General features: G+C 43.4%; 1 protein-coding gene across 2 annotated transcripts; it reads left to right on the top strand.

The window, feature by feature from the left end:
- The first annotated feature begins 54,330 nt into the window (after window positions 1-54,330).
- CLXN (calaxin) lies at window positions 54,331-64,165 on the top strand. Of its 2 annotated transcripts, XM_056111275.1 has the most exons (7): window positions 54,331-54,549; window positions 56,786-56,944; window positions 57,729-57,833; window positions 58,915-59,066; window positions 59,325-59,429; window positions 63,438-63,539; window positions 64,136-64,165. In XM_056111275.1, the coding sequence occupies exons 1-6, from the start codon at window positions 54,492-54,494 to the stop codon at window positions 63,495-63,497; spliced, it is 639 nt and encodes a 212-aa protein (XP_055967250.1). In that variant the 5' UTR covers window positions 54,331-54,491; the 3' UTR covers window positions 63,498-63,539; window positions 64,136-64,165. The 2 variants fall into 2 exon arrangements, with proteins under 2 accessions (XP_055967250.1, XP_055967244.1); XM_056111269.1 differs by lacking the exon at window positions 64,136-64,165 and having other exon boundaries at window positions 63,438-63,657.
- The last annotated feature ends 7,924 nt before the right edge of the window (window positions 64,166-72,089 follow it).

Genomic DNA, 72,089 nt, shown 5'->3' with positions numbered 1-72,089 from the left:
GTGACTCAGAAGGAAGTCGTCTGGTGTGCTGCACTTGACACACTCACGTGGCCTGCTGGGAGCAGAGTGTCTGTCCTGCAGAGGTCCACCTGGGTCCTGGACATCGGTCACGGGAACACACTGGGCACACACCAGGCCCCATCCCGCCCCAGGGGGACTGAGACACCCCTCCACCAGTCACTCGGCCTCAGGGTCCTGATGGTCAGGGAGGCTCCGGGGAAACGGCCACAGGCTGAGGAAAGGAGACCGGATCCGGGAGACACGTGTCCACGGCCCTGCCCGGGCCTCAGCCTCCGTCCCCTGTGTCCCGTGTCCACTTCCTGCTCACTATCCCCAGCCACAAGCAGAGAAAGAGCTCACCTTGATTCCCACAATCAGGGACTCTTCCTCCCTCCCTCCCTCGTTTATTCCTTCCTTTCGCCCTCCTCCATCCCTTCCTCCCTCCCTCTCCTCCCTCTTCTCTCCCCTCCCTTCCCTGCTCTCATCATCCCTAAGGCAAATAGACAAAGAGACTTACATACTTTTTTTTAATCTTTGTTTATTTTTTTTAACTTTTTTATTCAACCACTGTGGGATAGGCCCTTACAAAGCTATTCATGATCAGGTTTCAGTTCTACAGTGTCCCAACACCCGTCCCTCCTCCAGGGCACATTTCCCAGCACCAGGGTCCCCAGGTTCCCTCCCATCACCCCCCACCCCTGCCTGCCTCTAGGGCAGGTGCTTTTCTTCTCTCTCTGTGTCTCTCTGTGTCTCTCTGTCTCTGTCTCTGTCTCTCTCTCTCTCTCTCTCTCTCTCTCTCTCTCTCTCTCTCTCTCTCTCTCTCGGCACTGTGGTTTGCAATCACCATCATGATCATGATCATCCTGTTGTTCGCCGATTGTCTCGAGCAGGCACCAGTAATGTCTCCTTCGTCCCAGCCCTGAGATTTTTTAAAAACTGCCATATTCAAGGCTCTTTCAGGGTTAGGAGAATGAGACCCATCATTGTTACTGGTTTTTGGCATATTGGGTACGCCACGGGGAGTTTGCCAGACTCTGCCCTGTGGGCAGGTTACATTCGGTAGCCTGCCAGGTTGTCCAAAGCAAGAATGAGATAATAAGATGTTGATACTGAAATAACCCTTTGGTTAATTTTAGCCCTCAGATCTTGTCCAGCATGATCATTCCAGCTATCGTTGTCATAGAGGTCTCCTCTATCTCACCTACCCTCAGTTCCCCACATACTAGGGCTTAGATTGAACCATTGACCAGTCCTACCCCCTGTTTCCCCTGGCCATGGATATTAGTGTTTAATGCATATATATAGAGAGATATAGATAGAGAGAGATAGATAGACGTATTTTATAAACCACAAATGAATGCAGGACAAACATTGAGAGTATCATGCTGAGTGAACTGAGTCAGAAGGAGAGGGACAGAGAGAGACTTACATACTTTAAATCTTAAGATTCATACTTTATTGGGGCTGGAGCAAAAATAGAGTGGGTAGGGCGTTTGCCTTGCACTCAGCCTACCCGGGTTCGATTCCCAGCATCCCATATGGTCCCCTGAGCACCCCCAGGAGTAATTCCTGAGTGCAGAGCCAGGAGCAACCTCTAAGCATCACTGGGTGTGACCCAAAAAACCAAAAAGAAAAAAAAAGAAACAAACAAAAAAAATTTATGCTTTACTCCCTGAACTGTTGTACCACTGAAAATAAAAAACAAACTAAGACTTTAAGTGGAGATAAAGACGTGCTGTAGACAGGTGCCGAAATATCATGCTTTACAACTACTACCCACAGGGAAAGTTTATTTTAAAAATTAAGATCAGGACAATGTGTATTAAATTGCTATTTTAGAAAGTGAAAGTGGATAAATATCCTGATTTACTAGGATTTGATCTATTAAAATCATGAAAGAGCATCAAAACTTCTTAAGAATTTTACCTTTTTTTAAAGTCTTCATTGACACCGAGATCTACAAGCCTGCTCAGATCGGAGCTGAGCTTCCTCCACCCAGATCCTCCATCTTCCAGTAGGCAGGGGTCACACCCACCAACTGCCTCTGGCGCCAGGTAATCCCATCAACGGCCAAGACCCAGAGACTATAAAACTCAGCTCCCAGACATCTCATTATCTCATTCTTACTTTGGACAACCTGGCAGGCTACCGAATGTAACCTGCCCACACGACAGAGTCTGGCAAACTCCCCGTGGCGTACCCAATATGCCAAATACCAGTAACAAGGATGGGTCTCATTCTCCTAAAGAGCCTTGAATATAGCACTTTCTTAAAAATCTCAGGGCTGGGATGAAGGAGACGTTACTGGAGCCCGCTCGAGGCAATCGACGAACAACAGGATGATCGTGATCATGATTGACACTGAGAACCACTCGCTCACTTACTAATACTCCATGTTAACCTTCTTTTGTTTGGGGATACATACCAAAAGGTGTTCAGGGCCTGGCTTTGCACTTGGGGTTCACTCCTCACCTCCGGGTACCCAGCCCAGACCCGATGTGCAAGTGCAGGCCAGTCCCCCCACGGCATAAGCTCCGCAACCCTCTCAGCCCTCCCTGCCCCAACCCAGGCTGAGCTCACGCTGTCCCCGCCGTGAGACTATCCGGATTCCAAAGCTGCACGCCCAGCTCACATCTAAGAGTGCACTGAGTGAGTGATGGTTGGAGGGCTTGCTCGGGGTGGGAGATGCGTGCTGAAAGGAGACTATGCACTCAACATGAGGGCCGCTTACTACCTGTATTGCAAACCACAACACCCAAATGGAGAGAGAGAGAGAGAGAGAGAGAGAGAGAGAGAGAGAGAGAGAGAATGTGTCTGCCACAGAATCGGGGGAGGGATACTGGGGACATTGGGGGTGGAGAATGGCCACTGGCGGAGGGGTGGGTGCTTGATCACTATGACAGAAACGTAAGCACAAAAGTTTGTAAGTCTGCAACTGCACCTCATGGTGATTCATTAAAATAAATAAATAAACAAGAGCTCAAGGGCTTCCAGATCACCCCCTTGGCTCCAGAAACTGGCCCTACCCCTCCTAGAAGTGACCAAAGTCCTAGAGAGCCTTCTGGGGTTCTTAGGAAAGATCATCGCCTTGATGCGAGGTGGAGGTTAAGTCAGCCCCAAGTTGCCGGCACAGAGCTAGGCCGCCCGACTGCTTCCCTGGGCCGGGCTGTGAGTACTGTTGTTGGATTATGAGGCTGTTGTTTGTGCGACACTTGCTAATACAGATCTGATATGTCCTTTCTCTTTGTGGCCAGGAGCGCTCGTCGTCTTTGCTCCCACTGGACTCAGGGAAGGAGTAAAGACGATTCTCCAAAAATTAGAAATTGAGCTCCCATTTGACCCAGCAATACCACTCCTGGGAATTTATCCCAGAGAGGCAAAAAAGTATAGTCGAAGTGACATCTGCACTTGTTTGTTCACTGCGGTACTCTTGACAATAGCCAGAATCTGGAAAAAACCTGAGTGCCCAAGAGCAGATGACTGGTTAAAGAAACTTTGGTACATCTACACAATGGAGTACTATGTAGCTCCTAGAAAAGATGAAGTCATGAAATTTACATACAAGTGGTACAATATGGAAAGTATCATGCTAAGCGAAATGAGTCAGAAAGAGAGGGATAGACATAGAAAGATTGCATTCATCTGGGGAACATAAAGTAACAAAATAGGTGACTAACACCCAAGAATAGCCGAGATCAGTACCAGGAGGATTACACCATGGTTTGGAGGCCAGCCACACACGCTAGAGGAAAGGGCAGCTCAGACAGAGAAGGGAGCCCCAAATAAAGGGTGTTGGGAGGATCCTCCCAGGATGGGAGAAGCATGCTGAAAGTAGACTATAGACCGAACATGATTGCCACTCAATGCCTCTTTTGCAAACCACAGCACCCAAAAGGAGAGCGAGAACAGAGGGGAATGTCCTGCCATAGAGGCAGGGTGGGTTGGGGGGGGGGGGGGATAGGGGTGGGAGGGATACTGGGATCCATGGTGGTGGAAAATGGGCACTGGTGGAGGGATGGGTACTTAATCATTGTATAATTGAAATCCAAGCACAAAAATTTGTAAGTCTACAACTGTACCTCTTGGTTTTTCACTAATAAAAATTAAAAAGAAAAAGAAAAAGAAAAGAAAAAAAAAAGGCATGAGGGAGGCCTAAGTCCCCAAACCCCTCCTCCGCAGGGGAAGGCATCGGCTGTTTTGAGCCCTTGGCATTCTCGCTGCCTTCTGTGGCTCGTTCCTCAGGACCCAGCTGGCTCCTAGGGCACCAGCACAGCCCGTCACTGTGGGGCCACCCTGGGCTCGGGGGAATGGCTGTGAGACTGAGGCAGGCACCAGGGTGCCCAGGGAGCAAGAGGTGTCTGGGCTTTGCATACGCAAATAAAGGCTGCTCCTCCTGGACTTGGAGGCATGAAAGCAGCTTTTGGGGGTGCAGCTCAGTTGCAGCGTTCTTCCGTTGCCCGGGAAGGACCAGCTGCTGGGAAGTGACCCCACAAACAGGGTGAGTCGTGCGGTTTGCTGCCACATGGATGCATCTGGGGAGTATCATGCTGAGTGAAGTTAGTCAGAAAGGGAAGGACACGGGGCGGAGACATAAGACAGCTTGCCTTATGTGGTTTTGACGCAGGTTCGAGCCACAGCACCCCTGAACACTGTCAGTAATGATCCCTGAGCACAGAGCCAGGAGTAAACCCCCTGTGCATGGCCAGCTGTACCCAGAGAGAGAGAGAGAGAGAGAGAGAGAGAGAGAGAGAGAGAGAGAGAGAGAGAGAGAGAGAGAATCCTCTTTCTCATAGGTGGGATGTCTGGGCAATAGAAACTGGTACCTGGCCTTGCGTGGGGAGCCACCACAGTGGGGAGGGACAGAGGGGAGTGGAGGGAAGCAGACCCTGGAGGAGGAGGGGGCTCTCCAGCTCGAGGCGCATGAAGCCGGGACTGACCTACTGCAAACCCTGGGCCTCAGGCAGGGAAGGAGGAACCAAGACACAAAGATCTCTCAGCTGCCCCAACTGCCCACAGCGCTCTCCTCGGGATCACCCCAGCCTCCTACTCTAATTTTTTGATTTTTTAACTTTTTTATTGAATTGCTCTGAGATAGACCCTTACGAAGCTGTTCCTGATTGGCAGTGTCCCAACCAACAAGGCACATTGTCCAGCACCAGTGTCCCCGGGGGCTGGAGCCATAGCACAGCGGGTAGGGAGTTTTGCCTTGCACGCTGCCAACATGGCTGACCCAAGTTCGATTCCTCCGCCCCTCTTGGAGAGCCCGGCAAGCTACCAAGAGTATCTCGCCTACACGGCAGAGCCTGGCAAGCTCCCCATGTCGTATTCAATATGCCAAACACAGTAACAACAAGTCTCACAATGGAGACATTACTGGGCCCGCTCGAGCAAATCGATGAACAACGGGAGGACAATGATAGTGACAGTGACTGTCCCCAGGTTCCCTCCTGTCATCCCCACCAGCCACCTTAGCAAGAGCATTTCAAGGCTCAGTGGTTGTAGTTTGGATCTGTTTTTAGCATTGTCATCTGTGCTTTGGATCTGTTGCAATATACTCTACTAGATGCATTTTTGTCCTCTATTTGATAGTCCCAGCTGGGTTCGATTCTTCCACCCCTTTCGGAGAGCCCGACAAGCTACCAAGAGTATCTTGCCTGCATGGCAAAGCCTGGCAAGCTACCCGTGATGTATTCCATATGCCGAACACAGTAACAACAAGTCTCACGATGGAGACGTTACTGGGCCTGCTCGAGCAAATCGATGAACAACGGGAGGACAGTGACAGTGACAGTGATTTGACAATCAGCCTTTTCTGCTGGAAGCACTTTTGTTTCATATCAACACAAAGTTTGAAGGACATGTTGGGCATATTTCCTGAGGAACATTGTCTGCATATGTCTTATTTTAAAAAGGTTTATTACCTGTATTTTTTCTTTTGAGACCAGAGGATATCTCAAGTGCTGATTGAAGTCCAGGGGGCTTATTCTCAGCTGCCAATTACTACATGAGTTCATTCTTTCTCATAGTTTTTTAACGAACATTTTAGGGCGTTCTCAAACTTTCATGTTGCAAATAGTCATTGTTCAATTTCTTCTCTTCCAAATTAAGTCCCATAAATTTCCTTTTCTTGCCCAATTGCAAAAGCTAGAAATTCTAACACTAACATAAATAATGATAGTGGGAATAAAAATCCTTTTCCTCTGCATAATCCTATGAAATAAAAATTTTTTCATTTTTACCTATTGACTATTCTGTTAGCTTTGAATTTTCTATTTAGTTTGGGGTCACCCTGGAGGTGCTCAGGATTCACTCCTGAGGCACCATGCAAGGTGCCAGGGGCTCAGTCTGGGTCAGCCCCGTGATCTGTGCTGCATCTCCTCAGTCCTAGAAGTGAATTTTTAATAAACAGCCTTTAATGTGTTGATGTACATTGAAATTTTAAAATCATAAATTAATATAAAATCTCAAAATATTTTTCAGAATATATTAATATGATCATTATTTTAATCTTAAAAATTGATGGTTTAGCATATTATTTGTTTGGGAATTGTACAATCTTTCTTATATTCCCGGATTAAATCCTCTTGTTTTTATTGCTGAATTCAGTTCTCTAAATCTCCACGATTTTGTTGATGATAAGTATACCAATGTTCATCAGAGATATTCTTTTTATCTTTGTAGTATTCTTTTTATCTTTGGACCTCCGGAGTAGTGTGCAGGAAGCCTAAGAGATCCACCAAAGATTATTGGTCAATCCAGCTGGCAATTCACTGCAGAACCAAGTGATGTGCACCCTGCAGTACCCAGGGACCACCAGTGCTGCATCAAGTAATGCTCTGGGGTCCATGCAGCACCCAAACCTTGGTCTAGTGCTATCAGGCATGTACCCTAACTGCTATCTCCTGGCCCCTAAGGCGTTATTATGTGTGAATGTGTGTGTGTGTGTGTGTGTGTGTGTGTGTGTGTGTGTTGTGTCTCTGTAACCTTTTGGAATCTAGATAATATTGACCTTGTTAAAACTTCTTTGGAAATACTGAATTTTCAAGAAGAATTTGAGAAGAATTGGAAATAGGACCTGTTTAAAAATTTGGTTGAGGGGGTAGAGTGTTAGTATAGCAAGTAGAGTCAATCTGTGTTCTATCCCTGACACTCCACGTGGTCCCCTGCTAGGAGTAATCACTGAGTGAAGAGGCAGGAGAAAGCCCTGATCTCATTGATCCAACAATTAATAATTAGTGTGGAATTTAGTCTTTCAATATTTGAGCTTTCTTCAGCTTTATTTTTATGACTAATTGTACCTTAATAGCAAATATATGAAAAGATCCTTGATATTTCAATTTTTGTGACTTTATTGACACTTGATTTGTGTCTCATCATGTGATCTATCTTGGAGACAGATCATGTTCTACTTGTGCACTGAAAAGAGGAGCGAGTTCCTGAGATTAGTGTTCTCTGACTAGTTTCTCCAACTTCTCATTTAAAGCTGCTGCTTCAGTGTTTAATCTCTCATTAATATCTCAAACAGTAAGACTTGGGTGTTAAAGTATTCTTCTACTATTGTAATTCTGTTTGTGTCTCTTTAATAATCTCCAGGTAATAGTTGCTTTATATGATTTTATAATCTTCATTTGGCACAAAAAAGTAAATGAATTTAATTCCCTTGATATTATGATAAATATTTCATATAATAGCTTTTAAACGGTATCATTACATTTTTTTAACTCAAAATACCTTTTGTCTCATGTGAGTATGGTCATCTGTGTCTTTTATTTGGATCTGGAGCGGGGAAGGTGGAATTGCTGGAACACCCACAGTGCTCTTGGCTATTCCTGGTCTGTGATCAGATGCTACTTCCTACAGTGCTCAGGAGACCATCTGATGCTTGGGATTAAACTCAAGCCTTCCACATGCAAAGCACAAATTTTTGCCTTTTGAGCTGTCTCCCTGGGCTGTTGCTTATTTAAACTACTCGCCTGTGTGATTGCTTTGAAGCCTTCCTGTGACCTTCTGTTTATCATTGACGACCAAGTGGGTCTTCTGTAGAGAGCAGAAGATTGGACTTCGTTTCCTGAGCCGTCGGCCATGCCTTTTGATAGTTGGATTCAGGCCATTGGCATTAAGTTGATATATAAGAATTGCTTCCCCAGTATAGGCTATAGCAGAGCAGCTAGGGGGCACAAGACTTGGCTGAGTCCTGGTGGGCTGGAGCAATAGCACAGCAGGTTGGGTGTTTGCCTTGCAAGCGGCCAACATGGTCGACCCAGGTTCGATTCCTCCGCCCCTCTCGGAGAGCCCGGCAAGCTACCGAGAGTATCCCGCCCGCACGGCAGAGCCTGGCAAGCTACCTGTGATGTATTCGATGTGCCAAACACAGTAACAGTTGTCACAATGGAGACGTTACTGGGCCCACTCGAGCAAAACAATGAACAATGGGAGGACAGTGACAGTGACAGTGAGTCCTGGTACTACTTCGTCCCCTGAGCACCCCTGGGTGGCCTTGGTGCTCCTGAGAAGCCCAAGGCTTGAGAAGCCCTGAACGCTTTGGTCCTAGTGTTGAACTGCTAGCATGGTTGGCCATTCCTGCAGTTTGAACATGCTTTGGATATACCCACCCCCAAAATTAATTGCCATTTTTCTGTATATGGTTTGCCTTTGTTTCTTTGACTTTGGCTTTTCAGACCTTCTCGTAATGGGAAATCTGTCTTTTGTCTGGTGATCAGATTTGATTTCCTCTTTCCTTACGCCATGTTTGACTTGAGATTTCATGAAATTCAAATCTAGCATTCTCAAGTTGTATCCCCTTTAAATTTAAAGCCAGTATGTCTCCAACTTTGTAAGCAACTTCATCCTACTGCTTCTTTCCCACAGTACGTATTTTTTGGGGGGTGAGGGATTTCCGAGCAACACTCAGGGCTGTGGGAGCCACGCTGGACATCCAGTTCTTAGGCCCGCGTTAAGTGCTTTTACTCAGTTTCACGGGTGTGGTAGCCCCAGTCCTCAGGGACCACTCAGGGCCGTGGGTTGAACTTGGGGCTCCAAGCATGTCAGGCATGTCCTCGGTCCTTTGATCTATCTCTCTGGCCCCCAGTTTATGTATTTTACGTATTTAGTTCTGAGTGGAATTTCTCTGTCTTTTATAGAAAACCATTTGGAAGTTCTTGCAGAACCAGTTTAGTGGCCATAATTCTTTTAATAGTTGTTTTTTTTTTCCAAAAAAAGGGTTTTATTACTTCTTTGCATCTGAGATAATCTAGCTAGATATAGTGTTCTTGGTTAGAGGTCTTCTTCACTCAGCACTCTGGATATACCGTGTCATTCCCCTCTGGGAGATAGGGTTTCCCTTGATAAATCTGTGGTGATCCTTAGGTGGCATCCTCCCGGGTGACTCTTTGCTTTTCTCTTGATGATTTTAAGAGTCTGTATCTTTTTCTCTTGACATTTTAATTACAACGTGTCTGTGTGCATCTGTTTGGGTTTATTTGTGGGGGGAACGTTTTGAGATTCTGAGATCTGCTTATCTTGCTTCCTTTGTCAGTTTGGGGAAATTCTTGGCTATTATTTTACAGTCATCTCTTCCCTCTTTTCTGAAAACCCTAAATTACAAGTGCAGCTCCTTTTTATGCTCTCTTGTAAATAGCTGATTCTTATTCATTGAACATTTTTTTTCTTTTAATGCTCTATATTGATGGATTTTTTACTTTATCCTTCAATCTTCAACTCTGGTCGTCCTCTTCTTATTTTCAGTTCAGTAAGCTCTTTTGCCTCTCTCGTAAATCTCTTATTTTTCTTCATTAAACATTTTCTTTCTTTATATTCAATTTTGATGGCTTTATTTGCTTTATCCTGAGCTCACTGATTCAGTCTTCAACTTTAGTCATCTTCTTCTTCAGATCCTCTATCTTAGTTTTCTGTTAGGTAAATTTCAATAATTTCTCTCTCACCTTTTTTCTGCCCTGGTTAAAATGATCTTCCACTGATTTCTTCATTCCAGTGAGCAGTTGGAGGCTTCCCTCAGGAGCTCTGATGGTCTCATGGTTCTTTCTAGGTTTTTGTCCTCCATTCCACTCCTCCATTCATTCGCTGTCACTGCTATGCCACAGTCTCAGGGGTACAAGTCTGTGTTTACGCGGGCCTAGGTGGTGATTAATGCCCCATAACCTTAACTACGGACTGGAGTGATAGCACAGAGATAGGGCGTTTGCCTTGCACGCAGCCAACATGGCTGACCCTTGTTCGATTCCTCTGCCCCTCTCGGAGATCCCGGCAAGCTACCAACAGTATCTCGCCCGCACGGCAGAGCATGACAAGTTACCCGTGATGTATTCAATATGCCAAACACAGTAACAACAAAGTCTCCAATGGAGATGTTACTGGGCCCGCTCGAGCAAATCGATGAACAATGGGAGGACAGTGACAGTGACACAACCTTAACTGTGCCTCTGTGTTTCTGGTGACCTGAAGGTACAAATTCTCTGCAGCCGCTACAGCCCTGAGGACAGGGTGGCCACCCAAGGGCCTGGTTGTGGCTTGCTGTGGAAGTTCAGTCAGCCCGGCAGTGACCACAAGTTCACGATCATGAATGCCCGTGGCTGTGACACCTGGAAGACTGGTGTACCTAGCAGAGACTTTGCATTTGCTAGTACCTGGCAAGAGCCATAGTGCCAAGGTAAAGCCAATCTAGGCAGCACGATTGTGCAAAATCGCAAGTATTAGGCAAGGCCTGTGGCGCCCAGTTGAAAGGAGCCGAGGCAATCCAAAGCTTTCCAGGTCACATGGGCAGACGGAGCAACAACCTGTGTTTGAGTTCACCAACATCCAGGAGTCCTGTGCATGGCACATGGGCGGCCCCACGTTGAGCTTGGGGCACAGGTACAACTGCCTGGGGGCAGCTCCCAGCCAACCTGGAACAAGACTTCACGCTGATGGAACGCTCAGAATTGAGAGTGCCCAGAAGCACCTGTATCCCACTCTCGGGGGCCCTCAGCAGTGGAGGCAAGTCCCTGGAGCTTCTAAACATGGTGCAGCTGTGCATCAAGTTGATCTCAACTTGGGGACCGACTTGCCCCAAGGCCTTAAGTATGCAGAGGAAACTGACCATCAATATTGAGGTCTAAGTGGCAACAAGCATTTCAAGTTGCCCGTCCCTGGCACTCGCAGTCTGCCCTACTGTGCTCACACAAGCTTGGGCATGCCTGTGATTGGAGCGGGGCAGGACGGGGGGAGGCTGGGACCCCCATCACAGAGCCAACAGGGGACCCAGTGAATGACAGGGTCATCTGCTACAGCTCTGCTTCCAGGAAGGTGGCAGGGCCAGCTATGGGCTGGGAATGTGGATATGTTTGCCTCGGCCTTAGCCAATGCCGCTCAGCCTGGGTGGCTCAGGGGTTAGCTGGGCGTGGGTGAACTGGCTCAGGAATCTCCCTTCTGGATCTGTTGCTAAGAAGCGTGGTCTGAGCTGGTGTCCCCGGCAAGGGCAAGAAGCACCAGGACAGGTCTGCTGAGATTCTGACCCCAGAGACCTTGAGCACTGTCACCGTCAACCCCAGGGTCTTGCTTGTGCCGTGAGACTAGGGACCCGGGTCTCTGGCATGGCTCCCGCTGGACCGGGGTCAGTTTCTCCGCAGCTGCTACTGGCTTCTTCCCTGCTCGGGGGGTGGGGGGGAGGGGGCGTCCCTCAGTCTCCAGTCCAGCTGGGAGCTCTGTCTTTTCTCTTGAGGTGGTAGGTAGGGTTTTGTGTTTTTTCCCCTATTGTTTGGTATAGAGTTTTGCGATGGCTGTCGGAGAATGTTCAAGCAAGTGTCACTAGTTCTGTTTCTTCATCTTGAACCAGCCTGTCTCAGTCTGTTTTTATTATTGTCACTGTCACTGTCGTCCTGTTGTTCATCGATTTGCTTGAGCAGGCCCAGTAACGTCTCCATTGTGGGATTTCTTGTTACTGTGTTTGGCATATCGAATACGTCACGGTAGCTTGCCAGGTTTTGCCACGCAGGCTCTGTGAAATATTGTGCAATTATTGACCCTTGGATATAACTTTGAGAAATGGAAATTGTTTCCATATGTTTATTCTAGGGGACCAAAGAGAAAATATAGCTGGTAGGACATTGCCTGGCTACTCATATAATGCCCCCACCCCCCGCACCAGTCTACCAGGATTGATCCCTGGGCAAAGAGCCAGTAGTGAGCTTTGAGTATTACGGGTGAGCCCAAAAACAAGAAAAGGAATAAATAGTTTACTCTAGTGTATTTACTCTATCTTATCGAGTTAACGTCACGTAATAATTTTAATAAAGAGGATAAATGCTAGGCCAGAGAATAGCTCCAATGGCCAACACATATGCTTTGTATACAGGAAGCCCATGTTTAAGCCCTGGTCCCCCAACACCATCGGTCATGACCATCCAAGAACAGAGTCAGGAGTAGCCCTAGGGCACCTGGTGTGTGGCTCCAAAACTAAAACCAGAACACGTGCATCTGTAAATAGATGACTGTGTGCAATAAGGAAGATGGAAAACTCCTTAATCACATCTGCAATTGAAATCAGTAAAATAGAATCATGTAGCTTAGTTATCAAAGAACGTCTTGGTCAGAACAAAGGAACAAATTATGTGTTTATTAAATGAACAAATCTTATCATAAGCACAAATATTTCTGTCCTTGCTTTAGTTTGGGGGCCACAGGAGAACAAATAAGAATAGAAGGATGGACAAAAGCAACAATCACTTGGAAAAGAAAGGAAAGGGAGGCTACGATCATTGGCTTCTCCAAGATTTTCTTGAACAGAGGACACTGCACGGGTCAGGGTTTATGTAGGTAGAATTTGCAAATAGAACTATCACATAATTAAGTCCTTGAAGAGTGCTAAGCTTTATCATGCTATCTGTCCCTTGAATATGAGTAAAGATTTCATCACATTCTCTTGTGACTTTCTAAGTACCTTTTAGTAAGGCAGAAAACAGGGTATTTCAGAAAGCATCTGCAATATGGTAAAATAATAGATTTTTTATAAATAAAAGTCTCTCACATAAGAAATCTAGAGCTCAGTGTGTAAGTCAGCATGAAAGCCCATGCAGTCTAACCCCTGGCACTTCTGTGCTAGGAAATATCACTATGATTATGTCATACCATTGTGGACAAAACTATGGGCAGTAAAATGAGAAACCATGAAAACTAAATAAATTTCTTCCCCACTCTAACAGAATCACATTATAAAACACCCACTGCACGTTTCCTGTCTGGGGAGAGTGTTTCCCACTTCACGCTGACACATCCGTTAGATGAGCAGTGCTCTATACTCCTGAAACAGGGACTCTGCCGTTTGGCCTTTGAGGAACAAAGACCAAGGTTTAGGAAAGACTTACATTCAATTTAGTCCACAAGTGCAAATATTTGAGCTCCACAACTATATTTCAGGAACTTTACCTATCAGAAGAAATGCCGGGGAAGGGGGCGAACGGAACTGGAGAAAAAGCACAAAAGTCTGAAAACTGACTACGGAGGCAGAGAAATATCTCTGAAATTCCTCCCGCCCCCCTTCTTGGAAGGGGTTGGCTCCTGTCATCTCTGGCGGTCACCATCCATACGATGTAGCCCTCAGCCTTGAGTCTGTCCCTTCTGAACTGCCTTAGAGCCCCCTTTTCCCTCATCAACCCACCTTCAGAAATCAAACTCCGTAGAGAGAATCATCATTATCCTTCTGATCTAATCCCAGAAGGCTGATCTCAAAGGGATATTCTGATCTTAATAGAAGTGAAGGCCAGATGGAAGAATAAAAACCTGCTCCACCAGAAACTTTCTGCTCTCTTCATGTCTTTGGTTTTTACTTACGAGGCCATGCTGTTTAACAAAAGCTTTGGAGGAGTGGAGCGTGTCTGCTGGACAGTGAGGTTGCCCCGGCACAGAGAGGTTGCTCGAGCACAGTCTTTGGGCCAGGACTGTGAAGACCCAGGGACTGGAAGGACAAGACACCTCACGCCAGTGTCAGTGCCTGCCGTACTGTGTGACCCTAAAAAATACTTATTTAGAAACAACAAGCAACGGTGATATCACGGCATCCCAATAGGCCCCTCCGGAAAGAACAGTGTTGAAGAAATGCACAAAACACACTCCCTTCTGGTGCAGTAGAAACTGTTCTAAGGATTGTGTTGGAAATTGCAAAGAACATGACATTTCCATATTGACCTAACAATGTCCCACGTCCCTCCCTGACCTCTGGTCAGATACATGCTTCTTAGGTTCATGAATAAATTAACAAATTAATAAAGGCACATGTAACTTAGAAGATAATTACCAATATTTCTTGTGACAACTCAGACACACTGAAGACTTTCACTTTATAAGCTAGCTGGTTACCCAGGATTTAAGACTTTGAGTACAAGTAAATAATAACCACGCTCTACAAAATGGTTCAAAACTCTTGCTTAACTGACTCTACTAAGTAGAAATAAACACGTCATCGTATGGCTATGCCTGATGGCTTTTATTTTATGTTCGCCTTACCAGAGACTGGATTCTTGACCAACAAATCAACAGTTAGGAAACAGTGATCCATAGCCTTGTGGTTTAAAAAGAAAGGAAGGATTATACACAATTTCCATTTCGTAGTCCCTCCAGATTGAATGTGAATTTTCCAACATTTCTCCTGGTGCAGAGTAGAAGAGGTATTGTAACTGCATGGGCATTGCAGTCGCCAACTGATTCTGCCAGAGTGATGACCTAGATGGTACCCAGAGAACATTTCATACAAATGAACTATATCACTAATCCTATGAAGAAGGTGAAGTGACTTATCTGCTGTTTCCCACACTGTTGTTACTGCATGTAAGCAACAAAGGTCACTGGAGAAATAAATGAATAATGATGAAACTTGCTGCTTTCAGCAAGAAAAAAAAAACATCAGAATCAAAGTGCTTAAAATAGAACTTGGAAGTGAAAAAACGAACATCTCACTGCCAATGATCCAGTGATAGTCTGGAAGATTGTTTGGTTTGGTTTGGGAGGCATACACATCAACTGTGTGCAGGATTCACTTCTGGCTCTACACTCAGGGCTCACTCCTGGTGGGGTTGGAGGACTGTCTGGGGCATAGATAAGCAAACCCCTTACCTGCTGTACCATCACTCTGCCCCCCTAGAAAGGTATTCAATTCCCTAGTGTAGGATAACGCTGTTTTTTTTTAATACCCTAGTATTTGAAATATGTTGGAAAAGACAAACCCTGAAAAAAAATTTTTAAATACAATGAAAAAGGCAGCTTTTCAATATTCGTACTTGGGTATTGTGATATGCAGTCCTGTTAGCAATCAAGCCTCAGGCATCCAGCTCCAAACCCAAGCCCACCACCAACTTCCCTTCCCCAATGCCCCAGGTTCCCTCCACCCTCCACCTCATTCCTGAGCAATCTCATTGTTTTTATCTAATAATTATACTTTGGCTCACATCGGCTTGTCTCGTATGGTTTTGATGTACAGCGTAACCTCACGTCTATACCCCAAAGCTTCTGTACCCCTGACCTCTGCCCTCCTCCTCTCCCCCCAGGCCCACTGCCTCTGTTTATTGTCAATCTCTTTTTACTCCCTCCAGGTCCACATTTCTGTCCACATTTTATAATTTCCATTCTCTTCTTACTCTACATTACGCGGGTGAGAACATCCTGAATTTTCCTTCTCCTGACTACTTTGCTTACCATGCTGCCCTCCACGTCCATCAAAGCTGCAAGGAACTAAGCGATTGGATGCTTCTCCACAGTTGCATATTCCATTATGTATGAATACGATGCTCTATTTTTTAAAATTTTTATTTAAAAAAACACCATGAGGTACAGTTGTGGATTTAAAAATGTTTGTGCTTGGGTTTCAGTTATACAATGGTCGAGTACCCATCCCTCCACCAGTGCCCGTTCTCCACCACCACTAATCCCAGCATCCCTCCTGCCCCCCATTCCCCCATCCCACCCTGCCTCTGTGCTTTATTTTTTGTTTTGTTTTGGGGCCACACCAGCTCTGCACATGGGATCAATCCTCGTGGGACTAGGAGGCCATATGGGATGCTGAGGACCAAATCCTGGTCCTAACCCACTGCATTGTCCTTCTGGCCCTATGTGCCACAATTTCTTTCCACTCATCTGTCATTAGACATTTGTGTCGTTTCCATGTCCCGTCTATAACAGAACTACAATTTTTATAGGTGTGCACATATATTTTCAAACTAGGTCACAGGGGAGATGTCATGTTACTTCCTGAGAAATCTCCACAGTGCTGCCCGTGGGCACAGATCTCGATGGAGTGGCGGTAAGAGGCTCCTTTCCACCATATCCCACCAACACTCACCATTTCTAGCAATTTTGATGCCTGCCATTCTAACACACACAAGATGATCCCTCATTGCTATTTTAATTTGTATTTCTGGATAATTACAATGCTTTTTCATATACGTATTAGCCAACTGTATATTGTCTTTGTGGAAGTGACGATTCATCTCCTCTCCCCATTTTTGATAGGATTACTGATTTCCTTTGCTGAGGTGTGTGAGTTATGAATACCCTACATATTAGTTCTTTTTCTTGAGTACTGTGTGCAGATACATTCAGTAAGTCATCCTGTCATTTCAACTCAAATTTCGTTTGCCCTGCAAAAGCTTTTTAATTTGGCGTGCCCCCATTTGCTTTTGCTTTTGTTTCCTTTGCCAGTGGAGTCATATCGTTGAGAACAACTTCCTTTTATGGATTCTGGAGCCCTGACCTTGCCACTCTTGGGAGACCCGCTCAGGGCTGGTCTCACCCAGTAGCGTCTGTGTAAAAATGACTGCACACCATCCCACTTACTTTAGGCATATTATGATTTAATGAAAGGTGTTTTAATGTTTAATATACATTTTTCATTCTGTATGCATTGCATTTATATAGTCTATTAAAAAATTTAGTGGCTGGAGCGATAGCACAGTGGGTAGGGCGTTCGCCTTACAAGCGGCCAACATGGCCGACCTGAGTTCGATTCCTCCGCCCCTCTCGGAGAGCCCGGCAAGCTACCGAGAGTATTCGATATGCCAGACACAGTAACAACAAAGTCTCCAATGGAGACGTTACTGGGCCCGCTCGAGCAAATCGACGATCAACGGGAGGGCCTTTTTTTTTTTAATCGGGGGCCATTTCTTTTAAATTAATAATAAATTGATAATTTAAGAAGGAATTTTAATCTTTGATGGACTCCATATAAATTAAATTGTAGCATAAATTTACTCAACTATTGTATACTATAGTAACAATACGGGAAGTAACACAATAAATAATGTGACCTTTCAACCAAATCAACCCCAAGAAAGGAAGTAAAACATATCCAGAACTGGGATATCAAAATAATTTGTACAATAGCTGTCACTGTCACTGTCACTGTCTCTGCCCTCCCTCCCATTATTCATTGAATTGCTTGAGCAGGCCCAGTAACATTGTGAGACTTGTTACTGTGTTTGGCATATGGAATACGTCACGGGGAGCTTGCCAGGCTTTGCCGTGCAGGCGAGATACTTTGGGTAGTTTGCCAGGCTCTCTGAGAGGGGTATTTTGCAAAATAATTCTAAGGTTTTAGCCTTGGCATTTCTTTGAAGTAAAGCAATTAAGATTTTTTTCTTTACATTTTGAAATTGGAAAAAGAAACAATGAATTAATATAAGATTTTTCTTTTACTTTTTAAAGTGGAAAAACTCAATGGATTAATAGTATCACAAATACATGCATAACTAGGACCATGTTAATATAAAATTGTAGGATTGTTTAAAATAATTTGCTGCAGAAAGTTATATAAAATAAGTGTATTTGATTAAAATTCAATTATATTGCAATAAAGATGACAATGGGTCACAGGGCTCTATAAATAGAGAATACTGATCATCCAAAAAGGTACAGCAACAGTTACACTAATTTGATATTTCAGATATTTTTATTTCAGAATTCAGATATTATCAGATATTCAGATATTATCTCTTTTCAGATATTTTATATGCATTGAAAGAAAATAGATATTATTTTCCTAATAATCTGATGGCATACAACAGGATAATGGTGTAGAAGAGAACAATTCATCGTCAAACTTTAAGCTGACCTTCATCAATAAATTGACAAAAACATCATAGGTTGGCCACCTCAAGTGACAGCAGGAACACTGGAGTTACGTGTTACTTACACCTCTAGGAATATTAACTTTCTGTGTGTAGAAAAATAGAACTGCTAAATTGATCGTGTTTCTCAAATAATTATTAGATGAAGACACGCAACTTGTCGCCCTTACAACTTAAGAATCTTGAGCTGTATGTTTTCCCTTCTGCGTGATTTTGGTTGGCCAAGGACTGCTCTAGTTACGAAGACACTCAGGCCCGGATGGCTGACCATCTCTGGAACGCAGCCTCACTTCCTAGAGGCAGTTCCTGGGCAGGTAAGTAATGGCGTGGGGAATCGTGGAGCTGGCTGCTCCGGGGCCTCTTACACGCCACACCCTGGATCACCACAGGGCTCTCACCTGGAGTGACCAGCCTCTGCCGCAACGGAGGAGAGTCTGCCCTGGACACCTCAGCCATCTCACAAACGCTCACCTCAGAACAAGCCAGGGTGCGAGCAACGACCCCAGCTTCCCCCCAGCCTCCTCATGGGCAGAGATCTGCACACACACACACACACACACACACACGCACGCACACACTCATACACACATATGCACACATGCACGCACACACACACATACACACACACACATGCACACATACACACACACACACACACGCATGCACGCAGATGGCTAACTCTCAGGATGAGCTCTCAGAACCTCAGACTCCACCGTTTCTGTCCACACGTACTCACTTTGGGGCCTGTGACTGCCTATATCTCCACAGCACGGTCAAGCAGGGGGGTCACTCGTGTCACTTCTTCAGCAAAGGCTGCCACATGTTCTTTAGCTGGCAGTCAAGGATGAAGGTCTGTGAGTTGGAAAACACCCAATGAAACTGCTCCTATCTGTCCCAGGGCGTCCTAGAGCAGGACGCACTCCAAAGTGGGCATAGTCAAATGGGGAAGCAGTTTTTTTCACGTGTTTTGTTGTTGCTGTTATTGTTGTTGTTCTTTTCACAAAACAAATCCAAACACAGTTCCAGCTGGATGTATAATGTTGTGTGTGTGGAGGATGGGGCGGATTCAGACTGAGAGCACAGTCTTGTATCAACACAGGCGAACTCAACACGAGATTGTGAAGTCAGAGACCACTTCCTTGCCAAGGACAAAGCCTCGGTCAGGAGATGGGTGGCCGTCATCAGGCTGCCCTGCCCGGTCCCACACTTAGGGTCAGTGGGAGAGAGCGGGAAGGAAGGTTCTAGCTCTGCATGTGGTCAGACCTGCCTCGTCACCAGTTCCACTCTGGTTCCCACACGTGCCAGGATCACGCCTAGCACAGACCCAGGAAAAGCCCCTGAGGACGGTTGTTCAGGCCCCTCTGTGCCTTCATCCCTCCAAAACAGCTGGACATGTGGGTCTGTCAGGTTCTGAAGCACAGGTCACTCCGGCCCTTAGGTTTGCGTCATGGGTCCAATATAGTCCTTGTCATTAAACGTTTCTAAAGCAGAAATGACAATTCCTAGGATGGGATTAGCAAACTATTGTTTGGCTCAATTGGTTGCAAAAATAAAGAACTCCTGTTACAAGTAAATAATAAAATAGAGCTGAAAGAGAAGTGATGGGAGATAGAGTTCAAGATAGTAAACCCTTTCAGGTGGAAAAACTAGAAGCTGGGGCAACAGTACAGTTCCCCCGGACTCAATCCCCACAAATCCATAAGGTCCCCAGAGCCCTGCCAGGAGTGTTACCTAGAGCAGAGCCAGAGAAAAACGTGAGCACAGCTGGGTGTGGCCCAAAACAAAAAAAGAAAAAAAAATCTGCTTTCATTGACTATATACACGTTGCATGGCATCACGTGAGCATACGCTCTGCCTGTAAAGTAAACTGCTATGAACTGGAGCAATAGCACAGTGGGTAGGGTGTTTGCCTTGCATGTGGCTGACCTGGCCAACCCAGGTTCAATTCCTCCGCCCCTCTCAGAGAGCCCAGCAAGCTACCGAGAGTATCTCGCCCTCATGGCAAAGTCTGGCAAGCTACCCGTGACGTATTCGATATGCCAAACACAGTAAGGTCTCACAATGGAGACGTTACTGAGCCCGCTTGAACAAATCGATGGACAACGAGAGGACAGTGACAGTGACATTTGATTTTACGCATTTTCATTCAACTGTCTTAAAAACTTTTAAAAAAACTTATTGTTTTACTAGTATTTGAATGGTAAGTTAGAGACTTACACATGTTTGCATCAGATAATTTGTTTATATTTTCCTGGTTTTTGAATTAAAATGAGTCTTTGTATAAAATTGTCTTTAGAGCACCACACTGAAGTTTTCTCTTTTCTGTGTTGTACTTAAGACTCACCACCCATGGATCAGAGAGACAATACAGGGACTTTGGTTTATACCCTGCCTGTGACCAATCTTAGTTGAACCCCCAAAACTACATTGGCCCCAAGCCTCACGGGAGCCCCTGAGTTCCGCCATGTGACCCCAGAGGGCCCCAAACACCATTACTGTGGCCTGAGCAATCCCTGTCTTTGCAGGGTCAGGCACTGAATTGCCCACCAGATTGGTTGGAATCCCTGAAAAGGCTTCCTAGGAACCATTCGGGAGGACCCCAATGCCCCAACCCTGGAAAACTAAATCATTCGCTAACAAGCCCCTTTCTATGAACACTATTAAATATCACTTGAGCAATCCAAGTGTTGAGAAAAACAGTCATTTATCACCTCAGTACAAGTAGAAGAGTAAAATATATTGTAGTATCCAATGTATTGCCTGACATAAGTTTAAAATATGAAGCAAGTTTTGATGTAGGAATCATCCAAGGAGAGTGATAAAACTATTCAAATTCCATAAATAGCATAAAGATTTCCCGGTTAATAATTTAATGAACATATTCACAGAGAAAAATAGTGAACCCTTTTGTGAGTTAGCTCTATTGCCTGAGGCCACAGAAGCTATGAAATAAAAATTAAATAAATAAAATTAAATAAATTGGTAAGGTTTCTGAGCAATCTGGCTGTCCCTTAAACAAGTTTGCCTTATATAAAACCATTCAGAAAGAAACTGCTCCAAAATTTATGTAAATATTCGCTCTATGACTGGTGCAGTACTTGTCTAATAAACAGCTAGAAGATTAATGGTCAAACCCAATTACAGAGTCTCAAGGCTTCCCTTCCTCCTCCTCCTCAGGGGCAGAGATATGCACACACACACACACACACACACACACACACACACACACACACAGAGAGAGAGAGAGCTAATATGAATTCTCAGAACACCATACTTTTATTTTTTTTAAATAATTCAAACGTAAAAGTATTTCTCCTGCCTCTCTTGTTTCTTTAAAAGTCTGATGCAGATTGTAAATATACAGTTGGCACTATTTAGTCTAGGCTGGCAGAGAATGCCCAGGAGAGTTAGAGGCACTTCCTGCAAACCTAAGAGAGAAAGAATTATAGATAAAATATGACTTGATCCAAACCCTTTTCCCATAACATATGCTAATGCCAAAGAAAAACTGCTTTAAAAAGTATAAGAAAAAATTAACTGCCTTTAAGTGATAAACAATATGCAATATTTGTACCTCTGAATCCATATATGGTGGTGTAAGAGAAATGCCTGACCCAAGTGAAGTCGATCAGAAAACATGTCTTTATAGTGTCTTCTCAGTACCAAATAATTGTCTTTCTCCCTAAGAGACAGTGCACTCACCACCTACCTCACGCAACCACAGTCCTCACTCAGAGGAGTGGACCTAGTTAAGAATGGTCAAGTGACCAAGTTTGGTTAATGGGACAATGAGAGAAAAATTGCTAGGAGAGGGTGGGAGAAATTTCTGGAAACAGGGGTTTCTTTAAGAGGGAAAGACCACCCTTCTCTCTCTCTCTGGAAATTATGACTAGATATGACCAATGAAAGAGATGCTTTCACATGATTACTAAAATAGAACAGAGATAAAAAGAATTTGGATATTGATCTCTGTTTTTCTATGTTGCCTGACCTCTGACATTTTTATTCTCTGAGAATTGAATCAACATTCCTCTTAACTTGAAGTCAAGGAACTTTTTAAGGGAGGGGGGAGCACACCAGAAGTGCTCAGGACTGACTCTTGGCTCTGTGCTCAGGGGTCATTCCTGGTGGGGCTTGGATGAGTGTCTGAGGTGCTGAGGATAGTATGGCCCTACTGGTGACACTTAAAAGACTCAGAAAGGAACGAAGTTGGACACAGACGGCTTAACTTAACAGCAGCCGAGAAAAACCTCAGGCTGGGACTTCATGTCCTCCTGGTGAGATAGAACAAGATTCATACGTCTTTAAGGAAATAATTTTTTGATCATCTGTTAGCCACTGGATGGTAACGGTCACGGTCACGGTCCTCCCGTTGTTCATCGATTTTGCTCGAGCGGGCCCAGTAACGTCTCCATCGTGAGACTTGTGTTACTGTGTCACCGAAATAGCTCAGTTGGGACAGCAACAAGCAACATAAATTGAGTTATTGTGGGTCTGCAGGCTTGGAGGGGGTGAGGGGCAATGGAGCCGGTGGTGAAGGAAAGGTGACAGTGATGGGATTGGGGTTGGGATATCGAATGCCTGAAACCAATCATCAGGCACGATTTTGTAAGCCACGGTGTTTAAATAAAGTGGGGAAAACATTACACATAACAAAATATTAAGAAAAAAATGTGAAATTGTTGACTATGAGCTTTCTCCGCACTCTGACATGTCTCTGGGCAGTCATGCGCTTTGTTGCTTGTCTTGGCGTTTCCTTCCCTTTGATTGTCGAGGTTAAGACCACAGTGTAAATATACTAGACTCTGTTCAACTTTGTTCAGTTTCAAAACGTAGAAATTTCTCAATCATAGATTCGATACATCTTAAGTTTTTAAGAAACTGCTTGAAGCATAGACCCACCATTTTACGTGATCAGCCATAATGTATAAGCATCCCAGGTCTCTGCGTTATTGCCAATATTTAAAGCCATTATTTTAATTTTTTCCAAGCCTGATAGATATATTAAATGATGTATCTCTCTTGGGTTTTGATATTCTCCCCCAGATGGCCAGTAAAGTGGAGTTCTTCTGGATGACTGTATTTGCCATTTACAAACTCTGCTGATCGTCCATTCACATCTCCGCATATTTTCTAATAAAATCCTTTCAGCTTTTTATTACTGATGAATTTTAATATAGAACTGTTAAAACTCACTCATAGACCTTGTCTTACCATACACATTAAAATGATCTTGTCTATAGTTACAAAATATTATTGCTATATTTCGATAGGAATTTTATTTTACCCAATCCTAAAAGGATTGACATTTTTCATGTTTTAGTTATCATGTTGAATTACTATGCTGATCTTTAGGAATCCTTTATGTGTAGTTGTAACTGTGAACAGGTTCAATTAAATTTTTTTCTAAGATTTTTTGGTAGATGTTTTGAGAATTTAGAAGCATATTTGAAATCTTCAAGTAGGGCTATTTCACTTTTTTCTTTACAATCTGTATGCCTTTTATTTAGTTTGATCTTATTTTAGTGACTACATATTCCAGAGGTACGCTAGAGTTGTGAAAGTGGCATCCTTGCCTAGTACTCAATGTTAAGAGAAAACAAAATTTTATTTTTCACCATTATTTCAATGATACCTCTAGGATTATTTAGAAGATCCTTATTTGAATTGCTTCTGTATAATTTTATTTTTTTCTGAGTTTTTAATCATGCATAGGTGTTTATTTAATTAAATACATTTTTGCATACATTAATAATATGTGATTTCTCCCTTTACCTATTAGTATGTGTGTGTTCACAAAATGTGTGTGGGCACACTCCATATGTGTTCTGTGGCCATGAGCTGCCTCCCCCACCCACCCCCTGCGGCCACCTGCAGCTGCCAACAGACGCAGGAAGGAGGGAACAAGCTGGCCGGTGACCACTCGGTGTTTATTCTAATCTAGTCTCCCTCCCCCCTCCGCCTCCTTCCAGTTCACCCAGCGCCCAAATTCCAACTCACCACGTCCCCATTCCAGTTTCCCCCAGTCCCTCATTCCCCATCTCCCGCTGTCCCTCACGCTAGTCTCTCTCTGCCTCATTCCACTTCCCAACCTTAGTTAAGAGCCCAACCCCCAAGTTTGGGGGTAGCAGATACACCTAATCAGATAGTGCAATGGATATATGTAAAGTCCTTCCTTCAGGGGAAGCTCTTCTAAGACAAGGATCTCATCCTGCTGGAAGATGCACCCAAGGGCGAAATACCTTCTAGAGCTATACTTCTCCTTTCCTTAGTTCACCGTAACACTGTCCACTGTAGCACTGTTCATCGATTTGCTCGAGCGGGCCCAGTAACATCTCCATTGTGAGACTTGTTGTTACTGTGTTTGGCATATCGAATACGTCACGGGGAGCTTGCCAGGCTTTGCTGTGCAGGCGGGATACTCTCGGTAGCTAGCCGGGCTCTCCGAGAGGGGCGGAGGAATCGAACTCGGATTGGCCATGTTGGCCGCATGCAAGGCAAACACTCTAAAGCTGTGCTATCGCTCCAGCTCCTTTGTTCATATCCATTTAAACAGTCATCTTAATTCTACTCCTTAGTAATATTAGTCATTTTGTGTGGACACAGTAAGAGATATATTAAGCTTACAGGGTGGTTCTCCTGGGGACATCTCGCGATAGATCCCAGACTACAGTCCTCAGGCCAGATTAGTTCTTCCTAACCCCAGCAGGGTCCTTATCCAGTCACTTCTCTCTGGGTCATGACAGAGTTTGTCCATGACTGTGCTGGTTATTATAAGTGTTATGGTGCTTGGCCTGTCCCTTTTGGGATGCCAGGGGAGCTTACAACTTGCCCTGGGTCCATCCAGTCCCTTCATCAGGACTCTCCTCTTGGGCATTAGGAACTAAGGGCAATGGAGGCTTAAGTTGAGTAAATATGACAGATGTCCAGGAGTAAGTATTATTTAGAGTCAATTGACTCCCAAGTTACAAAAGCGTAGCATCAACTGTCTTCCTGTGTCTATACAAAAAGGACGTTACTCTAAAGTAAACCGTGCGAAGGACAGGAAGGAAAGAGAAAAGCAGTATTTCACTTACAAATACAAAATTCAGAGATCTCTGAAGAATCTGACTTTCCAAGTCGCAGGTTCTAATTTGGGGAAACAAGTGATTAACAGATCGGAGAAGCAGAGCACCGAGGAGAAGTTAAAGATGAATACCCAGGAAATGAAAGTGCTTTGGGAGCATTGGGACGGGCGCAACTCAGTAAACCTAAGGTCCTGAGGCAGAAGAGAAAGGACGACCCAAGGTTATCCTACAGTGTGGAGTATGGAACCAGCATTGACTACAGCTTCCCTCAAGCTATGATACATAACTCCTGTTATATGGTGACGGTTTTATTTTCTATGACGCCAAGAATTTTTGGAACTGTGTTCACAAAGTATACTGGTCTTTACTTTTCCTTTGTTGTACTAGGTTATTCTATGTCAGTAAGTAGGGAAGAATTTTTCTCTTAGGAAAAAAAAAATAAGGTCTGCGATTAGTATTTTCCAGTCATATTCTTCAGTAGCTTCCTGGAGAAAATAGTATGCAATTAGCATCAATCCTTCTGTAAATATTTGCATAAAATCTTTATGGAAACCCTCTGTGCCTGGAGATTATCATTAGGGGATGCCCTTAGTTACACATTTAAATTTTTCATAGATAAAAGGCTAACTAAATTATCCATGTTGGGTCTGGGATGTTAGTACAGTGGTAAGGCAGGTACCCTAAACGGATGAAAAAAGCATCACAAATAATTAATGTATTACATAGGTCAGAATGACTTGAAATAATAAGGATAATTTGTCAAGAAATTTGTCAGTTTCAACTTCCCAAATATGTTGGGAAGACTGGCCATTTTTTGTATTCCCGTATTATTACTGGGAGCATTGGAAGCATAATTTTTCTCTGGTGTTTGTCAAAACTATAACAGTTGTTTCTGAAAGTTTTCTACATCATGATGTCACCCCCATCCTGGTGCCTTGGTCAGAGACACGAAGCTTTTCCTGGGTTCTGGGTCTGTCCCGATTAACACTTGGACAGTGCAGGATTCCTCAGCCCCGTGTCTGAGATAAGTAAGGCAAGAAAAAAAAAAAAACACAAGAATTCTAACACCATTTCCTCTTGGGTTCTCTGTTCCCTAACATTCCGCCTCCTCTCTATCTTCAACAATTTGAGTTATAGATACAGTATGTTACTTCATTTAAACTTAGCAGGTAAGAAAAGGGAAACATGTTTATGAGATCCTTCTGGAAACAGAAATCTAAAGAAAGATACCTTTGATTTTTATAATTCTTTAAATAAAAATAGCCTACAAGTATCTCAATATAGTAATTTTTAGAAAATTCTACATTTTTATAGCTTTTAAAAGTAACAACTTCTTATTTCATATTTTTTCTGTGTATGCAATATTTAACACAATTACATAATATATAATTTTATACCTTATCACATTAATTATATACTATTTGATATGCATTATATGATAGAAAGTATTATACATGGTTTAATGCATTATAAAACAATACATACAATAGATTATATAATATACTAATGTATTTTAGAATTTTAGCATATTAATCCTGATATGTAGATAGCAATACAGTAAGATCTATCTTTCTGTATTATATTATATGCCATTCATTTTGTTTACAAATTATTTACTATTATCAAAATTATACATTGAGAAGCAGATTTTATTTTCCTCCGTTCAGTTCTAAATGTCTGGATGGGGTCAGGCTGCTCTTGGCCATGCTCAGAGCTTACGCCTGACTCTCTTCAGTAATGGCGCTTGACTGAGCACTAGGTTCCAGAGCTGGTCCTGGGGGTCCCCCCACACCGGCCACCTGAAAGGCAAACACATACCTACTGTACCGACTCCTCGGCTCCTAAGAAGCAAGTTTTAAATCCTTTGAGCCCCTGAGAACAATGTGTCACAGAGCTTAAAAAGTTGTATGAGTGTGGGATTCCTGCCATCACAACAAAGTACCACTGAAAAATGACTTCAACGACAGACCTTGAATTTGTCACAGATTCCAAGGTTTTTCCATGTCTTGCCCTCGCCGCCTCTTCAGTGGGCACCAGTCACTTGGGCTCAGCTCTCCTAATGACCTTACTTTGCATTAATTACTCCTCCCACCCCTCCCCTCTCCTCCCCTCCTCTTCCCTTCTCTTTTTCCGTTTTCTTGTTTGGGGGCCACACCCGGTGATGCTAAGGGGACCATGCAGAGCTGGGAACCAAACCCAGGAGCTCATACATGCAAGAAATGTGTGCTGCCGTGGGGCCATGTCCCTGGCACCACCTGAACAGAGAATCAAGGTGTCACCTTGAAGCGGTCAGAGCGAAGACATCAACGTGCTGCTCTTTAGAGCTCACGATTCAGCACTGACCTGGGTTCCAGCCTGTGGGTGAGGGACCCCGGCCCTAGAGGGAGGAGGAGAAGGAGCACCAGCACTAAAACAAGTGCTCCCGGAGTTGGGGAAGAATGGCATTGTCAAGAAAGCATCAGCCAGAGCCCAGGGAGGGGGCAGCTAGGCAGAGAAGCCCCTTAACCCTAACCACAGGGGTCTGTGCCTTCTTAGGGACCGTCTGCCACCACAGATGCCGAGAACTGGAGTGTTTATGATCTGTCGTGGTCCAACAGAGCAACCAAGTTTCTCAATTAAAAAAAAAAGTTTGATGACTTTTTTCACTGATTTTTAACCAAATTGCTTCTTATGCCTTCATGGGTTAGAGAATAAATCGTGTATTTCAGCGGGCTCCTTGGCTGAGAATTCACACGTCCTGGCAATCTGTTCTTGCTTTTGCATTCTTGATTTTTGCACTTAGTAGAACATAGGCATTTAGATCTGCCAATTGAATTTTCCTTGACCTCAAAAGCTCATGTAAACCAAGGCTCCAATTATGAACTGCTGTTTCCTTTCTCCTGGACTTTTTTTTTTTTTACCTCCCACCTCAAACAAATGCACATTTTCTACTGAATTCAAACAAGCCAGTGAAGCCTCAGAGCAGCAGTTGGTCAAGTGAAAAAACAGCAGCATGAAAGCCTCCTTCCAGACATGTTTAGCCAATGCTTTCTTATTTTAATCTTTCATTATGATTTATTAAAGCACTCAAAGTTTGTCCCGGCGACCCGGCCCAGCAACCCTGGCCTGGGGAGATAAATATCCTTGCTGACTCTTAGCTGCGTTTGGCAGGGCATTCATGGCTAATTTTTACTGCACCCCTAAGGAAATAAGAGCACTGTGTATTCTAGGGAAAAAAAACACTCCTTTCAAACACTCCTTTTTCTGCGGCTGTGTGTGTGTGTTGTGTGAGCGTTACTTGGTGGCAGGGAACAGAGCGACTTTCTGCCGAGCCGCCACTCCTGTCTCCAGCCGCAGACTCAGTGTCTGCGTGGGGAATTCCTGCCGGCCCAGCCCGGGGCCCGGGCCAGCCCCACCAGCCACCAGCACACGCCGCGCTCTCGCTCGCTCCCTGGGCCTGCTGGAGAGGAATGCATTGCACAGGCTCCACGGGGAGGAAGGAAGGGAAGGAGGGAGGGAGAGAGAGGGAGAGAAAGACAGGAAAAGGGAAGAAAAACAAGCAAGAAGTGGAGAAGGGAGGAGGGCAAGACCAGGGGAATCAAGCTGCTTGCACTCACGTCTCTGCCGGGTCCCTTCAAAGCAGAGGGTTTGTTGTTTTGTCCTGCTAGGCCATGGACTCAGGTGAAATACTCACCCAACAGTGCCCGTGTTTCCCGAAAGAGCTGGCGCAGGGGAGCAGAGTGCAGGTTCCTCTCGCAGCTCCAGAAGCCTGTGCCAGGCCCTGTCTCATGCCTTGCTCGGCCGAGTCAGAGCCCAGTGACTCTCTTCTCTGTGGCTGCCGTGGCCTCCGTCTGAGGAGCTCCTCAGTTTACCTGAGACACGTATGGCTTTCTTGCCTGCCACAAAACAAGAGGCGACTCTCAGGGCCTGGCCTTTGCACACACCAGTGTTTAAAACCTCTTTCTTCCTCCTGCAGCTTGTATGCAAGGTTCCGTCGTGCCCTGTTCGGGGGAGAATGTTAAGGACTGTGAGGAGGACCCTCTCACGGCCCCTGTGCTGTCAGCAGTAGGAGTTCGGGGGGAGGAAATGGGTTTTTAAAAATTTTTTTTAAATTTTTTATTAGTGAAACACCATGAGGTACAGTTGTAGACTTACAAATTTTTGTGCTTGTGTTTCAGTTATAAATTTTTTATTTTAATAGCACAGCAGGTAAGGCATTTGCCTTGCACACGGCCAACCCAGGTTCAATTCCTCTGTCCCTCTCGGAGAGCCCGGCAAGCTACCAAGAGTTTTCCACTCGCACAGCAGAGCCTCGCATGTTCCCCTTGGCATGTTCAATGTGCCAAACACAGTAACAACAAGTCTCACAATGGAGACATTACTTGGCCCACTAGAGCAAATGGATGAACAACGGGAGGACAGTGCTACAGTGCTACATTTCACAATATTCAGTCACATCCAATATTCAAACACCAACCCCACACTACTACACCTTCCCACCACCATATTTGGGATGTTTCCATCCCAAGCCCCAATCCCTGCCCCAAAGCACAACTGAAATAATATATTTTGTATTGCTTGTTATGAAAAACCACTGAAAATGCTACCAAAAAGTATCCATAGAGGAAACAGTGTGAAGGTTGTTCTAGTTTGTCAGGGGTCACTAAGACATTCTTTAGGATATCACTAACATGTAGTTAAAAATTGAGTGATATGAGCTTTCGTATATATATATATATATATATCTGAAAATGTTTATATATGCATATATATATTTCCCTCTATGGTTGGTTGCCTACTATTTGAACCCCATCAAATGTGGTGTGGTACTCTTGGAGAATAGGGAGGGAGGGAGTGTCCTATGATGTGTGGCGTGGTCCAGGAATACCGTTCACTCATGCGTGAGACTCTGCCCGAGCGTGTGGGGCATGAGGAGTCTGGGGGCTATGTTCTTGCGTCTGGGTCCATTGGGAACTAGCTGAGACACAATGGAATCAGGTGACCTGCCCGATCTACTCTCTAATAAAATTGATTTCTGCATCAGGAATGAAACTTGATATTATGGATTCTGCAGAAATCAATTTTATTAGAGAGTAGATTGGGCAGGTCTTCACACAGATATTTGAAAATGCAATTGAAACAGGAATTCCAACACAAAACCAAATTACGTCGTTATTATGACATATGTAACTTAATTGACCAATTTAACCATAAAAGCCATCCAATTTGTAACGAAAAGCATTTTAAAAAAGTAATCTCCGGGCTTCAAAAATTTCCATGAATAATGTTCCTAAAATTAAAAATAAAATCAACATGAATCTAGAATATAGAAGCACCGACCCACCATAGACAGAAATAATAGCAAAATCGTAGCTAATTGTCAGGGGTCAAGAAGAACCAACGTCCCTTTGGGTCTCACTCACAACTTCAGGAATATTAAGACATTCATTTGCATGACTAAATGTAATCTCAAACACTAACTTTATTGAGAAACACACAGAACAAAATAACTAATCAAAATTGATATGCATTCCAAAGTGAATAGAAAATGGATGCTTTTGTATTATTATAAAATGTAAGCAACTTTAGTAGCAGTTCCTTCCAAAAAAGCAATCTAACTCTCTTTGGGTCATACCCAGCAGCCTTCGGGGCTTGCTTACTCCTAGCTCTGTGCTCGGGGGTCATGGGGTGTCAGGGACAGAACCAGAACCCGCCACATGCAAGGCTTACCTGCTGGTCTGCAAAACAATTCAGCTTTTGCAAAGTTGGAAAACTGTAATAAAAAAATAGTTCTTCAGTGCAATTCACACATGAATTTGCATAGAATATATAAACTGAAGAGAGTCATAAAAATAGCACAGTGGATAAGGTTCTTGCCTTGCATGCAAATGATCTGGTTTAATTCCTCACACACTCAGTCCCCTGAGCACTGCCAGGAGTAACGCCAGGTCACAGAGCGAGGGGTAACCTGTTCATGGTCACCCGTGGCCCCCAGCTAAAATGAAGGTGTGTACAAAGAGAGTCTTAAATCAATTCCATGCCAACCCTGCAGGCATTATTGTTGATTTTAAGCAAAGTTACATGTATTGCAAATTTGTGACAACCATGTGACATGACAAATTCTGAATTAATGAGGCTGTAAAGTTTACAAACACAATTTTTTGTTCTGTATTTAAAAAAATAGTTGATTCGTGGCTACCAAGTGATGTCATCTTCCAGATATATTATAAAGCATACGCATTAGGTACATTTGTTCACTTACTCTCTCGCACACAAACGTTTATTTATCAGATAACTCAGTTTAATCAGTGCCTAGATTCAACTCAACATAAAACTTCTCTTTGAGGAAAAGGCTTACGCATGGTGGAAAGCCATGGGCACTTCCGTGTGTAGCGGTGCAAGACATTTGTACACGAAAAACACATACCTTAGCACGACTGGAACCATCTTACCTAAATCATAGAAAAACTCTGCCTGCTTTCAAATGTACATACTATGCAAGCTAACTCGTCCCCTGTCCAGAAGTAAAATCAGTCTGCAAAGCTAGCTAAAAAGATCTGCTGCTCAAAGCTCAGCAAACCCAGGCCTGCTGAAAGCACTCGCAAGAGAGGCACTTGCGGACAGAACATTCTCTTTGCCGAAAAGTACTGTCCACATCCATCTTGCAAGAGAAATAGTTTTCCAGGGAGTGCAGCCACTAAGAAATGGTGAGGTGATAAATGAAGAACTAGTGTCAAAGGACATTGGCCCCTGAGAACGGAACGCTCAGATAGTTTTTGATGGGAATTATGTAGACACAAGAACGCCTGCCAAAAAATTCCATGCAGACACAGCCATGCATGGATGCACATACACGTACATGCAAGCATATGTGTGCCTGGAGACACACACACACACACACACACACACACACACACAGGCACACAACAGTGGCACCGAATCAATCCTTAGTCCATTTATTGAGGAAACTGAAGTTCTCGGAATGTGCTTACAACATAGAACAACTTTTTTACCTCTGCACCTCAGTTGCCTCCAACGTCAGAGAGATTGATTGACATTGCTCCTCCACGGGAATAACATGAAGTTAGATGCTTTAGTGCATCTTATTTTCTGATTGTTTTGAGCCACAACCAGTGGTGCTCGGGGCTTACTCCTGACTCCATCCTCAGGGATCACTCCTGGTGGGCTGGGAGGACCGTATGGATGTCAGCATCAAACCTGGGTCAACAGTGTAGCGGGCAAACAACTCCCCCCTGCCCCCCGCCACTGAAATATCATTCCAGCTTCACTTTAGTACATGTTAAATGCTAATAACAGTTGCTTGCAATGGAAGTACTTAATGAATTTAGCTTGTTCTTAAGAACAAAATGATATATGTTATACATAACCATGTTTATGGCATTCTACTTCCAAATTTCTTTTTGCTGAAACAAGCTGATTATATGGGCGGTCAGATGCCAATCAGTTAAGATAATAGAAAAATAGAACATGACCATATGTCATTTTTTTATACTTATTATATTTTTTAAAATTTTTATTAGTGAGACACCATGAGGTACAGTTGTAGATTTACAAATTTTTGCTTGGGTTTCAATTATACAATGATCAGTTACCCATCCCTCCACCAGTGCCCATTTCCCACGACCACAGATCCCAGTATCCCACCCACCCCCCATCCCCACCATCCCACCCTGTATGTTCTATAATATTCATTCATCTCAAGATTTCTTCTTAGGAAAAATGTTTCTTCTTCATCAACTTGTCCAGCTAGCTCAGCAATGTTTGCAGCTGGTTATTCAGCACCGATGATCCCGGTGGATGGGGAAAAGAAGGGAAGAGTCTCCCCTCCTGACGAGGCCTTCTCTGCTGCCCACCATGACGCTCTGGGCACCGGCAGGAGTGAGGAAGCGAGGGCCGCCTGGTCTCTGGCCCACGGGAGCACTCATCGCGGGCATGGGACCAACAGCTCACAGCTCCAAGTCTGCGCTTGGAAAAGCACCAGTTATTTTTGAAACAAAGTACTTCCTCCCGATCCAGATAGTCCCTATTAGTAAAAAACACTGAGCGGCAGCCTGCCCGCCTCTTCCTCCAGAATGTCTCTCCGGGTTATTTTTAGCAGTTCCTTTCTCCCTGACCCAACTGTGAAAAGGGAGGAAGTGGAGAGGATTCCCGGGGGGATACGGCTGCCTCCACATCTTCTGGGAGTTCCGGGCTGTGCTGAGCGGCCACGAGGGTGGTTAGCAGAGGCCCAGGCCCTATGGACAGGCGTGGGGAGAGAGAGAGCCCAGCCCTGCCGTGGAAGGGGTCCCTGCAGCGCTTAGCAGTTGGCACGTGCGCCCAGGAGCACTGTTCTGGAGTAATGGACTAACAGACAAGGTCCTGACATACAGGGGAGATGAGATGAGAAGCAGCCGGGGTGGGACCCCAGGCTACTAGTAATAGCAGTAGTCTTTTTTTTTTACCTTATTACTAGAAAGAATAAGGTACTAGGAAGAAGAGGCTGCTAAAATCTCAAGACTGGAGGAATACAGACGCTGCTGGCGCCCACTCGAGTAATTCAACGATCAATGGGATGACAATGATGATACAGTGATGATTACTAGTAAGAGAGTTCCCCATTACATAACCTATTTGGAATGAGTCTTGGAGATTTCCTAATGGATTAGTATTATATTGAAGAAGTATGTCCTGACCAAATCATTACAACTCACAGCACCCAGATGACCAGGCTAAATTATTTTCGACCTGTCGCTCAGTTTTCTTTTCTGTAGAAAGTCTCCAAAGGCAGGTCTGGGGGCCTGGCGATTTCTCCACTCCCACCCCACCCCCCAGCCCAAATTCTCCTTGGCTGATAGTCCTAACCAGGGAGGCAGACTTGCTTCCCTGCTGTCTCTGTTGGTCTTGTCACTTGCCTGAACAGCAGAGTTGCAGAAGAGCTGGGGCAGGAGAGGGACCGAGCTGCATCTACTTCAATTCTTCCCTCTGCAAGCAATTCTGTGCAAAGACATGAGTAGCTTCCGCAAAGGCATGACAGCACCTGGCGACACAGACCAAGCCAACGCCAGGCTAGGCCAACTGATGCTTACGGTGCCGTGAGTTCCCAAAAGGCCTGCAGAAAGGCTGCTCCACTGTGGGAAGGCCACACGGCCAGTCCCAGATTTAAAGTTCAGCCCAGGTGTAGCACACATGCGGGGCTCATGCAAGGACACATCCCAGGCACTGTCTGGTCCCCACGCCCAAGGACCACTGGGCACGGCCCTCACAGAAAAGCAAATTGAAGTTAGTCACTAAGTATATCTCTAGGCTACTAAGACTTGGTGGACTGGAGTGATAGCACAGTGCGTAGGGCGTTTGCCTTGCAAGAGGCCGACCTGGGCGACTCAGGTTCGATTCCTTCCTCCTCTTGGAGAGCCCGGCAAGCCACTGAGAGTATCACGCCCGCATGACAAAGCCTGGCAAGTTCCCCGTGGCGTATTTGATATGCCAAAACACAGTAACAACAAATCTCACAATGGAGACGTTACTGGGTCCACTCGAGCAAATCGATGAACGACGGGAAGACAGTGCTACAGTACCAGTGTAGTGCTACTGAGACTTGGGTGAGTTGTTCCGCAGAAACAGTTGATATAATTCTGCCTCTCGCATGCTCTGCTCTCTCTGCAACTTCTCACCCACCACAGCACGGATGCAGTGTCTGGCTGGTCCTCTCTCTGTAATGCCCTCCTGGATGCCTTTGGGAGGGTCTGCTGTGTTCTTAGGTGCCTATTCAAATCTACTTTCCTTCCTTACCCATTGACCGTGGTGGCACGTGTCACACCTGAGAGTGTATATTTGATGATTTGGGTGATTTGCTGCCTGGGTTGTCCCAGAGTGGGTTTCTGCTGTAGATCAAGGTCCACAAGGTCAGTTTTCCTTGGGATGGTTCTGGAACAGTGCTAGCATATAAACTGTGTCAGCTCGGATAAGCTAGGCTGCTTTAACAATAAGAACAAACAACAACGAGTGGCTTGACACATGTAAGTATCGTTATTTCTTTCATATCTGACGCCAGATTTCCAGGGAAGCAGACATCTCTGTTCCACAACACCCTTCAGAGACTTCAGCTGCTTCATCTGAATTCCTGCATCATTGTCTATGTAGTTCCATGTAGTGGAAGGAACCTGTATCTCAGTTTACGGGAAGAGAAATTGAATCTACATGGAATTCCAAGTCTCAGACCCCAAGATGAGACAAATCTCACTTGCTCACACAGCCACCCCTACGTCCACAGGAAGCCCATGCCAGGGTCTAGCGGGAGGGCCTAGTGCAAAGCCACAGACTGGATAAGGGAGGTGAAAAGGAGACTAGTGAGCTAGTCTCCACGCAATGAAGCGGACTCCCCTTTCTTTGCAAATTGACTGCTTCCCCGGAAACTGTTCTTAAAGAGCTTGTACAAAAAATAACTAATGTTGGAATTAGAAAACACAAAGAAGTACTAAGTCAAAGGCACGCTCTGCTCTCTGACGCTTCTCAGGCCTACTTAAGAGATGTGGTAAGTCAGCTGACGCCATGAACAGTCATGTACCTGGAAAGAGGGGAAAGCAACCAAGCAAACTTGCATCAGACAAGAAGTTGTCAGACCGACAATGTGGCGGCCTCGCAGACACCCCTCCTGCTTCAAACCAAACCCTACTTCGCTTGTCTGCATCAACGAGCCCTTCTGATCATCGGCTCTTCCCGTGGAAAACCAGGAAATACTTTGGGAGCATTAAGTTAAGACATGAAAGGATGAATTTGATAGCAGACGGGAGATGAGAAGGCTGTAGAAATGTTAAGTATGATTTAAACCAGATGAAGAGAAACAGCAAGCAACCAACCTAGAACACGTTTGCTCTGACAATTTCGTATTCCTATAAATTAGCATAGTTAGCATGCTATCACGGCGATAGCACAGCAGGTAGGGCGTTTGCCTTGCTTGAGGCTGACCCAGGTTCGTTTCCTCTGCTCCTCTCAGAGAGCCCGGCAAGCTACCGAGAGTACCCCGCCCGCACGGCAGAGACCGGCAAGCTCCCTGCGGTGTATTCGATGTGCCAAAACCAGTAACAACAAGTCTCACAATGGAGAGACATTACTGGTGCCTGCTTGAGCAAATCGATGAACAACAGGAGGACAGTGCTACAGTGCTCTAAATTAGCATATTCTCTTCTGAGGAGCCACCATATTTCTCGCTATGTGGTGGTTAAAAAAAGAAAAAATGGGGCCCAGACAGTGATTGCAGCCTGTAGAACACTTGCCTTGATTCAGCCAAGCCTGAGTGTACATCCTAGCTGTGCCTCAGAGTCCTGCCAGGAGTCCTCTCTGAGCTGGGAGGCAGAAGTGAGTTCCATGCATGGCTGGTCGTGCTCCCGACCAATCTACCCCAACCTCCCCCCAAAGGAGACATAGAACAGTTTATGATCATTTTAAAGGTAACACTGGATGATTTCGTAGCTTCTTTTCTTGCTAATGCTGCAGTAAATGCAAAACCTGGCATTAGCAACGCCTCTCGGCTGCCATCCACAGAGGCCAGGCACCCCTCAGTCTGTGAGCTTCGGAGGAGAGTGGACAGGGCGCACATCCAAGGTGCCCCGTCCAAACGACGAACACTCAGAGATGGCCCAGGACGAGAGCGTCTGCAGTGTCTGGCCCTCCATCTGCAGTCCTGTGGCAAGAAGGATGTTCTGGGGACCTCGCACAGCCAGCTGGATTAGGAACCGCACGAAAGTTTAGGTTGGCTTTAGGGGGTTCTCATTACATAAAATATTTTCATCAGTAGAAAGTGCTTTAAAATATATTTGTTTATGAAATTCACAATTCATTGACTGGAGCTGGCACCGCTGCATGAAGCAGAGCCTTCCACAAGATATTACACAAAGCCGGAGTAGGAAGGGGGGTCCTCTTACCACAGGCCGCTGCTCTTGCCGCACAAAGGGCTTTTGTGTATCACTCTCTGTGTTGTATTTGTCCATTATCCAAAACTTTGCAGAAAAAGGAAAATTGAAATGAGTCACTTTTTTATCTAAATAAGGAATGACTTGAAACCCTATTGCCTGAGTATGGTGATTATATATATATATATAATGAAAAATAATTTTAATATGTACATGACAGACATAGATATGTTAAACAAAACACTCTAAAAGCTTGAAATAATACTTAAGAATTTTCAACTATATGAAAGTCTGTGCCGCACTGGCTCCAATGTTGTTTCAATGCTAGAAGTTTCTCTGATCCCTAAAGAGATGATTTCTCTCTCTCTCTCTCCTGCTTGAATTTGGAATTACAGAATTCCCCAGTATGCTCTTCCTGGCATAGATCAATCACCAGGGACCACTTTCCTAGTGAGCCCTTATTTCTACAGCTAAACTCTGGGTCGAACCATTTCCTCTGGACTTTGCTCTAACTGCCCAGTGCCCTCCCTGTCCATGGAATTCCCTAAAGTTAACCCATACATCCCCAGCCACAAGCCCTTTAATGTATCATTTCCATCCGCAAAAAAAGAATGAGCTGATGCCTTAATGATTTTAAAGCACCGCTGTCTAGTCAGTTATTTAGAGACTCTCCCCTAAGTCATCAATTGCAGCTGTCTTGTAAACTATAAATTTTATTAACTGTGTGAGTCACACTTTACTTCTTAAATTCCCCAAGTCTGAATTGAATGGTTCTGCTTCAGGGAAATTGGGGAAAAAATAGCCATCAATTAGAACGGTTTACTGACCCAATATCAGTTGATAACACTTCCCATGAGTTGGATACTTTGGGGAAAATAAGCATAAAAATCAGCCCTTGACCCTTTTCCTACTGTGGTTCTTGAACGGTCTTGTGCATACTATCACAGCTTTAATAAGAAACTCTTACATTTGCCAAAGGAAAAACTTGACCTCAATCAGGGATTGATTTCACCAAAGATAAATGAAGAAAAGGAAAACTACATTTCATCCCTTCTAAATTCGCCCTATATAAAGTAAGGTAAACTGTGTGAGTTTAAGGAATAAGGAATCTCTTGGTCTTCCAAGTATAACTACATTGTATGTATGGCTGAAAAATTAGAAGGCTAACAAAATTGTTTCTGCTCTTTATCCTGTGTGGACTGTAAAAGGTAAAGACCTAGGTGACTTTGAGCCTACAAAATAATGCTGACTAGGGAGAAAATTGTAGGAAACTAATTATCTGCAAACTCAAATCATACTTTGACATGTCGGATGATGTCATTTCAACTGAAGCTTTAGCTGGAACTTCTTATTGTTAAACGTTCTATCTCTTTATCACAGGACATGATGTCACCTAAGAGAACACAATACAGTTCAAGAGAGGCAGATGCTCAAAAACAATAGATTTTTTTTATATAAAAGAACCAATTTCCAAGGCTTCAAGGACATCACTATAAATTAAACTTGAAAATTAACTTTAAAAAACTAAAAGAAATGTGATGTGCTTTTTAAAAAAAGAATCATTAAAATTGTCTGTCAGGTAGTAAACACTTCTTGCCTGAGTCAGGGAGGAAAGTTAGATGAATCACCAGGATTTTGTTTAAAAACAAAAGTGACTCTTAGATGCTTCATATATGATGAACTCTATTTTCCATTTATACTAGTAAGCAGACTTAAACATTCAGGGATGTGACATTCACACAGTATTATGGGGAACAAACACAGAAATGGGTCTCAACATTGAGAGAGCTTCTCTTCCCCATGATTTATTGAATTAGACGGATGCTGTTTTTAAAGCTCTAAGTGTATTCTGGTAAGAAGAAGAAGAGAGAATTGTCGTACCATATTTGATAGGGTTCAAATATGGTAACACCTACAAGGGTGATTAGAGGTCACCCCAAAAGCCTCTATACCTCTCGGAAAGACTGGCAAGCTACCGAGAGTATTCCGCCCGCACGGAAGAGCCTGGCAAGCTATCCGCTGTGTATTCGATATGCCAAAACCAGTAACTACAACTGGTCTCATTCACCTGACCCTGAAGGCTTCACCGACATGGCAGCACTGAGAAGGTCAGACTTCTTTGTCAAGGTCATGAACGATCGGTTTGAGGCCCTCCATGTTCCCGGAGCGAAGAGATGCCATTGGGCTACACTAGCACGCGACAGGGACAAATGGAGACGTTACTGGCGCCCGCTCGAGCAAATCGACGACTAACGGGAAGTTAAGTGATTAAGTGTATTCTGAGGGCTGATTGTCAAAATGATACTTTTTCATATTTACATAGCCAACATGTGAAAATCTTAAGACCAGATTCTGAGATATGGGAGGATAGTTGGTGATGTGCATTTATCTACAGATTATATTAATTTGTGTTCAGAATGGCATGGATATTTCAGTGAAGAAGATATTGATTTGATGGCTTTATGGATTAAATGATCTAGTTTTACCCAAACAAGCGCAGCAAGAGAAGGACAAGCCTGATGAAGCTGCTTTTTAGGAAAACCTCATGTGCAGAGTAAACACAGAGGCACGCGTTCACAATGAGAGAATGACGTAACTGCCCCTTTTCCCAACAAACTCCCCAGCAACAATGTGATGACGAATAGTTAATGGGGATCTATTAAAATCTGCTCAAATTTGGCAAAAAAATCTGGTCAATTTTATTAATTAGAAAAGGCACTTAAATTTAAAGGGCACTTTAAAACATGATTTAAAGCATGAAGTTAGAGATTAGTGTGATCTGGGCTGGAGTGATGGCACTCGGCCTTGCACTCCGCCGACCTGGGTTCGATTCCCTGCATCCCATGTAGTCCTCTGAGCACTGCCAGGAGTAATTCCTGAGTGCAGAGCCAGGAGTAATTTACTTCTGTGCATTGTAGGGTGTGACCCAAAAAAGCAAAAGCAAAAAAAAAAAAAAATAGCGAGATCTCTGAGACCATGAAAAAGAATCATGAATAAAAATATTTACATTTTTTAAAAGTGTTTTAAGTGTCAGAGAGATACATACTTATATTACAGGGTTTAAGGCAGTTGCCAACACAACAATTTGTATTTTTAGATAAAATGAATAACAAATATTTTTACTTCAGGTATATTCCTTGGGCATATTGCTTAATGATAAAAGGGGAAAGCCCAACTTTAGGGAAATATTTGTACTCACTTCTGCTGCAAAGGTTGAAGTAATACTTGAAAACAAATATCAAAATATGTCAGTAACTAATTCTTCAACAAACACCATTAAAAGATTTAGACAAAATAGTTATATTTACTTAAAGCATTAAAGAAGGGAGTGAATCCTGTTATCTCACCGGAAGCTTTGTTGTATTTTGCTTCATAGATATATATCAACTAAAATAAACAATCTGAAATACACAACCCCAGGCCCTATTTCTGGAACATAAGGCAGCATCTACTGAATCTCCACCCAAGCAGAACCCTCTTATGAGTCTCTCTCCTCCAAAGGCTACCCGGAGCCTCAGGTACCTGCATTAGCAATGCAGCATCCTTCACTTGCCAGAAAATCGTCTGCTTCTGACCACAGGTATGAGACATGCTTTGTTTCTAACTCTGCAGAGGGAAAAACAAACACACGATCTAGAGGGAGATGGCCTGGCTAGATGCGAGCCCTCTCTCTTTTGCTCATGTTCCATGTACGAAGCTCCAGAATCCAATAATGTGCTTCATCCTGATGCAAACGGGTTGAGAGGTATAAGCTTTCCACGTGACTCAGAATAAAATAAAAAGTGTGTATCAACTGCCATAGCATTTCCAAATTGGCTGAGCTCCTGATTACATGATCAACTCTACTTCTATCATGAAATTCTGTGGGCTTCTAAAGAACAGATACGCAAAAAGGAAAATAGTCAAATGCAAAAGAAAGAAATGAAAATAGTATTTAATTGAATAACTGCGAAGCATGACTAAAATGAGAACTAAAACAGAACAAAACCAAAATAACTTTACCATTCCTCCCCAACCCCATAAGGCTAGAGAGAACACCAGATATCAGATTAACCAAATGCACAATTTGTAGGCAAATTACTTCAGCATGAAATTTAAATAAAATTTTTAAAAGCAAGCAGAGCCAATAATGCAGACAATTTTATAAACCAAGAATTATTTATAAATGCTTTTTGCCACACAAATGCTTTACGGTCAGAATAATGGAGCGCGTAAAGGCTGTCAAGACGAGAGTAAGCTATGCATTTGACTAAAGGAAAATGATTGGATCTGCAGAGATCAATGCCACGCGTAAGTTGCTTGCCTTGCCTGTGGCCAGTCCAGATTCAGTCCCAAGCGTCTCATCCGGTCCCCAGAGCACCACCAGGAATGATCCCTGAATCCAGAGCCCGCAGTAAGCCCTGAGCAGCAACAGGTGCGCTCCTCCCCCCAAAAAACAAAAAATTCCAAACAAAAAAGACAATTCCAGATTTGTTATTTTCTCTATTATGTGGCTTTTAGCTACACATCCAAGCCACGTGCTGCAACAATACACAAGCAATAAAAAAAAATCAGCAACTGTAAATGGCAAAAAAAAATGATTTTTAAAATGCAATTTCCTATTCTGATACAGGACATTCATAAAAAAAAATCTATACTGAACATTATGCTTAAAGGACAAATACTAGCTGCCTTCATTTCAACACAGCAAATAATTCAAAGATGTCTGCTTTTACCGTTTCAAGCTGAAAGGTAAAAGCATAAATCCTTACATTGTTTTCTGTGTTGGAAAGATATACCCATTATTTCACTTTTTTTTGGGAGGAAAAAAATTAAATCCAACCTTTCTTGGCAATGAAAATTTCTTAAAAGACAAAAATGGCAGCAAGGCCTCCAGATAAAGATATTGGCATAGTTACAATTCAAATACTGCATTCCCTGTCACGTTCAAGTGAAAGAGATAAAGCAACCCAGTAACAAAGTGTAAGCTTCTAAGAGAATTATCCGCTCATTCTAGTAAAATGTTGGTAAGGACGCCTCGGGCTAATGAAGTACCAGCACTGTGTTCCTGCACGCAGCCAGAGACGCATCCACCCAACAGCAACATCCAATGTGACCAGAACAGCCCCTTCTCCCGCACGTCATTCTCCCCTGTGCTGCCAACCGCGGAAACAAGACCTGATGTTTAATTACTCAGAGATGGTTTAACACGGTTGTGTCCAAGAAGCTCCCTTTCTATCAGTTACAAATTGGGTTACTTCGCTAAGTTCTACTTTTTATCATACATTGTCACCTCAGGACACCTAAAAGTTTAGATGTTGCGAAGTAATCAATGAACCCTGTCCACAATAAACCCGGGTATACAAAAGGACACATCTAGACCGACAGTTACAACCTAGACTAGCTGAAGTACTCTCAGAACCCTTCCCTTCACCCTTCCTCTTCTGTCTTCACCATTTCAGTGACCAGTACAGGACACATCTTGCTCAAGAGGTCGATTAATAGACTCCCAGAACACAGTCCTTCCTAAAAACTAAAAATTATATAGGAATTGTTTACTAATATTACTTTCCATTATTTCACTTTTAAAGAAAAATTATTAATGTATGCAGATTGGAAAGGATATGGGATTGCCTGATTTGTAGATATGCTAATTATTGATGGAGGAAACAAGTAATTTACAAAAACAATTTAAAATATGTCTTTAAACACAGTTCTAGAACACATTAGCTGTATTTTATTTACTATAAAAGAAAACTGCAATATTGAACATTGTTTATATTGTTACTGTCCACTGTCAGCGTCCTCCCGTTGTTCAACAATTTGCTTGAGCGGGCACCAGTAACGTCTCCATTGTGAGACCTTGTTATTGTGAGACTTGTTGTTACTGTTTTTGGCATATTGAATACGTCACAGGTAGCTAGCCCGGGTTGGTTGTGTGCAAGGAAAACGCCCTACCAGCTGTGCTATCACTCCAGCCCCACTGTTTATATCAGCATTACTAATACTCATGAATATATGTAATAAAAGCTGCTTGTATATGTGTACATAAAACTTGAGGAAAATATTGAGACGAACTAAGATAGTAAAAAAATCAAATTATACCATGTCCATGGATTTGAAAAATTAGTATTTCTAGGATACCATTTCTATCTAAGTTGTGAAATAGGCATGATGCATATAATAAAATCTCTACAGATATTTTAGATAATGCTGTTTTAAGATAGTAAAAAAATTAAAATCAATTTTATTAATCAAAACATTCGTTAATAGGCACATTCATTAATTAAAACCACTTTTGAAAATAATATAAAGAATTTATGCTATCTTATTTAAAGACTTGTTATAAAACTTTATAAATCGGTATGTTTTTACCAGTCTCATGGATTTTAGGTAATATCTCATTGTTTTGATTTACATTTCCCTAGTTTTGTTAGGGAAAAAAAGAGAACAGTGCAGTCTCCTGCCCCCGCGCCTGGCTGTCCTCACCGGGGCCCCTTGCAGGGGAGCAGGTTGAGCTTTCCTCCCCGCCCCGACCAGGGCTCCGGCAGGGCAGCCGAAGACCTCCAGGACCAGCCACCACCATGCTGAGACCACTCTCCGCACACCTGAAGGTACCGGCAGAGAAATAAATGCAAGCGGGTCCCGGGGCTGACATCTTATTATGACATCTTATTATCTCATTCCTACTTTGGACAAACTGGCAGGCTACCGAATGTAACCTGCCCGCATGGCAGAGTCTGGCAAACTCCCCATGGCGTACCCAATATGCCAAATACCAGTCACAATGATGGGTCTCATTCTCCTAAAGAGCCTTGAATATAATCTCAGGGCTAGGATGAAGGAGACGTTACTGGGGCCTGCTTGAGGCAATGGACGAATAACAGGATGGTCCTGATTCGTGATTTGTGAGTTTTGTTATGGAAACAATTTTTTTAGTATACCATTTTAGTAAACAATTTTTTATGGCCATCCTTTTGTCTTTTTGTTGACGTGTCTGTTAATATCTCCTCATTTTATGACATTCTTTGGAATGTTGTTGCTAACTTTTAAAACTTCTTTATGTATCTTGGCTGTTCACCCTTTGTCAGATGAATGGTAAAAAAAAATTCTTTCACAATTTTTTGTGTGTTTCTCTCTAACCATCATCTATTTTGTATTGCGAAAGTTTCTTAATTTGATGTTGCTCCATTTACCTTCACTTCCATTTTTTTGGCCAGTAACACTGAATCATTGAAGATGGTTATAGATTTATGTCATAAAAGGTTCTATTTTTCCTCAATATAATCTATAAATGCAGATATAATACCAAGATCTTAAATCCATTTTGAGTCGACTTGTGTACATGGTGTGAGGTAGGGGTCAGTGTTCATTTTTGTGCATCACTTAATCACTTAACTTCCCGTTAGTCGTCGATTTGCTCGAGCGGGCGCCAGTAACGTCTCCATTTGTCCCTGTCGCGTGCTAGTGTAGCCCAATGGCATCTGTTCGCTCCAGGAATATGAAGAGCCTCAAACCGATCGTTCATGATCTTGACAAAGAAGTCTGACCATCTGGTAGGTGGGCGGCCACGCGGTCTCTTGACATCCCGTGGAATCCAATCAGTAACAGCTCTAGTCCAACGGTCGTCTTTAAATCTCATTACGTGACCAGCCCATCTGATTTTCGACACCTTGGCAAATGAGACAGCGTCCCTGATCCTTGATCGTCGACGGATGTCAGAACTCCGGATTCGTTCTCTCATTTGAGTGAAACGTGTTATTCCAAGCATAGCTCTTTCTATTCTTCTTTGGGAGACCTGAATGGCGTTCTCATCTTGTTTGCATAGGGCCCAGGTCTCTGAGGCTTATGTTAATGCAGGAAGAACAGTGGAATCAAAGAGATGTGCCCGGAGCCGAGCCGGAGGTTCTTCGTCCTCTTAGCTATTTCTTCGACGTTCTTGAAGGCGTTCCAAGCCGCTCTCTTCCTCCTGCGCAGCTCGGGTGCCAGGTCATTTGTCATGTTGACCTCTCGACCTAGGTACACATAGCTGTTGCATTCGCAGATGGTCGTTCCATTGAGAGCAAATGGGGCGTCAGGAACAAGGCTGTTTCTCATAAACATTGTCTTCGTAAGATTCAGCTGTAGTCCTACCTTTGCACACTCACGGTCAAAGTCGGCCAGCATTTGTGCCGCTTGGCTGATGTTTGGTGTTATTAAAACAATGTCATCAGCAAAGCGGAGGTGGTGTAGTTGCCGACCATCTATCTTCACTCCCATTCCTTCCCATTCCAGTCATCGCATGATGTTCTCAAGGGTGGCACTGAAGAGTTTCGGTGAAATGGTATCACCCTGCCGCACCCCTCTCTTGACATCAACGATCACTTCTTTGTAGAATGGTGAGATCCTGGTAGTGAATCCGCAATACAGCTCATGGAGGATCCTGATGTATTGGGCTTGAATGCCCTGATTGGCTAGGGCTTCAATGACCGCTTCCGTCTCAACAGAATCAAAGGCCTTCTTTAAATCAATGAACGTTAAACAGAGCGGCATCTTGAACTCCCGAGAAACCTCAATGAGTTTGGTTATCGTGTGGATATGGTCGATGGTGCTGAATCCTTTGCGGAACCCTGCTTGCTCGCATGGTTGTCCTTCATCTAGTGTTCTGCCAAAGATCCTAAAGATCCTAAGATCATCCTGAATAGGATCTTTGTGCATATGAAAGATAAAACCATAAACCACATAAAAATAAAGGAAAAAATTGAGACATTAAGAGATTTTTACTGGGTGCCTTCAAGTTAACATGAACCATACAATTAAATTTAACTAATAGTCATTTTAAAAAATTAAACCTCTTGCTTCTCAAAAGCTATTAGTCAAGATAACGGAAGAAAATCACTGACTAATATGATAAATGTATTCCACTCATAAAATATAAATAATACTAATCCATTTTTAAAAAGGCATACAACCCACTAGTCAATAGAGAAATGCAGGTTAAAACCACAATGAGATACTACTACACAGTCATTTAATTTGCTAAAATTAAGGAAATGTCAATACTAAGTGTTTAAAACTAATAGATATAGTACGAGGATAAGGTTCTTCCCTTGCACACAGCCAACCCTGACGCCATTTTCAGCACCATATGTGGTCTTCTGAATAACACCAGGAGACATCTCTGAGCACTGAGGCAGGAGAAAGCCCGGAACCCTGCCACATGTACCCCCAAATCAACCAAACAAGCAAATAGAATCCTTGTACCTTGTTGGTTGAGTGTAAAATGTCACTATGGAAAAAAAGTAGTTCTTTATATAGGTAAATATATTTACATAACCAATAAGTTTCACTCCAAATTATTACCTCCGAGGAATATTATAGAATGTCACTTATTTGCACTTGGGCATTCATGGCAGTTTTACTGATAACAGCAAAAGAAAATCTAGTTATACATATTTGTCGATTAGTAAATCACTGTGGTATAAGTGTACAGTGCTAAGCAAAGAAATAACCACACAGTCACACACACACACACACACACACACACACACATGCACACACACATGCACACACATAAATGCATATCCAAACCTATGATGTCTTTCCTTGTCACTATAGAAAGTGACAACATGCACATATTGTTTATGTGATTTCTAGGGCAATAGACAGGAGTTTGTTCACAAAGGGGAAAAGAGGACTCCGTGGGGTGAAGAAGCTTGCTCTATCCTCCCTCCCTCCCTCCCTCCCTCCCTCCTTTCCTCCCTCCCTCCCTCCCTCCTTTCCTCCCTCTCTCCCTCCCTCCTTTCCTCCTTCTCTCCCTCCCTCCCTCCCTCCCTCCCTCCCTCCTTTCCTCCCTCCCTCCCTCCCTCCTTTCCTCCCTCCCTCCCTCCCTCCTTTCCTCCCTCTCTCCCTCCCTCCTTTCCTCCTTCTCTCCCTCCCTCCCTCCCTCCCTCCCTCCCTCCTTTCCTCCCTCCCTCCCTCCCTCCTTTCCTCCCTCCCTCCCTCCCTCCTTTCCTCCCTCTCTCCCTCCCTCCTTTCCTCCTTCTCTCCCTCCCTCCCTCCCTCCCTCCCTCCCTCCTTTCCTCCCTCCCTCCCTCCCTCCTTTCCTCCCTCCCTCCCTCCCTCCTTTCCTCCTTCTCTCCCTCCCTCCCTCCCTCCCTCCCTCCTTTCCTCCCTCCCTCCCTCCCTCCTTTCCTCCCTCCCTCCCTCCCTCCTTTCCTCCCTCTCTCCCTCCCTCCTTTCCTCCTTCTCTCCCTCCCTCCCTCCCTCCCTCCCTCCCTCCTTTCCTCCCTCCCTTCCTCCCTCCTTTCCTCCCTCCCTCCCTCCCTCCTTTCCTCCCTCTCTCCCTCCCTCCTTTCCTCCTTCTCTCCCTCCCTCCCTCCCTCCCTCCCTCCCTCCTTTCCTCCCTCCCTCCCTCCCTCCTTTCCTCCCTCCCTCCCTCCCTCCTTTCCTCCCTCCCTCCCTCCCTCCCTCCTTTCCTCCCTCTCTCCCTCCCTCCTTTCCTCCTTCTCTCCCTCCCTCCTTCCCTCCCTCCCTCCTTTCCTCCCTCTCTCGTTCCCTCTCTCTCTCTTGCTCTCTCTCTCCTTCCTTCCTTTCCTTCCTTTCCCTTCCCTTCTTCCCTTCCTTTCCCTTCGTTCCCTTCTTCCCTTCCTTTCCCTCCCCTCCCCTTCCCTCCCCTTCCCATTATTCATTAATTTTGAACTATACCTCGATTCCAGGCTCTGACAGCCCATGTTATGAGGCTTCACAGTGAAGAGGTATGTGTATGTTATTCTGAGTGTGTGGCTCAGGAAAGAGTTCAGTCGTGAGCAAACGCTGGTCCAGACAATGCTTCACTGCAATCTGGAGCTGAAGAGGCTTAGTTCATTCACTGGATCAAATATGATGAAGCAAGACCTGTATTGTGAAAAGAAAGGCCCCCCAGATGTAAGAATACAGGGGGTAGCAAGTATGAGAAATCCTTTCCAAAGGGACACTAGACGCGTATTGCAATTAGCCGATGGAGGAGCAGGTGTGGGGAAGGTACGTGTGCCGGTAGCCTTCCCTGCCGTCTCACTGTTTTCTTGAGTGACGCTAAAGACAAGGGTAATGGTCATCACTGGTTTGTGTTCATTTCTTTAGAGAAGAGAGAGGGGGTGAGAGGAATAGGCTTGACCGATCTTACTTCCGCTGTAACCAGGCAAAATCCACAGCTGAGGCACTCGGCACAATCAATTTCATGACAGCATGCAATATGTGTGCCACATGGAATCTAATCCCAGAACTTCAATGTCCTTGTGTCATTAAAAAAGAATCTCCTTTCCTGAAACACGATGAGGGCATATTCACGACTATAAAGATAACATGGTTGCTTCCTAAAACATTAAATGTGAAGGTCACCTTTCTTATTAGTCTGTATCTAGGACCACAAAACACTGCTTTTTAACACTCTGAATGAAAACCCCTGCTAAAGACTAGATCAGAGAGAAATGAATCATCAGAAAACATGTCCCCAGGCTTGTCCTGCCAGTCCTCTTCAGGAAGAATAGGGCAGCCCCAGGCAGAGTCTTTTGTGGCAAGATCTTTTGAAATTTTCCCCAACAAGACAGGGGACAAGTTGAAAGAAAAATACCTCGAAGTTTCTCCTCCAGCTAAGAAAACATATAGCACAGAAGTGAGCGACTGGATGATAGTTACTTCGAGTTTGCATATGAAATCTTAACTTCATGTACATCACTTAAATGACTTAAAATATTGAGAAAATTTGAAAGAACATAATGATATGTTAGAGTCATGTGAGAATTCATTTTTACTTTTGTAGATAAAAATATTAACTGACATTTTTAGATTTTTAATTAAAATCGAAGGAAAGCAATGAAGGTTGATAGATATCTGTCTCAGTTTTTATTTCAAGAATCACAAAATCTCATGGGACTGGAGAGACATACAGCAGTTTGCTTGGCAAGAGGCAGACCCAGGTTTGATCTCTGGCATTGCATGTGGTGCTCTGAGCCCTACAGGGAGAGATGCCTGAGCACAAAGCCAGAAATAAAACCAGAGCACTGTTGGGCATGCACCCCCACACACCATAAAAACAAAACAAAAATCACAAAATCCTGAAGCCTGAAGAAAGTGAAATACAGGACTCCATAGGTGTGGCCAAGTGATGGAACACATGCTTCCACGTGTAAACGTGTGTGATCCTCAGCTCTCTAGGATCCTATCCTATCCATAACCAGGTGGGCCTAGAAGGGGCTAATTACCGAGAGGCACAGCCCAAGGATACAAAAGACAACATTAAGAGCAACTCTCATTTTAAAGCTTGTGTTGGTAAGAATTGGGTGTCACCACTTGAAAGTCCCAAATGTCAATGCCATAAATGAGACGAAAGTTTATTTCGCATACTTACGAGGAGTACACTCGATGTAAAGGACGATCCCCTTCCGCTCGAGGGCTCCAAGTTCCCAGTAAACCATCCCACGCGGCTGTGCCCCTCAATGGCTGCTTCAGCTCCAGCCATTAAATATTCAGGCTTTTGAAGAACCAAGCAAGACATACAATGCGACCTAGACATCATCTAAGAAAAAAAGGTACGGTTAGATTGTGTTTTAGTTAATCAGGCTCCTACCCCTGTGGGCATAATAAAGAAGGCTGAGATGGAAGATAGCAGCTTAATGCAGGAGGGAGACAGGAGCAGACAGGATGGCTTCCCAGTGGAAAGCAACAGTGGAGCTGGGGAACACAGCCTACAGGTTTTGAGATGGGAGATGAAAGGATTGCTAATGTGATAATGATAGATGATGCAAAGTCAGGAGGATTTTGGCTTCCTCCTGACTGTGAGTAAGTATGATTAAATGCTGTCTATTCCGAGGTAACATCATTAGAAAAAGGATTTATAAGACAGAAACAGGTTCATAGAAAGGAAGAGAGAAAGGGTGAATCCTGTAAGGTGTGAGGTGTAAGCGCAGTGTGAAGAGGTTTGTTGGATATAGTTGAAAAGGGGAGAGAGAGAGAGAGAGAGAGAGAGAGAGAGAGAGAGAGAGAGAGAGAGAGAGAGAAGGAGGGGGGATAAATATATCTAGATCAGTCCTATTAGGGAATGAGATTATTTACATAGGCAATTCTGGGAGCTTCCTCTTTTCTGATTAATCAGGAATTCCGGAGGTGGGACTGTGGTAAGGAGGGCCTGATTCTGTTTCCATTCCCATGAACCAGAACTCACAGAGAAGACCTGGTTCTCTAGGGTCCTTGTGTTGGTCGAGTGCACGTTATGACTGTGCCAATAATGATTTATCACCTATTACATCTTCACTTCAAACTTCACAAATTACATACAAGATATAAAAACTCAATTTTTAGAAAACCTTAGGTGAAAGGATTTTCTCTCTTACAAATAGAAAGGCAGAGAGAAGGCCCATGCAAGTTTGTTCACCAGTACCTTTATCGTGATGGTAAAAAACTTTGTAGAAATGCTCTAACACCCACATATATTGGATATATATCTCGGGAAAAGTTCTTCACAGATCCCATTAACAGAGACTCTCCAATAGTGGTGTGCTAAACGGAACTTGGGGGTTCATTCTTTATCAGGTCCATTCTTATATGCCTTTCTCCCCCTTACTATGGACAATAGATTATGGGTTGTGTGGTTAAATGTTATAGTTACAGACATAGATGTCAGAGAAAAATAAACATAATATAGAAAGTGGTAATTTAAAGTGTAGTGTGGAAGAGAGATTAGAAGAAGTAAATTACCTCTGCAAGGGTTTAGCAAGGGCTAAGAAAAATGGAAAAATGGTCCCAAGGCAGAGAATGAGCATGAAAATGGAGGGATTCACTTTGTAGAGATCTTTAACTTTCAATGGGGTAACACTCCAATCCCATAAAACCATCACAAGTTGAAATAAGTGTGAGATGAACATATTTCCAATACACCTGATGTTAATAACATCATAGCTTAAAATACCTATATATTGCCTGCCTTTGGGGAAATATTGCATAGTGTCTATTTTACTTATAAAATTAAGGGTCAATTACCTCATGTAATTTATTGAAAACTGTTCTGAAAGTACTATCAAGGCATATGAAAATAAAAATCACAATATTTAAGAACTTTGGGTCACAAATATAGAGTATTTGGCTTGCTTGCCTTCGTGATCTGACTTAGAATTGCTTTTCTGAGCAGCATCACTAGTCTATGGTATCAGCAGCTTGGAAAGTGATCCAATGAAAACTCTGAAGTATAATTTCTTTTTAATATGCAAAGCTTTTGTACTGAAAAAAAAACACTGAAGTATAATTTCTTTTTAATATGCAAAGCTGTTGTACTGAAAAAAAATGCTCTTTTAAAAAGTTGAGTTAGAAGATAGGGTGAATAATATACAGGAACCCCACGGCAGGGGCCCAAGGGGGTTCCATGGTTGTTCAGGCTGAAAGCAACTAGTTGGTACAACAGCAGAGGTAGAAGAGTGGCAAAAGGGACTCATCAACTCAGAATTTACATTTACTCTAGAAAATAAAACTGTTAATACTGAATTTAAATTGGGGCCACAGTAATAGTGCAGCATCTAAGGCATTTGCCTTCCGTGCATCCAACCAGGGTGTGATCCCTCACACTACAAATGGCATCCTGAGCACTGCCAGGCATGATTCCCAAGTGCAGAGGCAGGAGTAGGCCCCAAAGACAACCAGGTTTGTCCCAACAATCCAAACTTTGATTTTTAATAAAAAATCTTTGAATTTAAATTTTTTCGTGAAAATGATTTCATGGTAGGTTTATAATATACTTGGAAATCAATTATATGGTGGCATTCCCCAAATAGTTTCCAAATGCTCTCTAAGTGTCCACATTAGGTAACAGTTTTTCATCAGTTCAAGCTCCAACCAACTAATTGTAGCAAAATTCCAATTAATTATGAGTCAAATGGCAGATTTTTTTGGCATGTAAAACTAACAGAAACATTTATGGCATTAACAGTTAAATGTACTTTTGCATTTATAAATGTATGTATCTCAAGGCTACTTAAATTTGGGAAAGTTTTATTATTTGATTCACAGTAAAATGTGCATACAGTACAAATAAACATAATTTTATTATTGATTTTATGTGAGTTGATCACTTGATCACTCGATCACTTGACTTCCTGCTAATCATCAATTTGCTTGAGCGGGCACCAGTAACGTCTCCATTCATCCCTCTCATGTGCTAATGTAGCCCAGTGGCGTCTGTTCGTTCTAGGAACACGAAGAGCCTCAAACCAATCGTTCAGGGTCTTGACGAAGAAGGTGAGGTGACCATTTCTACTTAATTGCCCTACTCCTAGAAAGACTTTCCCTTAGAAGATGCTCAATGCAGGTGACAGGAAATGCAAATGCCAGTTTACTTTTAAACTCAATTAGTTGACTCTTCCAAACTTAGAGTCTGCATCTAAAGTCTAAAAGTATTCATCTAAAATGTTCACCAAAAAGCATGCATTCATTAAGAAAAATTTATAAGACCTCACAGTCAGGTCAACACTTTAGCCCAGTCCATTCTTTTAGAGGAATGGATTTTATTCAACAATGCATTTTGATGTTTTTCTGGAATAATGGAATAGAGAAAATGAGAGAATGGCACCTCACAAAGGTTTCATAGCAGCTAAGGAAATTTTCTCTGAGAGAAAATCAGAGATTTGCAGTGCTGGAGACCACACAGCAAGTGGTCTACCACTGAGTTACGTGCCCATCCCCACACTGCACTCCATTAATCCCCTCTGCAATGGTACCCTTACGTAATTGTGTTTCTACGTAAAGGAAATAGGAATGGTGACCTTCTGAGTCTGGGGCAATTGGCCCACCCCAGGCCCTCCCACCTACTCCCAATGTATGATATCTGCCAACACACACGTGCATCATGTTCCCTGCTAGGGAAGTGTGATCCCAGAGGATTTTCAAGGGGGTCTACTTAGCCCACCTTATCAGTGTGTCTGAACAGACCTACTAGTGCTAGACAGGTGGGATCTACTTTGGCTTCTCTTAATCACTGACACCCACTCTTAGCTTTTTGATCTCTTGCAATCAGCACTGAACGACACTCTATAAATTAAATATTTGCTTCCATTCTGCAATCTAAGGCAAGTCACTAGGTTTTCACAGGTGAATAGAATTATGTTCAGGTCTGGCATCTGTCTCTCCACTTTCATTGAATTGCTATAGACTGCCGGCCCATTGTTCGTCAATTTGCTCCAGCGGCACCAGTAATGTCTCCATTGTGAGACTTGTTACTGTTTTTGGCATATAGAATATGCCACGGGGAACTTGCCAGGCTCTGCTATGCGGGCAAGATACTCTTGGTAGCCTGCCGGGCTCTCCGAGAGGGACAGAGGATTCGAGCCCGGCCGGCCTCCTGCAAGGCAGACGCCCTACCCACTGTGCTACTGCCCCAGCCTGTAGGAGCTGTAAGACTAGTAAATATACAGGGATGTCATTTCACTAGAGACCTGTGGCAAAGTCACAATCACCATCATTTAATATTTACTCACTGTTCCCATGGAATTTGGTTTAGGGTAATACTGTGTCTGACTTCACCAAACACCCTTGACTGTATCTGCAAACAAAATCCGAATCCTTCACCTGGCGTGCAAGTGAGAGGAGGAATCTGCTAGACTTGGCCGTGCTCTCGGCTCTCGCTCTAAGGATTCTACTATATACACAAAGGCATTCCCCCTCTGTAACTGCGCGCCTCACCCTAAAGTGATCCATCGGAGGGTGTCCCACGACGTCAAGAAGAGCAGAAGGGACTCACTACATTTTCAAGCGCTTGTTTTCAGTCATAGAACCTTGGTTTTCAATGAACCAAAAGGTCCATTCTATTGGGGCATTTCCCAGAAAAGTAAGGTTGAGCTCTACCCCGTACTGGGGGGAGGGCGGGAGGGGGCAATGTGCCCCTTAACTTAAATTTAAACTTTGCCACTGGGTTTCTGGAAGAAGCACCAACACAGAGTGCAGGCAAGCAGGGCCCCAGAGCCCGTGAGGATTCCCAGGCCTCCTGCATCACAGAGAAGCATCCTTCCTGGGCATCCTCTCGCGGGGCCCTCCTCACCCCCTGAAGGACCCTCTGTCCGGTCCGCCCGCACCTGCCTGCAGGCGCGCCCAGTTCCCCCGTCTCGGGGCACTCAGCGTTCTTTTCAAGTCCTGCCGATTCACAGTGGAGCCCAAGAACCACAAAAACGGGAATCAGAAAGGCCCGCGCCCAGCGACCCGGCCGGGGCTCCGCCGCCTGGTCCCCCGCCCCGCCGTTGCCATGGCCACACTGTGTTTAGGGCCCCGCCCCCGCGCCGGCCGGCAGCCAATCGCCGGGCGCCGAGCGGTTGCCCAGGCGACGCCGTGTGTTGGGGCCGCACGCGCGCCGGGGGATGGAGACCCAGCGCGGCTCTCCCCGGCCCGGGACTCCGGAGGCTCCGAGCAGCCGCGCGCCGCTGGACACTGCCTGGAGGGTCTCCTGACCGGCCGGTATGAACCGCAAGAAGCTGCAGAAGCTGACGGACACCTTGACGAAGAACAGCAAGCACTGTGAGTCCCCGCACGCACGCCCCCCAGAGCAGGGCTGATCCGCGTGCTCAGGGCGGCAGGGGAGCGGGGGCACGGCGGGGTGGGCTCGAGTGCGCGCGTGGTGTGCGTGCAGAGACCCGGCAGGTTCCCCCAAGTGCCACCTTTCTACTTGCCTAGCCGGGCCTAGTCTCAGGACCCCCGGGTTGGCCCAACCCACTGACCAAAGATAACCCGACTGCACATTCTAGCAGACCATCACCTGCAGCGAAAAACGACTCATCGAAATGACCCTCCCCGCACGCACGAGCGTTTCATGTACGTGGACAGACTGAGCGCTCCTCGAGGAGTTAGATCTTAACAGGGGCACAAACGCTCCCCAGGCAGGCTGGAGCGCTGGGCTAAGCCCCCCACACCAGCCCAAGGGGCCACTGGGAGCGACCACCAAGCATGGAGCCGGGATTAGCCCCTAAGCAATATGCAGTGAAGAACCCCAAGCCCCCAAATCAAAACAAAACAAAACAAAAAACGTTCTCTTCTTACCCATCCATTAGCGTTTTTCTGATTTTAAGTTATTTTTATCTTCTGTGTTTAAATACACATATTTTTTAGCGTTTCAAATACATAGCTCTGTCACGTTAAATACATTCTCCATGGAAACTTTATACCCACTAAGCCATAATTCCTTTCACTCCCTTCCCGCAATCCTTGACAACCAACAGTCCATGTTAGGTCTCTGAATTTCATCACACTCAGTTTATTATATGAATGAAATCACAAAATTTTCTGCTGTTTTTGGCTTGGCTCATTCACTTTAAGGTTCATCTCTGTTATATCATGCATCATAAATCTCCCTTTAAAGGATGGACAATAATCCATTGTATGATATAATGCATATTGTTTTGAAATTCGTGCATTTATGAACACTTTCAAGATTTTGGTTAATAATATTCCTCTAAATTTCGTTGTCTGAGCTTCTGAGCTCTTGAGTTCAGTCTTCTGGGCATTTACTTAGTAGAGTAACTTGATCTACGTATAGCTATATTTAATTTTTGTATATTTCCAGTAGTGTAACCAGATGTATGTGCACCTATGTTTAATTTTTTGAGGAAATAACATGCCTATCATTCTACAGAAATTAATAGAGTTTTTAAGCACAAAACTATTTTATTATTAAATTTATTTATTACATTTTCTAAGCTTTTCAATGTTTCTCTTATGTTTAGCTTAGACCAGGAATCACACACAAGCCTCTCCTAACCTAAAACATGAACAATAATCCCCCTATTTCTGTGTACTGTCCTCTTTTGAAGGTCCATAGATTTTCTTATTTTTTTGAACCATGACTGCAAGTTTGTATTATTTTGAAATAAAATATTTCCTCTCTCCTACTAAACTCACTTTAATCCCAGCTTGTAACCTTTCCACCTATGATGTATGCCAAATGAGAATCAAAATACAAATAATTTACTCTCTTTTTAAACATCACTTTCATGTGATTATATATATGTCTGTGTTAGTAGGTGTGTATATGTATACCTTAACTAAAATTAAAATTTTTCTTTCTTACAAAATACCACTGAGTAGCTCTAGATTATATCTACAGCTCTTGTACTACAAGGTCCCCAAGAAACTGCTGAAAGTGGCCCCCAAGCATCAACAGATTTGGTGCCATGTAAAACAACCAGCCCCGTGAAATATTAAATAGCAACATGGTAATTTTCACATTATCTAAAATAAGAATTATATAGATCTTATATTACGTTTGCACACTTTAATGAAAAGTAGGTGACTCTTATTTCTGAAATATTGTTTATAAATTCTAATGTGAAATGAAAGTTATTGTCTTGTGTTTCAGGAACCAAGTATCTATTTCCAGGGAAAAGTTGAGTTGGAAATCCCATGAATGCCTGTCATCAAAATGCTGGAGAAAGAGTTACCATTCTTAAACATCACCATCCTTACTTTGAATCACACATCACCTGCCTTATAAAGTTTCAGGCCTGACTCCACAAATTTTGTTCAGATAACGGGCTAATATTTCATACATAGGAATGAATATACATCTGTTCAATAGTCAACTCTTCCATGAGGGAAGGCTATTTCTCTTATTTTCAAGCATCGAGAGGCAGACCTTTACTAACATTAGGGTTATTAACAACAATGCAGTCCATAACTTTGTTGTTTGTCTGTAAATACATTCATGCCTAACATCAGTTATAAATATTAAAACACACTGTCCTATCATTTCCCTTTACAGTCAGTAAATTTGAAGTGAAAAGTCTTATAAATCTTTTTCATAACCTGGTGGGAGACAGAGCGGAACGGGCAGGTGTGACGCCTGGCTTAGATCGCAATGCGTTTCGAAACATCCTGCATATGACATTCGGAATGACAGATGACATGATCATGGACAGAGGTAATATGACAAATGATTCAAATTGCCTGTATGCAGCCATAGATATTTTGAAAGTGCCTTGCATTTTGACATATTCTTGGAAGGAAGCTTGATGCTGTGCCTTCTGAAGTTCACTTGAATGAAATTTAAATTTTACATTTATTGGAAAGTGGTAGGATCCTCTCTATATTGTATATTTAAGAAGAGAAGTCAGTTTGAAGAACTAAATTTCTCTTCTTATGTATAACAAAAACTCCCACTATTTCTATGTAGACTTAGTAAATACAGTAACAAAATATATTTAAATGGTTAGTTTTCTTGAGTTATGAAATATTTATAACTGCTATGCCAAAATCATGCCATATTTTATATAAAATTGCTACTTGATAATTTAGATATTCACAACTTGCTTTTTTCACAAAATATGAAAGAAAAATGTGATAGCATAACTAGAACTTAAAAATATGCATGTGAAGGAGTCAGGCTGGGGGGGGAGGGCCCCTGTGAGCCGTGGCTGAGAGAAGCCGTTTCTGGTGAGGGACTCGTGAGGAACTTGGCGTGCTGAGACACTACTATGAATGACTTGGTAAATGCTGGGCTTTAATAGAAAAAATCACAAATAGGAGAATAAATAAATAAAAGCTTCCCAATGCTATGTTCTTTTAGTTTACTTCTATGTCAACTGGGGATGTGTTATCCTAGGATCCTGACATTTTTCTAAATTTTAAACTAGTAGTGCCAGCAGGGATTCATTATTGATAATAAAATGTGAAATAAATAGTATATTGTACTTTTATTTTTCTAGTTTTTCGAGCTTTTGACAGAGACAATGATGGCTCTGTAAGTGTATCAGAATGGATTTATGGATTATCAGTGTTTCTTCGAGGAACTTTAGAAGAAAAAATGAAATGTAAGATTTCAGACTATTCTAATGGTTTGTACATGATCATTAACTTAGAAAAAGTGTTCTCTAACACAGCCAAGGAAGTGAGTTTGTGTCTGTTGTTTGGCAGGTTTGAATTCTACATTAATCTCTTTCACGGACTAAATTCAAGTGAATGATACGTTCGAAAAAATAAAAGCAAAAAATAAGTCTATAGGAGGACTTAATGCCAAACAGGACTGCATAGACACATACTACAAGTGCTAATTATATGTAGCACTGTAGCACTGTCATCCCGTTGTTCATTGATTTGCTCAAGCGGTCCCAGTAATATCTCCATTGTGAGACTTCTTGTTACTGTGTTTGGCATATTGAATACGGCACAGTTAGCTTGCCAGGCTTTGGCTTGCAGGCGAGATACTCTTGGTAGCTTGTTGGCTCTCCAAGAGGGGCAGAAGAATCGAACCTGGGTTGGCCAGGTTGGCCGCGTGCAAGGCAAACACCCTACCTGCTGTGCTATCGCTCCAGCCAATGATATGTATAATAATTTATACATATATTATATTTTGTATTAGAGCTCTTAGAGAACAATGCCCATCGTGTTCTGATGATTATTAATTTATTAATCTAATCTGATAAAACAAGGTTCAGTACACTTAATCTTATTTTCTAAGAATTCCATGGGACTGGAGTGACAGTCCCTCAGACAGGGCACTTGCCTTGCATGTGGCCAACCTGGGGTCAGTCTCTGGCACCCAACGTGGTCCCCTGAGCCCAGTCAGGGGTGGTCTCTGAGCGCAAAGCCAGGAATAAGCCCCCAGAAGCCAGGGTGTGACCCCAAAACAAACAAACAAAAAACCATTTTTTCAAGATTAAAACGGTTCAGGTTATTGTTTCCAGGCATGTTTTTTATCACTGAATGTAAGGAAACATTTTCTAAATTCTGTTAAATTTTTTAAGGAAGATTTAGCTTTTCGCTATAGAAATTTTATTTCTATAAAATAAAAGAGTTGATAAGAGTATAAATAACAGCTTCGTTTTGAAAACTTTATTATAGTGAATGTTTATTTAGTGATCGTATCAAATTCATGTTTCACTTTCTTTAAAGATTGCTTTGAAGTATTTGATCTGAATGGTGATGGATTTATTTCCAAGGAGGAAATGTTCCACATGCTGAAAAACAGCCTTCTGAAGCAGCCTTCTGAAGAAGACCCTGATGAAGGAATTAAAGACTTGGTTGAAATAACACTGAAGAAAATGGTAAAAGGGGATGATATAGAGTTTTATATTGAAATTTAGGGCCCAGATATGGGATAAAAATAATAATTCAATTTATAAAAATTAGTTGCCTACTTAGTGAACTAAACACTTGGACTGTGTTCTTTTATTATGATATTATCAGTTTAGTTCAGTTTCATGGTTTAGTACATCTTCTAAGAAATTTCTTCCATGAACACTAGACCATTAAAGCATTTGCAATTAGCATTTGACATGACTGACACAATCATCACTGCCTAGGACCGGGACCATGACGGGAAACTGTCTTTTGCTGACTATGAAGGGGCAGTCCGGGAGGAGACCCTTCTGCTGGAAGCTTTTGGACCATGCCTACCTGATCCGAAGGTAACGCGATGAATAGGAGGAGAAAGTGACCAGAATGTAATTTAAAATCAACAGGGTAGAAGGCCTTGGTTAGATAAGTAATGAACCTTGTTGAGACACAGAGAATCGCTTCTAAATAATGTCCACTAGAGACCTACTTAGGAGTATCCAGTTATAGTACACAATGGGACTTTGCAAGTTAGTTTCTTTCATTCATTCATTTATATAAGAAGTGATTAATAAGGCCTACTCTGTGTCAGAAACACTCATGAAGGGCTCAACAACTGCACTTAAGGGCTAATATTTTCCTGGAAAATAAACCAGCATGAAAATAGTTACACAATAGTATGATAAGTTTCATTATTATAATCATAATGACATATACAGTGATTCATCTATGCCCAACAATGCTGTTAACACCATGTCTTATATCTTATTTAAACTACTGAACACACATATATATACATATATATACATATATATATACATATATATATATCTATAAATATATGCCTCTTGGAGATCCCGGCAAGCTACCAAGAGTATCCCACCTGCACAGGCAGAATCTAGCAAGCTCCCTGTGGCGTATTCGATATGCCAAATACAGTAACGGAAACAGGCCTCATTTCCCTGACCCTAAAAGAGCCTTCAATCGTTGGGAAAAAGATGAGTAAGAAGAAGCTGCTAAAAATCTCAGGGATGGGAGGAATAGAGACGTTACTAGCACCCTCTTAAGTAATTAACTCGACGATCAACAGGATGACAGTGATGACAGTGACAGTGATATTTATATGCAGTAGATAGTATAGTTACCCTTATTTTCACGAGAATGCTGACAAGAAAACAGGCCCTATGAGTTCAGGTGACTTGTCCAGATTGATTGACCATTATGGAATGCCCTGTATATCCCCCAAATATCCCTGAAGTTTTGTGATCAAGAAGAGAGATTCTATTTTATTTTATTTTATTTTTGTGTTTTGGGGCCACACCCAGCAGTGCTTGGCCTGACTCCTAGCTCTGTACTCAACTGCAGTGCTCCCCAATCCTGGGAGAGGACATCCAAACCGGCAGAATGAAGGAATTTGTAAATGGCTCATGGCACAAGAAAAGCTTAGCTGAGTGTTTAAGGACACACTAACTAGCCAGATCAAGATGAAGGCACACAATCTAATCAAAGGTTGGGACATAGGGACGAAGGAGAGGAGGAAGAGAGCAAAACGACAAGTGTGTGTGTAGCAGAAGGCATTGTATGAAATAGACCGGGACGAGAGGTGCAGAGACAAGATACAGAGGGCCACTTCCTGTGGAACGGGTAGCGTGGATTCTTGTCTTGAGAGTCACACAGATTGACTGGAAGAGCTTGACCTCAGGAGATGTGTAAATATTACCATTTGCCAACACTCGTTGCCCAAGCCCAGACCTGCTGTCACCCACACCACAGAGCTAGAAGGCCATCTCAGGAAACTCTTAATTTTACCCCGAACTTGCTCCTCTTCTCCTTGCTCCTTGCTCAGTAAATGACATGCCCACGTGCTCACTCGATTCTTCACTAACAAATAGAAAAAATATAAATCGAAGTTATATTTAATTTCTTTCTCACAGCACTCTGAGCTATTCTTTGAAATGTCTGTACTCACGGCTGAGTGTATGGAGCACGGTGCTAGGGTGCTCCCTTTGCACTTACCCACAGCACCCTGGTTTCAATCCCCAGCCCCACACACGGTCCCCTGAGCACTCCAGTAATCAGTTCTGAGCACTGAGCCAGGAACAGCGCCCAAGCATTGCCAGGTGTGGTCTTGAAACAGAAATAAGTAACCATTTGCAAATAAATATCCTTGATCATAATATCTTTTCCCACAGCTCTTGACCACCAACCTAAATCAAGCCTCTTCTGTTTTCTCCTTCCTTACTAGTCTCCCTCCTAGAATAATCTAAAACACAGGTATTATCATCTGACTGCTACTTTGCTGGAAACTGCCCAGTGAACCCTGAAGTCTATGAAGTGTCTCCTTTCCCTCCCCACCCCAACCATGTTCCTACTCTGCCATGGAAGTTACGGCAGCCTCGCTTGTCCTCCTGGGGTCATTTTCACATTCTGGAGCCTCTTTCTGGAAAGTGGCCCCTTTCTCCAGAGCGTCACATGCCTCAGACCTCTTCTCTATTCTCTGCTGAAGTGCCACTGACCATCTTAATGAACGCTCCCCTTCCATCCCTATACTTTGCTTCTTTTTTCACCCTAGTTCTTATTATCTACCACATACTTACTGCTATGTTTACTGTCTCCGCATGTACACATAAGGCCTCTAGTGAGAGCAGAGAACCAAATAAATTTCTCTCCTTTTTTGACCTATTTCTCCATACTATGAATAGCGCGTAGTAAGGTTGATTTCCAGGAAATATGAGCGATATGATGCATGGATGGATTAATGGATCTCAGAAGTGCGTGGTAGAGTTCTGACTATGGCTCCTTCAGGTCCTCAGAACTTACATAGTTTACCTCTGGTGCCCGCTCGAGCAAATCGATGAACGGCGGGAGGACAGCGCTACCTCATTTCTACACTATCGCTTCAACCTCTTCCCGCACTAGTAACTTTCGCCTTGAATCACACAAACCTAAACTTGTCCCTTCTGAAAACAGAAAAGAAGGAAGAAGCGATAGGAGGAAATAAGAAAGGCTAATAGGAGGGAGGGGATGGGGAAAGACTGGTAGGAAAGGAAGGAAAGCCGGAAAAGAAGAGAAGAACTACGAATTTGCTTCTCTTTCCTATTCACTGGCTTTCTTTCACACAGCCCGATGCTCGAGCACCCGCCCTTGTAGATGAGCTGTGCTGTCTTCCTTCTTCCTGAACAACCCGGAAACGGCTCAGCTGCGGCCACCACATCCTCCTTGAGTCAGTCCCGGGTTTCATCTCTGGATGTCTATCATAGTGGAGCACGTCTCCTCCCCTTTCAGAGTCTACCGTGTTGGGCTCCGGAAGCTTCTCTGCTCCCACCGCCAACAAGGCTGTGTCCCTCGCCCTGGGCTCTCAGCTTTGGTGCTCACTCTCATGCAGCTCTCTGCAGTGCATTGCCCCTGTAATTTTCGGACAGCCTCTGTCACTGGGTTGAAGGCTTCTGGAAGGCTCCACGTGGGTATGTTTCTCTGTGTCACCCAGATGAAACATTGTATGTGGAATATAGTTAGTACCTTTGTCATCTGCGAATGAAACAATGCATCGCAATCACAATCATCCTGTTGTTTGTCGACTGCCTCGAGCAGTCTCCTTCATCCTAGCCCTGAGACTCTAAAAAGTGCCATATTCAAAGCTCTTTCAGGGTTAGGAGAATGAGACCCATCATTTTTACTGGTGCTTGACATATTGGGTACGCCATGGGGAGTTTGCCAGACTCTGCCATGTAGGCAGGTTACATTCGGTAGCCAGCCAGGTTGTCCAAAGTAAGAACGAGATAATAAGATGTCAGCTTCTGGGAGCTGAGTTTTATAGTCTCTGGGTCTTGGCCGTTGATGGGATTACACGGCGCTGGGGTGGGGTGGGGGGGCAGTTGGTGGGTGTGACCCCTGCCTACTGGAAGATGGAGGATCTGGATGGAGGATGCTCAGCCCCAGTACAAGAAGGCTCAAAGATCTCAGCCCCGGGACCGCATGCCTTTGCTCCTCTCCTGGTACCTTCATGTGTGTGGAGAGTGGGCTCAGCATGGTTGTGGCTGGTTCTGGAGGTCTTTGGCTGCTGGGGCTCTACTGGGGGCAGGGAGGGAAACTCAACCTGCCCCCCTCCAAGGGGCCTCGGCGCGGACAGCCAGGCGTGGACAGCCAGGAGACTCTGTGTTGTTCTCTTCTGGCAGCTGGGTTTTATAGTCTCTGGGTCTTGGCCGTTGATGGGATTACACAGCACTGGGGCGACAGTTGGTGGGTGTGACCCCTGCCTACTGGAAGATGCCTACTGGAAGATGGAAACAATGCATGAGCAACATAAATTTTCCTGCTAATTTTTAGAAGGCTGTGCTAATCTGAGTACCTTTATTTTGCAGAGCCAGATGGAATTTGAAGCACAGGTATTCAAAGATCCAAACGAATTCAATGAAATATGAATATCTTAATGTCTCTGTTGTCTCAAGCAAGTAGAAAAGGAGGTACATGCATTTTTTTTTACTAATTTAGCTTAGAAAAATGATTTTGTGTTTGGGTGGAAATTAGATCAGGACTATATATAAGTATCTTTAAATTTTGGTGAAGATGTAAGTAAGATTGGTGAAAATTTATTATTAGATGTTGAGCTGGGCAAGATAAGTTAACACTGCTATTTCTGTTTCGTCACATAAACAGTTAAAATGGACAATTACCATAAACTACTGTGTTAATGAAAAACATAGCCATTATATAACCATGAATTATTAAGGCAAATATTCTTCATGTCCTAAAGATGCTGAGTGTATATTATACATATATAAATGTATGTATTTATATATACATGTATAAATTTGTATATATGTATACATTTCATATGGATAGACTTCTAGATTTTCTTTGGAACAGTAAATAATTAAAATGGCATAAAATAAGATTGGCATCTAGCATTTAAAGAATAGACACTGAAGGAAATATAGAACAATTTAAAAAAATTAACCATTTTGATATATGACCTTATTGTATCAGGCTTTGTCCTAAGAGCTCAACTGTATGGATCTCAGTGTAGGGTTCTTATGACTCTGTCTGTCACAGTACTTAGGCCAGTCATCGGTTCAGAATACGCTCCCAGTAAATACTAGGGGTGAAAGGTGCAGAGTAGCACAAGATAAGTCTAAAATCTTATTGAATGAAGAGGAAGATGCTATTTAGCGCTAAAAGGAGATGCCTGGGCACCGACTCCAGCTGGTCTCAGGATCCAGCTGGATGTGCCCACAGCCATTGCCAAGGGTTGCACTTCACGTTTCTCTTCCGAGTCCCCCTGTGTCCTCACCTAAGTTCCATTTCTTGTCTCTGCTCCTATCCGGATGGCTTTCTGTGGCCTTTGTATGAGTTCGGCATACAAAATGACACCAATGACACCGTTATCAGGGACCATGTCCTAATACACCCTCCCAGCAGTGACCCTAGGTGAACATTTGTCCCCCTGGTGCCCGTTCTATGCAGCAGGTGCCCACGGGCATTGATAGAAGCCTAGATACACTCCTATGAGCTACTCTCTGCCTTCGCAGTAAATACATACAAAAGGCTTAGAAATCGTAAGCAGATACCTCCCTGTCTACATTTAACACATAAAGGCTAATCACAGTATGAAATACTTTTGTTACTGCAGAGACACTAAGTTCGAAAAGAATACGCTGTATAGAGAAATGAATTGTTGAATGAAATAATGAAGTCCATGAAGTGTAAACTATATGCAACTGTCTAAACATTTTCTTAAAGTTTTATATTAAGATTTTAGGTGAGGGGGGTGATGGGAGGGAACCTGGGAACACTGGTGCTGGGAAATGTGCACTGGTGGAGGGATGGGTGTGGGAATACTGTATGACTGAAACCAAATGAACAGCTTTGTAAGGGTCTATCTCACAGCAATTTAATTAAAATATTTTAAAAGATTTTAGGTGGACATAGTTGAGCCATTTGCAATTATCTATCATATATATATATATGTCTGTCAATCTATCATGGTGTAACTTTTAAACATATATAGTGATATGTCCTTATTTCTCAACAAAATTGGAAGCAAGCTCAATTTTACAATTTTCCATTAATTCAGGTGTATTAAGGTATATTTTATAGCAATAAAATTCATCTGCTTTAGGCATACAAAAAAAGCGATAGCACAGTGGGTTGGGCGTTTGCCTTGCATGTGGCCGACCCGGTTTTGATTCCTCCATCCCTCTCGGAGAGCCCGGCAAGCTACCAAGAATATCGTGTCCACACAGCAGAGCCTAGCAAGCTACCTGTGGCATACTCGATATGCCAAACACAGTAACAACAAGTCCTACAATGGAGACGTTACTGGTGCCCACTCGAGCAAATCAATGAACTACAGGAAGACAGTGCTACATTGCTATATAGATTCACCTGACATAATTTTTCTATCTTGAAGAGATAGAAATTAAGGATCACATAATTATATTTTTTAAATGTAATATCTTTCTGGTAAACTAAAAGAGGCTTAGAAAGTTATTAAATTAAAAATATTTAAAATAGCTGCCAAGAACCCTGATAAACAACATTTAAGGTTTCTTAAGGTAATTTTAAGTATACCTCTAATTTTTCACCGAGGGTACCTATATTTTAGATGATCACATTTAAGATGCTATTTTGTAAGTTACTTTTCTTATGTGCCACTATCTCATGAACATTTGTCAAATGTTGTCTAAGGTCTGCCTTGTAATGAATAGGATTCTATTATGGTGGCCACATTTAACCATGCCCCACAATTGACGATTAAATTATTTTCACATTTTACTACAGTGAAATGTGAAATTTTTACTTAAGATGGGATGTTGTAGAGAATTATTTTCATGCGCACTGCTCACTTACTAGAATAAATTTACAAAAGCATTAATGCTGGAATTGAGATTTGAATAATTGTAAGATTTCTTGGCATAGCCCCCTCCAGAATGATCTGCTACCAACGGTGCAAGAGGATGTGATTCCCCTCTCCTAGACATAGCCATTTTAACTTATTTGTCAATATCACAGACCTTACTTAGCCACGATTTTAATTTATCACTTAAAGACCCAATTTTGCATATCTGTGACTACATTTTTTTATCTTAGCTGGGTAAACATTGACTTCATCTAAGTATTACTCTCTTAGTACTTGACATCATTTACAACTAAGGATTTATTTTTAATTCTAAATCATTTTAGTGAATTTTAAGAAGATGAGGTGCTTGTCCATAAGTTTCCATATATATATTAGAGAACATACATGTCTTCTCAGCTATTGCACATCATAATCTCGAATAATTCCCTTTGACAACATTGCTCAACTCTCTGCACAGTAGAAGCGCAACTGATTTTTAACACTGAAAATTCACTCAGTAGCAAGACTATCCTAGTACCCAGTAGTACTTGAGGTAAGAGACACCTTGAGGAATTGCACTCATTTGTGGAATATAAAATAACATAATGTGAGATTGACACCCAAGGACAGTAGACACAAGGACCAGGAATATTGCCCCATAGTTGGCAGCTGCCTCACGAGCTGGGGGAGAAGGCAGCTGGGTTGGAGAAGGGATCACTAAGTCAATGATGGTTGGAGGGATCGCTAGGGATGGGAGATGTGTGCTGAAAGCAGATAAAGGACCAAACATGATGGCCTCTCAGTATCTGTATTGCAAACCATAATGCCCAAAAGTAGAGAGAGAGTATGGGGGAAATTGTCTGCCATGGAGGCCTGGGGAGGGTTGGAAAGGGGGGGATACTGGGGACGTTGGTGGGGGGAATGTGCACTGGTGGAGGGATGGGTGTATGATCATTGTATGACTGAAACTCAAACATGAAAATTTGTAACTGTGTCTTACAGTGATTCAACAACAACAACAACAATAATAATAAAATATAACAAAGAGACGCCTTGAGGAAAGAGACATCTTCCTCTTGCTCTGAACTCTGGTCTTTGGGTTTTCTGTCAGTATTGCCAGGCTTGTTCTGACTGCTTCCCACTCTAAGGGCACCGCTTGACTGAACCAAGTCCCTACCTGCCCAGAGGTCAGAACTATGGATGAGCAGACACGTTTGGAGGATTTCCTACAGACTTCCTCTCAGTGATTTAGAGAGTTGGCTTCCCCTCTCCTCCCAGTACTCTGAAAGGACGCGTGGAGAGCCAGCAGGCCCCGTATGAGGAGCCAACAAGTCCTTATAAAGAGGCACATTTCCCTGTAAGCAGCACGGAGAGGTTCTGTTTGGGAAACAATCAACCACTTTTTCTTTAACTAAAGGATTTAAGACTACCACTGAAAACTGGTAGTCCTGCATTCTTAACCTGAAATATCTTGGAGCACAACAAGATCGTACTTGTAAGAAGCCAAGCCTGCAATTGCTTGCATCATAAAATCATCCAAAACATTCACCGAGTTCCCACTTGGTGCAAGGCTGCAAGGGTTATAATAGTCCGAGTCAGGTGTCTTGCCCTGACATCGTTCGTGATAGGGCCTCTCAACCCTTCTGTCACTGGTATCATTTGTCACTGTTTGGATTAATGAACAGTCCTCTCTTGCCCCCTCCCACTCCAAAATAAGTTTATTGTTTTTAATGAGAGTAGATTGCCAAAGGAAATTAAAATCAAATATACTTTTGGACAAACTTGCAGGCTATCGAATGTAGCCCGCCCACAGGGCAGAGTCTGGCAAACTCCCCGTGGCGTACCCAATACGCCAAATACCAGTAACAATGATGGGTCTCATTCTCCTAAAGAGCCTTGAATATAATCTCAGGGCTAGGATGAAAGAGACGTTACTGGGGCCTGTTCGAGGCAATCAACGAATAACAGGATGATGATGAATGAATGAATACTTTGGAACTATGAAGAAAACCATGTCCAGAAAAGACTTGTCCTTTCAAGTCTCTATTTCCCCCCCTGTGATCGCTCTGATTATTTCCTCATAAATTCATCTTTCCCCTCTCGGAGAGCCCAGCAAGCTACCACGAGTATCCCACCCGCATGGCAAAGCCTGGCACGCTACCGTGACATATTCGATATGCCAAACACAGTAACAAGTCTCAAAATGGAGATGTTACTGGGCCCGCTCTAGCAAATCGATGAACAACGAGAGGACAGTGTTTGTGGGCTGGAGCGATAGCACAGTGGGTAGGGCGTTTGCCTTGCATGCAGCCAACGTAGCCGACCTGAGTTCGATTCCTTTTCCCCCCTCGGAGAGCCTGGCAAGCTACTGAGAGTATCTCGCCTGCATGGCAAAGCCTGGCAAGCTACCCGTGACGTATTCGATATGCCAAAACAAAACAAAAAAAGCAACAACAAATCTCACAATTTGTTGTGAGACGTTACTGGTGCCCGCTAGAGCAAATCGATGAACAACGGGAGGACAGTGCCACAGTGCAGTGCAATTCACCTTTGCTCTCCCGTAGGCCATGCAGATGTGATGGTTAATTCTCACCCAGTATGTCCAGGAGAGGGTGGAAATTGCATTTTATGCAGAGATATTTTAAAAGATACAAAAAGCCAACACATGAGGGTGTTGATTACAAATGAACCAACTGTGAAGATTGTTTGGGTAATATTTTCAAAAGAGTCAGAGATCTATTCACCTGTTTGGACTTCGCAATCTTCTCCGAATGAAGCAGATGTCTTGGTGTGTTTTCAAGTCTCAGTCACCATATAGAAGGAGCAAATCCCAAAGCACCGAGAAAATCAAAGTCCTCCTGTCAAGGAAATTTGGTTTCACAGAGGTGCAGGAAAAGAAGGAAGTCAAACAGTAATCATTCACTGTCCACTCAGGGGCCATCCCAAGTGAGGCAAGGCCGACCTCCACGTTAGACATTTCTTTATCAGTGGATCATTTTCCTGTGAGGCAATTAGCTACTCACTGCTCCAGTCTGTGGCTTTCTCTGTGGCTCATGTCTCCTGCCCAGTTTGTCAAGAAAATATTCTCCCCCCGCCCCCGCCCAAGACACACATCCTCTTGTTTATTTTGAGCTCCCTTTGCCTGCTCCGCACCACAACGCCCCCCTTGTGTCACTCCAGCCAGACTCACAGACTGCTCTGTGGCCAAACTTATAAATCGCCCTCCAGAACCGTTGAAGAACTGGGTGGAATACAAATGATCCTTGGCTTAACCTAAGGTGAATGTGTCACCTTCTGCTCCCTTCTACATAGCCTTCATGTGACTTGAGGGGGACACCACAGCTCAGAGACAGAAAACTGAGCTCCAAAGTGATTGGCTATGGTAAATAAATAAGCAAACGGAGGAGTTTACAAATTCCCTCTGCAAGCAGCATTTAGGATTTTTTTTCCTACCTCCTACTAAGGGGGATTAACCTCCAAGTACAGGGCAGGCAAGAGGATTAACTAAAGTCATTTGGTCAAGTCTTCTTTAATGAACGCTTCAGAAATACAGTAGAGTTAAACTTCTGTAGAATTAAACCATCCTTTCATTTCAGTCGTATAAGATTTAAAAATCCAATGAGCACTTTGGTTCCAGAAATTATGTTAAATTACCTTGCACTCACCACATTGTCCATCACTCACGACTGTCCTAAGACATAAGCATAAACATAACTTTTTTATCCTATAGTTTGAGGAAATAAGATTTTAGGGAGGTACTGGTGGAAGGAACATTCTCAGGATCCCAGACTGGTAAAGAGCCAAGATTCAGACCTATCTGTTTCTTCAGCAGTGTCCGCTTTTCTCGGCATGCAAATCCTGGACATAAGCTCACTGAGTACTGCAGCTTCCTAGAGAACTTTCAGGTTGTTGGGGAGCTGCTGCTCTTGCCTTGCATGCACTCAACCACGGTCCCCAGGACTCCATAGATCCTGCCAAGCCCTGCCAGAAGTGATTCTCTGCGCATAAGGAGTAAGCCATGAGCACTGAGGAGTGAGTCCCCAACACTTAACAGAAAAGAATCTTCACATTGCCCATTGACTGCCTGGAGAGCAAAATGAACATCCTTATGAGGCCTCACTAATACATATTATATGACCTGGTATGTGATATGTATTAGTGATAGGGTTCTATCGGTGAATATATGATATTAAAATATATAAAGTCTCACAGTGATGCTTTAGAATCATCTGTCTTTAGGTGAAATTCATCCATGTTTAGTGGAAGTCGAAGTTTGACACTTCGCTATCAGCTGACCTTCCCCAACCTTGTGGTTTCTATGAGGCACAATAAGAAGCCATGTTCTCAGGACTCTGCCTCCAAGATCAGCGTCAGGCCAGGACACATTTAGGAGAGTGTCCACAGGCCAGAGATGTGGAGAAGAAACCGATATTGCAGAGTTGTGAAGGTAAAAGCTGAAACCCCTTGAAACAGGAGGAAAATTCTCAAATGTGGGGCAAAATAACAAAGTGTTTGGAGGCTATTCTTAGAAATGTCTGAGAAAAAATCCTATTCAAAGAAGATGCCAGTGATAAGAAACCATATGATGAAGGGACTGTCACTGTCACTGTCCTCCCGTTGTTCATTGATTTGCTCAAGCGAACCCAGTAACATCTCCATTGTGACAACTGTTACTGTGTTTGGCATATAGAATATGTCACGGGTAGCATGCCAGGCTTTGCCGTGCGGGCAAGATACTCTCGGTAGCTTGCCAGGCTCTCCGAGAGGGGTGGAAGAATTGAACTCAGGTTGGCCATGTTGGCCGCTTGCAAGGCAAACTCCCTACCTGCTGTGCTATTGCTCCAGTCCAGATCAAGGGACAAACTTGAGAAATTATGGTTGGCAAGAATTGTCCTCTAGCAACTAGTAAACAGAGACACAACTAGCAAAGCTTCAGCTTGGCTTTAGCTTCCCAAGTACTCAACTAATTTCTAGCCCTGACTGACTTTTATTGTCACACAGTGTCACCTGGCCTTATCTGATCACAGGAACTCTGAAAGTCAGATATAGGTGGAAAGCGGTGTAGAGCTTGGGGGAACCATAGTGTCTCACTTCTGCATGAGGATGGTACTGGGGATGAGAGGGAATGCCAACAGTTGCAGCTTGGCAGGTAAACCAGGGTCGTTTCAGGCCAAGAAGAATGTATGCCTCTTGTTTGGAAAAACATAAATTACTCCACAAATCACATTTCCTACATTATGGGAATGATACCGACTCTGATTTATTTCCATCGGATGACTTTTGTAAGAGCTGGAAGGAAGTATCTGAGATGCCATCTTAGATGTGAAGTGTGAAATAAATACATAGATTACTGTAGCACAGTAGCACTGTCCTCCCATTATTCATCGGTTTGCTCGAGCGGGCACCAGTAACATCACAACCAATGGTGAGACTTGTTACTGTTTTGGGCATATTGAATACGTCACGGGGAGCTTTCCAGGCATTACCATGAGGACGAGATACTCTCGGTAGCTTGCCAGGCTCTTCGATAAGGGCGGAGGAATCGAACCCGGGTCAGCCACGTGCAAGGCAAACGCCCTACCCACTGTGCTATTGCTCCGGCCCACATAGATTACTAACAGTGTAATATTTTGTGAATCTGTGGAATAGATCTGTATGAATTAAACAGTGAAATGTGCATCAGTTGGGTGATGTCTATGTTCTCCATAGAAGTTTATATTAATGATAATATAATTAAGCACTCAATATGAACCTGAAACATGAAAAACCCTGAATTTTAGGTTCTTCTAAGCACCAGATAACATGGCATAGGTGACTCAGCCTTTCAAAGCGAAGTGAAGAATGCTTCCCAAATATCTTTAATAACATATCTAGAGAAATGAGTCATAAGACTAGGAAAAGTGCATTAACCATTAGAAATTTCTTAAAGATTAAACTCAAAATTAATGACACTTTTACTCCTCATCATATCCAGTGTATAGATACACATATGTCTCTAATCAAAACTCACGGGCAAATACACCATAGTTTATTATAAATGTCTAAAATCTTATTGAAAAACACATGAACTTATATACAAATTCTATGAGTCCGCACCAGCCAGTTTCAAACCTTTTCCTGCTTGATGTGTTCTCGAAATACATAGTTGAAATTGACTAAATTGAAAAGAAACTGC

Source organism: Sorex fumeus, unplaced genomic scaffold (genome assembly GCF_029834395.1).
Source record: "Sorex fumeus unplaced genomic scaffold, SorFum_2.1 ptg000002l, whole genome shotgun sequence".
Classification (NCBI taxonomy): Eukaryota; Metazoa; Chordata; class Mammalia; order Eulipotyphla; family Soricidae; genus Sorex; species Sorex fumeus.
Note: the sequence above shows the minus strand (reverse complement) of the source record. Positions and strands in the feature narration are given on the sequence as shown.

Excerpts from the sequence above, each read along its gene's own strand:
- CLXN (XM_056111275.1), top strand. The coding sequence starts at position 54,492 with ATGAACCGCAAGAAGCTGCAGAAGCTGACGGACACCTTGACGAAGAAC. Across the intron at positions 54,550-56,785 it reads GACGAAGAACAGCAAGCACT|TCAGTAAATTTGAAGTGAAA; the intron begins GTGAGTCCCCGC and ends TTCCCTTTACAG. Across the intron at positions 57,834-58,914 it reads TTTAGAAGAAAAAATGAAAT|ATTGCTTTGAAGTATTTGAT; the intron begins GTAAGATTTCAG and ends CTTTCTTTAAAG.